Source organism: Erpetoichthys calabaricus, chromosome 16 (genome assembly GCF_900747795.2).
Source record: "Erpetoichthys calabaricus chromosome 16, fErpCal1.3, whole genome shotgun sequence".
NCBI classification, from domain to species: Eukaryota; Metazoa; Chordata; class Cladistia; order Polypteriformes; family Polypteridae; genus Erpetoichthys; species Erpetoichthys calabaricus.
In genome coordinates this window covers 51,525,207-51,597,295 of record NC_041409.2, presented here as the reverse complement: position 1 = coordinate 51,597,295, position 72,089 = coordinate 51,525,207, and the positions used below count along the sequence as shown (strand labels likewise).

Here is a 72,089-nt window from a genome sequence, read left to right as displayed (position 1 = left end):
TGTAAAATCAAATCCCGACTTATCCGTGGGAGAACTTAAACACGAGTATATATGGTACTTAATAATAATAAGTGTTAGTGCTGCATGTAAAATGGTGGTAATCAAAGATCACTTGTTCAGTGGGACTCTCAGAATATGACAAACGCCTTTGCCTAGAATAAGCATTTTTGCTCAAACCCCTCATCACTTAATTTCTTGTAGGAATACAGAGAAGGAAGAGAATGTTATACCCTTATCTGGAACATCTGTTGTGAATCAATGTCTTCTCCCAGTGGAGCCATGCACTGAAGCAGGTGCGTAACTTTTTTTTTCTCTTTTTTTTTTTGTAATGGAGGAGCTTTTTTGAGCTGGCATGAGAATTGATAACATGATAGCCAGACATTTCAGTATGGGATGTGTCCTTTAAGGAAGCTCTTGATATTTTTGAAAAGCTACAAACTAAATACATTACATTTAACTAATGCATTAGTACAGTTGTCTTTACCATTAAAGGTATGCATAATGTTAGTTTCTCTTACTAAGCTAATTTTATATTATTGACATTAATGTCTGTGATTCAGCAGGGGTGGACTTGGAAGTTGTATACTCTGAGATTGTGGGCTTTCCAAAGAGGACTAAAAAAGGTGAATCATTTCACTAAGTCACATTAGACCTGCTCGTTTTTGACAGCCTCACAGGTATGTGTACATCTCACATTAAAACCTCATTATCCAGACTCCAGGTAAGACAGTAATGCTTTTAATGTAGAGGATCGAGAAATATGCATGCAAAGGCAAGCTAAGATCAGAACTGAAAGTCAGTCCTATTTTTCAAACAAACTGGAAACAATCAATAATCAAAAATGAGGCAAGAGATTAGTGCAAAACACCAGGTACTCAAAAGGAATAAAAGGTTTAGAAAGACTTGAGTATAAGTACTATTTGTAAAACTTGGATATCTTGGAGATGTTTGGGATGACCCTTAAACTGCTGTTCTGACAGTGTCACAGGCGCCATGGAATTGTGGGAGACTGCTATGACAGTGTGAGATGCCAAAGACCCCAAAACAGCGGTGCCATAGGCGTTGCAACATAACAGGAAACATCTTTTCTCAATATTCACTAGAAATAAAAACTAAAGAAAAAATTGTGCTCATTGATTTCTAAGAACCCTAGATCAATGCATAGCTTGTATAAATCCATCCTGGAAAAATCCAAAAAACTTAATAAAGGTACAGATCATAACTCTTTTGTCATTTACTTTGTGCCTTTCACTTTACCATTTCGTGGATGTAATGTGTCATTAGAACAGTCTAGACGAGAAAAGGCCATTCTGCCCAACAAAGCAATACAGTCTGAGCCACGTAATTTATTCTAAAATAACATCAGGTTGAGCTTTGAAAGTCCCTAAAGTCTTACTGTCTACCACGCTCTTGGTAGCTTATTCCATGTGCCTGTGGTACTCTTTGTGAAGAAGAACTTCCTAATGTTTCTGTGAAATTTACCCTTACGTTTCCAGCTTAAAGTAAAAGTGTCAATCCACTGCACTAATTCCCTTCATAATTTTAATCACTTCAGTCATGTCACCTCTTAATCTTCTTTTGCTTAAACTGTAAAGGCTCAGCTCTTTAATCTTTCTTCATAATTCATCCCCTGTATCCCTGGAATTAGCCGAGTTATTCTTCTCTGGACGTCCTCTAGCACTGTTATGTCTTTATCGTAGCCTGGAGACCAAAACTGCACCCAGTACTCCAGATGAGGCCTCACCAGTGTATTATAAAGCTTCAGCAGAACCTCCTGTGACTTGTACTCCACACATCAAGGCGCTATATAACCTGACATTCTGTTAGTCTTCTTAATGGCTTCTGAACACTGTCTGGAAGTTGACAGGGTAGAGTCCACTATGACTGCTAAATCCTTCCCATGAGGTGTACTGTCAATTCATACCTCCTGTTGTGTATTCAAACCTAACATTTTTACTTCCTATGTGCAATAATTCTTTACATTTAGCGCTTTTCTCACTACTCAAAGCGCTCTCCACACAGGGAAGACCCGGGAAGCAAACCCACAATCTCCTTACTGCAAAGCAGCAGCACTACCACTGCGCCACATGTGTGGTAATGGATTCCAAAGTACCTGCCAATCCACCTGTCTTGGTATCATCTGCAAACTTACCCAGCTTGTTACTTATGTTCCTATCTAAATCATTTATATACGTTAAAAATAGAAACAGCCCTAGCACATCCCTCTGTGGAACAACACTCTTAACATCGGCCAGTTCTGATGAGGTTCCTCTCACCATCACCTTCTGCTTCCTGTTTCTGAGCCAATTCTGCACCCATCTAAAAACATTACCCTGAACTCCAACCTCTATTAGTTTGATGTCCAAACTTTCATGTGGCACCTTATCAAATGCTTTCTGAAAGTCAAGATTAATAATGTCATATGCTCCGCTTTAATCATATCCTTTTGTTGCTTCCTTGTAGAATTCCAGCATGTTAGTAAAACATGACCTCCCTCTTCTGAACCCATGCTGACTGTTCAGTAAAACTCCTGTACTTACCATGGGCTGCTTAATCTTATCCTTAATAATTCCTTCTATTAATTTTCCTGTGATGCACCTTAGGCTTACTGGACTATCGTTGCTTGGATCTACCCAGTCAGCCCTTTTATATAACAGGATAATAATAATAATAATTCATTACATTTATATGCTGATATTTGCCCTTTCCCAGTCCTTCAGAATTTCACCAGTGTGCAGTGACTTCCTAAAAATGGTCGTTAGAGGTTTATACTCTATCTGTACTCGCTAACCTCCTTAAGAATTAATATTATCTGATTTGTTTGTTTTTATCCTATTTGATCTGAGCAGTACTTCTCCCTCTACAATTTCCAAATCCCTCAGTACCTCCTTAGTAGTCCCATTTACCACTGGGAGGTTATCTACTTGCTTACTTGTGAAGAGAGCGTCTGCTATTTCACTGTCTGTATTTTTAATTCCCCTTTACTATTCCTGATACTCTTCACCTCCTCCTTGACTGTTCTTTTACTACTAAAATACTGAAAGAATCTATTTGGGTCGTCTTTCACCTTATCTGCTATATTCCTCTCCAACTGTCTTTTAGCCTCCCTAATATCCTTCTTAATGGTTGCCCTCATGTTCTCAATAGCCTTGCCATTCACATTGGAGTTATTAGTGTTATATTCCAGATTCACGCTGGTTCCTTTGCAGCCTCTTTTTTTAACTCTTTATTAACCCACTGTTGTTTTTTTTAAACTTCCTATTAATTCCAAATTTAGGTATGTATCTGTCCTGCATTACATGTAAAACATTTTTAAACCTGTTCCACTGCTCCTCGACTGTCTCCACACTCAGAAGCTTATCCCAATCTATCCTCCTTAGACTTTGTTGCATCTGCTCAAAATTTCCCTACCAAAGTTAAACTTGACAATTTTAGTCTTTGCATCCTCACTCTTCGAAAACACTGAGAACTGTATTATTTTATGGTCACTTGACCCTAGTGGTTCAATCACCTCCACACCCTCAATTCTATTCTGATTATTACAAAATACTAAATTTAGACAGGCTTCTCCCCGTGTTGGTGCTTTAGCATAACATGTTAAAAAACTGTCACTCATTACTTCTAAAAACTCCTTCCCTTATGCTTTGCTATTTGCAAGGTTATTCTAGTTAATATGTAATTTATTCCTTCAGGCAGGTTTCTGTTAGTCATATTATCCATAACTTGAGTATTTTTTGCAGGAATAAATGAGACCTAATAGACAAAGAATTTAATGAGTAAAACTGAGCACCACCAGGGGTCACCACAACTCAGAATAATAAACCACAAGAGCTCCAATTCCCATAGATAGCAGGCTATTAATTAGAACTGCAAGGAGGAGATGAACACAGCAGCCTGGTTGGGGTTTATTTGGGTCTAGCAGGATAACATGCATATTTGTCATTTTCTACACTTCACACTTTTCTTTCCATATTAAATTTATTTTTGCAGGAGATTTCTGTGTAGCTGATGCAAGTATGCTGTATGCTTCAGTTTTCCCAGTAAAAAACGAGGTAAATGGGCTTTGACATTTGAACATCCATTTAAGGGTGCAGGTCATCTCTTTATGTGACACAGGGCTGCTGTTTTCTAAAAGCTGTTCAGTACAGCAAGATAGACCACTTTGAAGCTTAGCAGCACCATCTGTCTTATTTTGTGTTTCAACCTGCAAGAAGATTTCCATTGCTTTCAGACAGAAAGGAACCCATGTTGTTTCTCTCAGCCTCTTCCTACTTTCTCTAAGAAAGACATAATGGCAGTATTTGAGCATTGGCTGATTGTTGTCCTCACGATTAGTGCTGTCTCTTAGTCCCAACAACTGATGGAATTACTGTGTTTTTTGTTTTTTTTTTTCTTTTCCGCAGAATTGAAATGTTTGATCATGGAGCTCCGAATGGCCTCTGCTGCACATTTCTACTTAAACAGCAGTCATAGAGATCCTGTGGAGAGCCTGTTCTGAAATCTATGGGACTGGATGATTGGTCTTTACTATTGGTGAATGGAGAAGTTCAGTAGATAATTTGAATTTTACAGTCATGTTTGCTTATAAGACTGCAGATTCCATGATTACTTCCTGTGGAAATAATCTCAATCTCTCTCTCTGTGCTGGTGGCTTTGCTTCATTGTGTTTATGTGTTCTCTTGTTTGTTGATCATTAATTCTTCACTTTCTCTTGTTTGCCCAACACTGACCTGATTTATACAATCTCTGTCTGTATTACAGTAATCAAATCGATTTTCTTCCTGTACTTTCCTATGTAACCCCTCCTTGCTTCCAATGTAGCTCTGAGAGTTCTGCTTCAGCACATTAGTAGCAGCACTGAAGGCTCTTTGAAAGCAGAAGACAAGAACAAAACAATGTTCAACTATTAATTTTATTAAGTTGGGTCTGAGCACTAGGCATGATGTATGTCCATCATATAGTAGATATTCTCATGTGTATACTGGACAGATTTGGAACCATCAGTTACCTTCATGCCTTTGGATTGCTAGAAGAATTGAATTGACTCAGACACAAGAAGCACAGGGTGATGGTGAAGGAACCTTATCAGAATTGGCTGATGTTAAGAGTGTTGTCTAGTAGGGGGCAGTGCTATGGCCGCTGCTATTTTTAATATATATAAATGATTCAGATAAAAATAGAAGTAACAAGCTGGTTCAGTTTGTAGATGATACCAAGACAGATTGATTGGCGGATAATCTCAAATCCGTTGAATCATTACAGAGGAACCTGGACAGCATACAGACTTAGATACGTATCTGTCAGATGAAATTTAATGTCAGTAAATATAAAGTATTACATGTCCAAAGTAAAAATGTGAGGTTTGAACACACTATGTATCAATCCCCATGGGTCTTGTTACCTTGGTGAAAGTGGCTCGATGTTCTTTAACTTTGCAAAAGGTCAGGGACTGTGGATCGTTGGATACTGGTTCCAGTTCCCTGAGCTGCATCATTGGACTTGGTACTTCAATACTGGTGGTGCGGTGATGGAGATTTATCACATCCTCATGGGCAGACGCTGGAGGCTCCTACAGTACTGTAGGGTCTACAGAAGTACCCAGTTTGTGAATTCTGACCACAGACTTGTTGTAGCTACTCTGAAGATCCTGCTTTGGTCCAGTAGGCTACCACCTACTAAGAGAATGAGGCCGGATCTGGCCAAACTCCCAAGATCAGGCTGTTTTTAATGAGTTTGCATGCAGTTTGTGTGAAGAACTTACAGACCTGGGTGCGACTGATGATTCTAATGTGATGTGGGCGACCTTCTGTGACAAGACCTAAAGGTTGCTAAGGGTTGTGTTGGTGTTACCGGTGTTCTCAGAAGGAGGTGTTTCATCTCACAGGGCATCCTGGATATTATCAAGAGAAGTCGCTGCAGATGGCTTGATGGCAACTCTGGTGTGTACTGGGAACTGAGGAGGACGGCTGTAAGGGTTCTGACAGCAGATAAAGGGGTGTTTGTTAGAGGAATCTGTGAGCAAGTGACACACCATCTATGGTCTAATGACCTATGTCCTGGAATACTCCAGTGTACGCCATCAAGTGCTTTGATAAAGGTTCTGCAGGATGGAGTCAGCAGCGGGGGAACGAGACACAGCAAAACAATGGACTGAAAGGTATAGTAAGAGCAGAGATGTGCGGTTTGATAAAACTGTTTGGTTTCAGTGCTGGACCTTTGAAAGATTTTCTGTAAGAATTTATTTCATTTTAAAATTCCCTTTTTTAATTTTACAATTATCTGAATTTGTAAGACAAAAATTTCAGAAAAACCTGTGGATGATCTTTCTGTAACACTGGCCTGCTTTCATGTACTACTAGACTAAAAGGACAAAATACAAGTATGGCTCCCTAATGGCTTTAAGTGAAAACTTGAAGAGGATGAATTAATGCCTGGCTCATCTCAGAACAAAGAATGCACAGAAGGCAAACAAAAGAAAAACTAAAGTGTACATTTTGCAGTTTGTAACTTTAAATAGATGTCATGATTGTATCCACATTGCCTTTGATCAATTCTTAATGAAATTTTTAAACTGTAGGTTTGGCAAGTACATTTCAAATACTTTGTTTTAGAGACTTGATTGTTTTTTATGAATTAATTCCCCTACTGTTTTCTCATGAAAATGTAACTGTACTTATACAGTACCCCATGTGTATAGCCTTCTTTGCTTCGGACTTCTGTGTCAAGTATAGAGACTTGCTAGCTCTGAACCAGCCGGCCAGACATTAGTCTTCAGACCTGAGCTACAGCTGTGCCAGTCGCCAAAGCAGGTGCCCACTCACTGCGCCGCTGTGTATTGAAGGCCTACCTCCTCAGCCGCTAATCCCTGTGTGAACATGGCGATCACTCACACCAAGTGCTCTTTAAACACTGTACTTTGACTCAGTCAAACAATATAAAATGCATAATATTAAAAAGCAAAATTAATAATACACAGTAAGCAAAAGTAGCAAATGTATTGGAAAACAATCTTCACAATAGATACTGTAAAGGCACAGATGATGGTGAAGATGAGTCTTTTTCAAGGCTGGGTGATTTTTGTTCAGTCCACAGTGGTCTTGTCTAGGTGAGGATCTTCTCTCTCCTGTTCATCTTTGTCTTAGTTTTGCAGTAGGCATACACCCCACTTAAGAGGAACTTCATGTTGATTTAACAATAATTACGTGAGTAATCAATTATCATGTACAACACAGCTGTGTTTTCTTTCCCAGGTGAATGTCCCATCTGACCCTTCTCACCCCAGTCTGATAAGTTAACGTTGTTTTCACAGATTCCAATGAAAAAAAATGAAGCAAAAAATAAAGTTTCACATTGATAACGATCCAACGTTTAAGTCAGATACCTAAAGGTTGGCACTAGTAACATTTAAAAGATGCAAAATATGTAAAGATCAGTTAAAATTGTGGCTTGTTCGAGCATTTAGGTATGTTTGAGATAAAGATTTCAAGTTTAAAGGGATGCCTAGCAGTTGTGGGATTCTGGTTTGTTTGAGAGAGGAGGTCCACTAGGCTTTGTTTGAAGTTCAGGTCCTGAGTGTTCACTGTTTAAGGCCGGCCATACACACCGTGCAATTTTGAGAAATCATATTCTAGCGACTACTCCCACAGCAGTCATATATGTGCTCAAACCGTACGAACATATTTGGTCCAGCTGACATGCCGCGACCTGGGGATGTGGGTGCTCACTCAGCCCCAACAGACAGATATTCTTTGTGTGGAGTTGGTGAGCTCTGTGCATTCGTTAGTTTCTTAGTACGTGTTTAGGATTTGTATGTTTTTTAAGTGGTGCTGAGTGTGTGAATGTAACCTTTGATGCTCACAGAGGTGCCCCCTAACTTGTGATGGTGTAGACCCTAGCTGCCTACAGTAAGGGCAGAAAATCAACCATTTAAATTGAATTCTTGTTTTGGCTTTATTTAGAGTTAGCTCCATAAATATTTGGACAGAGACAACTTTTTTCTAATTTTGGTTCTGTACATTACCACAATGAATTTTAAATGAAACAACTCCGATGCAGTTGAAGTGCAGACTTTCAGCTTTAATTCAGTGGGGTGAACAAAACGATTGCATAAAAATGTGAGGCAACTAAAGCATTTTTTTAACACAATCCCTTCATTTCAGGGGCTCAAAAGTAATTGGATAAATTAAATAAATGGAAATAAAATGTTCATTTCTAATACTTGGTTGAAAACCCTTTGCTGGCAATGACAGCCTGAAGTCTTGAACTCATGGACATCACCAGATGCTGGGTTTCCTCCTTTTTAATGCTCTGCCAGGCCTTTACTGCAGCGGCTTTCAGCTGCTGTTTGTTTGTGGGCCTTTCTGTTCGAAGTTTAGTCTTCAACAAGTGAAATGCATGCTCAATTGGGTTAAGATCAGGTGACTGACTTGGCCAATCAAGAATTTTCCACTTCTTTGCGTTAATAAACTCCTGGGTTGCTTTGGCTGTATGTTTTGGGTTATTGTCCATCTGTATCATGAAACGCCGCCCAAACAATTTGACTGCATTTAGCTGGATTGAAGCAGACAGTATGTATCTGAACACCTCAGAATTCATTCGGCTGCTTCTGTCCTGTGTCACATCATCAATAAACACTAGTGTCCCAGTGCCACTGGCAGCCATGCACGCCCAAGCCATCACACTGCCTACACCGTGTTTTACAGATGATGTGGTATGCTTTGGATAATGAGCTGTTGCACGCCTTCTCCATACTTTTTTCTTGCCATCATTCTGGTAGAGGTTGATCTTGGTTTCATCTGTCCAAAGAATGTTTTTCCAGAACTGTGCTGGCTTTTTTAGATGTTCTTTAGCAAAGTCCAATCTAGCCTTTCTATTCTTGAGGCTTATGAGTGGCTTGCACCTTGCAGTGCAACCTCTGTATTTACTTTCATGCAGTCTTCTCTTTATGGTAGACTTGGATATCGATACGCCTACCCCCCGGAGAGTGTTGTTCACTTGGTTGGCTGTTGTGAAGGGGTTTCTCTTCACCATGGAAATGATTCTGCGATCATCCACCACTGTTGTCTTCCATGGACGTCCAGGTCTTTTTCCGTTGCTGAGTTCACCAGTGCTTGCTTTCTTTCTCAGGATGTACCAAACTGTAGATTTTGCCACTCGTAATATTGTAATAATTTCTTGGATGGGTTTTTTCTGTTTTCGCAGCTTAAGGATGGCTTCTTTCACCTGCATGGAGAGCTCCTTTGACTGCATGTTGTCTGTTCACAGCAAAATCTTCCACATGCAAGCACCACACCTCAAATCAACTCCAGGCCTTTTATCTGCTTAATTGATAAGGACATAACGACGGACTGCCCACACCTGCCCATGAAATAGCCTTTGAGTCAATTGTCCAATTACTTTTGAGCCCCTGAAATGAAGGGATTGTGTTTAAAAATGCTTTAGTTGCCTTACATTTTTATGCAATCGTTTTGTTCACCCCACTGAATTAAAGCTGAAAGTCTGCACTTCAACTGCATCGGAGTTGTTTCATTTAAAATTCATTGTGGTGATGTACAGAATCAAAATTAGAAAACAGTTGTCTTTGTCCAAATATTTATGGACCCAACTGTAATTGTGGGAAATCTCTGCAGGTGACAAGACTCTTGTAATCTTTTGTGTGTTTTGGATTTTCCACAAACTACTATATTTTTGCTCTTTTATTAGCAGAGTTTTTATTTTATGACTTAAGTGACATGTCATTTTTTTTTAAGTTTGCAACACACTTATTTTTTTAATTTCGTTAAAAAAACATTGTTTTCTGAAGCAAAAAGTCTTTTATACATTTTACACAAAGTAAAGTAAAATTGCAGAGCAGATACAAAAGGTGTCCTTATTAGAGAACTCGTCACAAGGCAGCCAAAAGGTTTAGCGATGAAGGTCCAGGAAATCACTGGCAGATATCGTCATCCTTTTCAAAATCCAAGTCTTGGAAGGTGAGAATGTTCTTCAAGCACAGATCTGCTGCATTATAAAATTAGTGAAGTCCCATTATTCATTTGATTCTCACAAAGACATTTCTGTCCTGTTTCTGGACAGCGAAACAATGAAGCATTTTACCTGTGGTCCATCCTGTTCTACTTTCCAGGTCCATAGTTCGACAGATAGATAGAACTTTATTTGTCACCAGTCAATGATGTTTGGAAGTGACACTGCTGTCTTCCAACATTTGATGATTGCGAGAACCCAGACAGAACAGATGGATTTGGTGGATTAGTATTCAAATGAGGCACAGGTAAAGTTGATGATTGGTCACTCAGAATTGCTTCACCATACTTGAGAAGAGAAGCTTCTGGGGAAAAATAAGTGATGGAAATTCTGTAACCACCTGATGGGCCAGTGGTGAGTATAATGCTATTTTTATGACTTCCTTTTGAACAGACCCCAACCTGTCAAATTGTTCAGACTTGTTAGTCAGTAATTAAAGTAGGAGCCTTACCAAGTTAATCACTTTTGAGGCGATTAAAGTGCACATTGCAGATTTTCATTTAAGGGTATTTTCATACATTTTGGTTACACAACACTTTTTCTACATGGTCCCCCATTTCAGGACTCAATAATGTTTTGACCATTGGCATCTTGTTTTTTTTTTTGATCCTCTGGTGGGTTTCATGCCTTCATAAAATACCTTGGCTTGCTTCTACCTTTTGGGGTCTGTAGTTGACATTGTTCAACATGAGGACAACAGCTTTGTCAATGAAAGTCAAAGAAGCCATTAGGAAGCTGAAAAACAAGAATGAAACCATCAGAGACATCAGTAAAACCTTAGGATGACCCACATCAACTTCCTGGAATATCATGAAGAAGAAATAACATACTGGTGTGGTCAGTAATCACAAAGGAACTGGTAGGCCATAGAAGACCTCCACTGCTGATGACAGAAGAATCCTCACTGTGGTAAAGAAAAAACCCCAAACACCTGTGCTACAGATCAGAAACAGGAGACAGATGTGAATGTGTGTGTCAGAGATGACTATCTGCAGAAGGCTTCATGAGTGGAAGTACAGAGGCCAGACTACAAGATGTAGACCACTAGTTAGTCACAAAAACAGGATGGTCAGATTACAGTTTGTGAAAAATGACTAAAAGAGCCTATAGAATTCTGGAGAAAGGTCTTGTGGACAGACGAGAGAAAGCTGAACCTCATCAGAGTGAAGGGCAAGAGCAATATAAGCACATAGGAAATGCTCAAGATCCAAAACAGACCACCTCATTTGTTAAACATGGCAGTGGGGATGTTATGGCTTATACATGTGTAGCTGCCACAGGTCCTGGCACACTTCTCTTCATTGATGACGTGACTGCTGATGGCAGTGGTACAAGGAATTCTGAGGTGTAGAGAAACATCTGATCTGCTCAAGTTCCAGTACAGGCCTCTGAGCCTATTGGACAGCGCTTCACCCTACAACCAGATAATGAGTCAAACATACTGCTGAGGCAACACAGCAGTTTATTGCAGCTAAAAAAATGGAAAATTATTGAATGGCCAAACCAGTCACCTGATTGAAATCCAATTGCGCAGACCATCCATGTGCTGAAGAGCAAACTTAAGGAGACAAGCCCCCGAAACAAACAGGAGCTGAAGATGGCTGCATTAAAGACTTAGCAGAGCATCAGCAGAGAAGATCCTCAGCACCTGCTGATGTCTATGAATGGCAGATTTCAAGCAGTCATTGCATGTGGAGATATGCGACAAGAACTAAATATGACAATGGCCTTAATAGACCTGCCATTACTGTGTCTGAACATTATGGTGCCCTAAAATGGTGGGGAGGTGTTGGGCGGGGGGTTCATGTAGAAAAAGTGTTGTCAATTCTACACATTGTAAAAACAAGAAGTCTTTTTCTTTTCTTTTTTTTTCCACCACTGTATTGATAACTGTGTAAACTTGAGACACTTCCAGGAAGCCTGAAAAAACACACAATACACTGACACTGATAACATCTTGGTGGTCTGCATTAAGACCGAGCAGTCAAGCATGACGCACATTAGACAATGCCTGTTTACCAAAAGAGATGAAGATCCTGATAATAAAGAGTAAGATGTGCTCTAAGACCGAGAAGATCACTATCTAAAAAAAAGGTGTTCAAACCTGAAAAGAAATTTGAAAATGTATGGTAGGATCAGGTGCCAGAGATGACTGTAACTGTGTATGAGCTGCAAGAGTTAGTCATTTAGCAAAGATGACCTTAGTAAAGATGACATTTGGCCTGTTATTATAGTATGGTTTGCTCGAACAAACAACTGTGGTGATAGTATTTCTTCAAGCATCTTTAGCATTGGTGCTTCTCACACCCTGTTCCCAGGTAATAAGAATAATAATAATAATTCTTTACTTTTATATAGCGACTCAAAGCGCTCTCCACACAGGGAGGACCCATCCTGGCATATTAGGAGAGCCCCTGTTTGTAGTCCTTACCCATAGGTCCTTGGTTTTACTATGTTTATCCTCAGGCCCGGTCTTAGGTATTATGGGGCCCTAGGCAAAAGGGGGGTCCAGGGGCCCCCTGGGGGGGCGGAGCCCCCCTGGAAGCTCTGTGAAATGCGTGAAAATTAGACCAAGGAGTCGATCCGGGGCCCCCCAGACGCCGGGGCCCTAGGCGGTCGCCTACTTCGCCTATGCCTAAGGCCGGGCCTGATTGGGACAAATAATGCTGTAGTATATTTAAGTATATACGACAATTGCTCACTCGGACAATTTGTTTTGGGGGCCCCCAAGAAGGTGGGGGCCCTAAGCTATAGCTTGTGTAGCTTATACGTAAATCCTGCACTGTTTATCCTAGTGACTCTTTACACCTCAATTCTAAGCTAAAGGTGGGAGCCTTTCATGGATTCCTCAGTGAAGATGCTTTGTGGTCTTCTTTTTGTTTTGGAAGTAGTGATAGGTAGATGCCATATCATCTTCCCACACAGTTCCATCTTTGCCATTGTCAAGTTTTTGGTAGCTCTGGAATTGTCTGGTGAAACTAATCCATATTACTAACCGAGAATGCTAAACCGGATGGATGCAGGGACATCCGGCCATGGGCCGTAGCCGCAAAAAGACGTACTGCGCAGGCGCAAGAAAGGGCCGCGAGAGGCGGATGAGGGGCCGCGAGAGGCGGACAAGACCACAGAAAAAAGGAGTGAGCAAAGAAAAAAGAGGACAAAGAAATGAGACGCCGCAAGCACAGAAAAAAGGAAAAGGCAAAGAAAAAAGTAGTCAAAGGCAGGCACCGCACGAAACCCATTGCACACGAAACTAGCACACAAAAAAAAAGAAGACGCTCGCGCACAACAGCAAGGCTCCCCCCCCCTACAGGCACCGGACGGGATACACACAAAGAGGGGGATTCAACAAGCCCCTGGAACACAAAAAAAAAGAACACAAAACCACCCCACACACCCTACAAGCAACGGACGGGACACACACAAAGAGGGGGATTCAACAAGCCCCTGGAACACAAAACGAAAGAAGACGCTCGCGCAACAACAACCCCCACCCACACCCCCCCCCCCCCATCAATAAGAAGTGACACCCAAAGCCACATATCTAAAGGAAACGTCCATATGAAACATACGTCATCTCAAAACCTTCACACTAGGCAGCATAGGTGGATCTCCTTAAAATAAAGCACTATTAACCATTCAACTGGAGAAAAGGCTCCATATTAACAGTGAGTGCGATCCTCCTTATTACTTATCCATATTTCGCACGCTGAGGAACAAACAAGTCATGCATACACGGTCACGGGTACAAAACGATTCGGATTGGATAACAGGACCAAACACACGAACACGAATGAAACCAAAAAGAATACACGGCGGCGCATACAACGAGCTTTGGAAAATACGTGAGAAAAAATGTCTCGGATCAAAAAACGCAAAGCTCAAGTAACCCCGTTACAGAGACGTGCCCAAATGGACAGACACATTGAACGTAGACGCATACAGCGCGCGTCTCAAAGTGCTGCATCGAAACGAGCACGATTTCAAAAGAAAGAGCTTGCGTCTCAGACATACAAAAAAGGGAGCAAAGCAACGCGCATATGACCAGCCAGAAAACAAGCAAGCAGGACTCAAAAAGCAGAAAGCTCAACTGACCGACATACAAAAACGGACAAGGCACGATACAAACAATGCACGACGTAGAGTGAAACGGACTTTGCGCAAAGCGGAGGCGGATCAATTAAAAATCAAAAATAGCGCGTCACAAATAATGGACATGCAACAACGCGGCACTCAAACACCACAAGCTAAACATGCCCGTCGCAGACATCAACGCCAGACGTCTGCTAAACGCTTACGCCAGTTGGCTGACAACGCTTTCAATAATGAGTCCACTATTGAGGAAAATTCATTGGGATTAATGAATGTCATTTGCAATCATTGTCATTCACTTAACTTCACAGAAGAAACAACTGGCAATACAAGTAATGAATTTACACGTTGTTGTCAAAAGGGGCAGATTAGACTGCCTCCTTTACATTCATATCCGGAATATCTACAGAAGCTTCTAACTAACGATGTGCCTGAAAGTAAAAACTTTATGAACTGCATTAGATCCTACAATAGTTCATTTGCTTTTCCATCTACCGGAGTACATATCAGGCCACCAAAAGGCAATGGCCCATACTGCTTTCGCATATGTGGTTGACACAACGCACTATATTATGTCCAAAAAATATTATTGTTAATCACATTAATAACCAGGTCATTTCATTACTTCCTGGAGAGACACGGCTCTTTCTAAGCTCTGACAAAGTTGACTCTGATGACGACAATGAACATCTGAATTTCCCCTTAGAATATTTGAACACTATTAACCCAGACGGATGACCACAACACAACCTTACCCTTAAAAACGGAACAATAATCATGCTATTAAGAAACCTTAACACTAAACAGGGTTTATGCAATGGCACACGGTTAGTCGTCAACACCATAACACACGATGTTATTCAAGCAACAGTTCTTTCAGATTCACATGCTAACAATACTGTTCTCATTCTTGGAATTGACCTTACGAGTTCTGACCTAGAATTACCTTTTACATTGAAACGCTGACAGTTCCCCATTAAACCTGCATTTGCCATGACCATCAACAAATCACAAGGACAAACCATGGACAAGGTTGGCATCTACCTCTCTGAACCCGTTTTTGGACATGGACAACTTTATGTTGCCTTCTCATGTGTTCGACGTTCATCTCACGTTAAAGTTAAAGTTAAAAATGATCCATGCCAAGGAAGACTCATTCAAAGACAAGACACCATCTTTACTACTAATGTTGTATACAGAGAAATATTCCAATAAAACATTACTCTATGCCAAACACTCTATTTTGTATTTATATAGGCATCATCCAAAGCTGCACACTATTCTATATCTAATTCATACATCTCACTCTTTGTCATGCCCCAACGCCAGGGGTTGGCGAGCGAAGCGAGCAGGGGGTGGAGCCCCCTAGTTTTTTCTAAAATGAAAATACTCTGCATGGATCTTAACTCCCCTGCGAAGTGCAATGCAATTTGAGTTGTGGTTTTCTTATAGATGGCCATCCTGTAACTTGCTGTTTCCTCATTGCCTTGAACTAAGAGAGACAGCTAAGCGGATGCTCTTTGTTTGTAATGCAGTGGTCTGCTTCAGGACAGGCATGCAGTGCTGACCAGCAAACATCCTCTGGTTGCTTGTAAGTATATTTCTTGAAAATTAAAATTATATTTGCGAAAATAGTTGAGGACAGTTTATTCTTATTAGATGCACCTCCAGTTTGGAGCTCATTATGCTGTACATATAATTCAAATCTTGAATGACCGATTTATGATGAACAGTTCAGCGATAGCATTTAGTGCTGTCATAAAGTTGAAAATCACTGGCAATGCAGCTGAGGTTTCAATGTGTGTCATTTAGTCTTGTCAGCTGCAGCAGATAGTCAACCAACTGATTTTTCCCAAAAAGAATTACTTGAGTGTAATGTAAGTCATCGGAAGCTAAGAAGTCTGGGTATAAAATGTGGGTGACAGTGAATAAACTTGGGCTACTACACGTCCAGTGTCAAGTGTGACATGAAGAAACTGCTTTATGTGGGGTTCTAGTAATGCATGAAGAATGTAAAGATTAACAAATTCCTTGAAATGCTCCTTTGGGGAACATGGGTACATGAGAAGTCTAGAAATGGAGGCCACTGGAGACCACCCTTCAAGGTCATGTCTCCCTCTTGGTATTTGACAGAACTTGATTTGTCCCGGGGGACATTTGGAGGGGAGGAAATGTACCTTCCTACTAAAGGCAGTTTATTTTACAGTTTTGATATGACTTCTATTAAAATGTATATTGAATATTTAGTTTTTGATAGTCAAAAAAGATTGCATGTTTAGTGAATTCTTTCTTTTTTGGGTGATCCGATTTTTATTGAAATACAAGCCCTTGGCGCCCACCCCATAACACCACCCAACCCAATCCCTGCCACATTAAAATTAATGGTGACAATAAACAGATAAAATGAGGAACAGCACAGCATCAACCCCATTAAACAGAAGATGCTTGGATCAGCGCTACCATATCCATCCATTTATCAATATAACAGTCCGATGATCTTCACTGCCAAGAGGATCAGCTTAAGAAAGGAAGACTTCCAGACGGCAAGAGAAATAGAATCGTGAGATTTCCAGCGAGGTGCAAGGACAATTTTTCCAGCAATTTTTTTCTTAACTCACATAGCCTCTCTGCTGGATACCCAATAAGTGATACTGGGAAAATGTGGGCAAACCAGGGCATGCTTAAACAGTACAGAGAATCAAAATAAGAAAATCGGACACGCCAGCCCAAAAATGAAATACAGAAGGACTGTCCAAAAATTTTTGTTCCCTGAACACCCCAGGGACATTTATGCATAAGTGGCAATTTTGTTTGGATGACAATCGCCAAGCATATCATTTACAGGGGGTAACATAATGTGAATTCTCTTTGTGTGGAGTTTTTACATTCTCTCTGCGTCTGCATGAGCTTTTCTCCTTGTACTCTGTTTTCTGTGTCACTGCCCTAAGTTTATATTGTGACTCTAAATTGACTCTGCGTCAATGTGAATGGACATCTTATCCTGTGTTGTTCCCAGGCTTGTGATTTTTCTCTTTCTTTTTGCTGTTCCTTTAACCAAAATCTTATTGTAGTTTTTCAGCGAACCCTTGAAATAAATTTAATAAAATCCTGTTCTGTTAGAATCACTTGGTCTCCAAGAAGTGAGTAGTTTTCAGGGTCACATAATGATTTGAGTTAAGAGTTGTGGCAGCACACAGGAAAAAAACCAAACATTTATGTTTCTTATATTAGTCATAATAATTGGTAAACATTTTTGAGCAAAGCCTTTTTCATTCATTTTCCTAATGACTGATTATTATCCAATGCTTATTTTATGCTATTCCTTAATCATAGCTTATTTGGGTCTTTAAAATGCTAGGAATTATTTTTTAAAATTTTACTGCCTTTTTCAAGCAAGTTAAGTGTGAATCTATTTTTCAATGATGACTCCCAACTTGGCTGAAAACGGTAGGGCATAATGTATACCAGCAGCACGCAGGAGTTGTTTAATTATGTTAAACATGGCTAACATTTCAGTAGTTGTGACAAAGAAGTCCACCAAAATGTGGCTCTGATTTGTTCTCAAAAATAATCTCTTGCCTGTTTTTTAAAGGTCAAAATTGAACAAATAAAAACTGGTTTGTGTAAAATTTTAGCAGCTGAAGCTGTTGCGTTCAAGGTGTTGTTTTCACAATTCATATTTCCTAATTCACTGCACAGTTAATGGGTTGCTTTTCCATCACTGACAGACAGTGAAAAGCAGACAGTGTTGGATCGCCCAGGGGTCCATGATGGATAGGAACCTTTTCAACAATGAAACAATGGAATGTCCCCAAGTTGAGATGACCTCGCTCCCACCTGTTTAAACATTCAAATATCCTCAATGCTCAAGGGGGACAATCTTGATGAAACAATCAAATGTTTAAATGATCAAGGGGGACCCTTGAAATGATCAAGACTCATGCCAAAATCAAAAGTGATAAATTATATCATTGCATTAAAAGACCCAGTGTCTGCTCATGACATTGTCAAAAGTATGCTCAGCTCTCCCTGTCAAGGAGCTAAGTCACCCAGGGGCTGGTGTGGGTTTCAATCCAGCATTGAAAGCAGGAACATCATTTAATAGACACCTAATGAAGTTAAAATGTATTAGTTTTAAGGTGTGTGTCTTCTAGTGATGTGCCCTCTGCTTTTGAAACTACTCCAGAGCTAGAGATGTTCAAGTCAAGATATATCCAGATTAATCGCCATCTCAAATAGTTATTACTGACATACGGACTGACATACGGAGGGATTACACTTAATTTGCCATTACTCATTGCACTGTGCAATTAACTTGTTTATTTAGTGGTTTTGTGTTTTCTTGTCAGTTTTGTATAGTGTTTATCCTTAAGTATATGCTTTGTTTTGCCACAAATGTTTTTTTCATTTTTATTTTCATAAAAATTAATATGTTCACTACATTAGTGTTAAAATTCCCATTCATGAGACATTAATAGATAATTTTGGTAATACGAAAGAGAAATTGTTACAGGGGATTACCTTCCTTTAAATGTTTATTGTGCACATTTCTCCTGCGTGCAGTTGTCACTATGTGCTTATATGAGCACGATGGGATTTTGATCACATAAGTTTTCACAGATTCAGTTTTTAGGCTTGTTGAATTCTGCTCTCATAATGAGGAGTCCAGTGCTTTAACAACTGGCGTTGTCTATGTGTGTTTTATGTGGATTGGTGCAGTTTAACATTCTCTACAGTGAATATCAAAATTGACAATGCATCAGTAGCATTCATTTTCTTAGTCTTGTTAGCTACAGCACTGGTGGGCTAAGTTAAAAGAAGAGTCTTTGTTGGTTTTTGGTGTATATGTTTTTAATTTATTTTTATTTTTTTTGTGATTTCCACTGCACTAAACAGTATATTCAGCACTATTTACTGATTTTCTCTAGGTACTTATGAACTCGAGTACTTATGGAAGCCACCTTAAACATGTTTGAAAGACCACAATGTCTGTTTGGCTTCAGGCTTGTTGCACAACAGTGTTTACCTGCGGTGATGCACTATGAAATTCTGTTTGCACTTGTCAGTTATGTATGTACTCCATCCATCCATCCATTTTCCAACCCGCTGAAACCGAACACAGGGTCACGGGGGTCTGCTGGAGCCAATCCCAGCCAACACAGGGCACAAGGCAGGAAACAATCCTGGGCAGGGTGCCAACCCACCGCAGGACACACACAAACACACCCACACACCAAGCACACATTAGGGCCAATTTTAGAATCGCCAATCCACCTAACCTGCATGTCTTTGGACTGTGGGAGGAAACCGGAGCGCCCGGAGGAAACCCACGCAGACACGGGGAGAACATGCAAACTCCACGCAGGGAGGACCCGGGAATCGAACCCAGGTCCCCAGATCTCCCAACTGCGAGGCAGCAGCGCTACCCACTGCGCCACCGTGCCGCCCTATGTATGTACTCTCATGCAAAAATATTTAACATTTTACAATGATAATACCATCTTTATTTTTTTTCGTTTTGTTTTCTGTTTTTTTTTGTATCTACGAGCCCATTGTATCTTCACTGAAACAGTCAGCTTGTCAACCTTTGTGTCTTTTTTTTTCTTCTCTCTCTGGCCTCTAGTTTTCCACACTTTCTCTCTGAAAATGTACTTTTGTGTGACCAGCTCATACTTTTTGTCTCCTTGAATCTTTTTATTTTCCTTTTTTTTCATTTCAGCATTTTGCTGGCTCCATCTTTCTCCTGGATGACCTGACTGCCTTCCCCTTTTTTCCTACCTCTAATCCTGTTCCTGTAACTAACTTGCCTGGACTAGGACAGGCCAATTTAGGGTGTACTGGCAGCTACCAGTCTCGGCTTAAACATACTGTGTTGTCTAGTTGCACTTCTCTTCAACAATTATTAATTTTTTTTTCTTGAATTAACATCTAACATTTAGTGCTCTTTTCTTTTTTTCCCAAAAATGAACCCCAGGTTACACTCTCTTGCATTTTTCAATCATTTCTTTCAAGTCCATTCTCTGCTTAGTTCTCAATGTCCTCATATTAGGAGTATTGTGCTTATAATGTCACATGACTCCCGTCTCCAGTAGTGTATCTTAGTCAGTGTTGACGTAGAAGGTGTTGGGTAAAGATGAGGGAAGACCCTTAATTTAGTATTAATACGTAAATGCAAGAAGTCCTCTGTATCAGCCTCATCTTCTAACCTGGTGTAAGGTATACTTACTGTAGCTGTAGTGCCAGGCTGATCAGGCCCCACTTTGTGTGCTATGCCTCTCTGCTGCTCACCTGCAGCCGTGTCTTCCAGGCCGTATCACCTCACCAGTTTTTACTTTGGAGGATCTTTAGAGACTCTGTGAATACATTGGGAGTTATAGATGTTTACATCTGCATTTTTAATATTTTACTTACCTATTTCAGCTATTTTAGTTTTATTTTATAATGTATTTGTTTTAGGCCTGAATCAGAATATCTCTGAAGCGACACCATCTATTATGGTGTCAACAACCAAAGCAAATCTTTAAAATCAGTCCAGGAATGAAAAGTATCCTTTTCGCCAATAATAGAAGCTTTTTCTAAAATGTTATTCATTAGTCTGCGGTGGGTTGGCACCCTGCCTGGTATTGGTTCCTGCCCTGTGTTGGCTGAGATTGGCTCCAGCAGACCCCCCGTGACCCTGTGTTTGGATTCAGCGGGTTGGAAAATGGATGGATGGATGGGTTATTCATTAGTTCTTGCCATATTTTAGAAAAGTTTTTAACAGGTCCTCTAAGTAAGAATTTGATTTTTTCCAATTTCAAATAGCATAGGAAATCATTTACTCACTGACTTAAAAGAGGCGGGGTGTGATTCCTCCAGTTGAGCAAGGTAAGTCTGCGTGCTAATAATGAAGTAAAGGAAATTACTGTTTGTCCTTCTCCTCTTTAAGCCCATCAGGGAGCCCACCAAACACAGCTGTTAATGGATTAGGAGAGATTGTGACACCAAGTGTGTCACCAAGTAAGGCTCAAACTTGATTGCAATGTTCATAGTTTGAATCTTGCTCTGGATTCATTTTGGACAATTTTAAATTAGATAAATGCACTCAATAAAAGATTTAAAATTGAATGACTGAGTGCTGTGCACTAGAAAAAACACATTTCTATTCAAATTGATTTTGAATCCAGATATCTTTTGAAATTCTGCTCGTGCATAAAAGACTACTGGTATGGAAGGTTGTGGGTCAGATATATACAGTACAATATAATCTGCATATAGTGATATTCTCTGTTCACATCCTACTATGGCAATCCCCTTTATCCCTGATACATTTCAAAAGTTAATGACCAATAACTCAGTGATGATTGCAAAGAGCAATGGGTATTGCGTTTTAGTTTGAATTAGTTTAAAACAACGTTGTTAAAACAAACTGAGGCGTCTGGGCTAGTATAAAAAAGTTTGATCCATGCACTTATGTTTGTGCAATTTGGTGAATAGGTAGTCCCATTCAACCATGTCAAATGCATTTTCTGCATCCAAAGATAGTAACATCTCTGGGGTGTTAGATTTAATGGGTTAATATATTAAACAAATGTCGAAGGTTAGAAGTTAAGTGTCGGCCGCTAATAAATCTGGTTTGGTCTTGTGATATTATAGTAGGAAGCACTTTCTCAATCCTTCTAGCTAGAACTTTGGAGAGTATTTTAACATCATTATTCAAGAGTGAGATTGGTCTGTAGGATGCACATTGTAATAAGTCCTTATTTTTCTAAGGAAAGACAGTAATTAATGTTTGGCACAAAGCTTAAAGTGCTAATAATAGTGGAGATAACTTATTTGAAATTTTATTTTATAAAATTCCTCTGGGTAATCATCAGGGCCGGCTGCTTTCCCACTTTGAAGTGAGTTTATAGTGTCTAGTAATTCTGAGTGTGTCAGGGGTTTATCCATTTCCACAGCACTATGAATATCTAGCTGTGGTATATGTAAACAATCAATAAACTCATTAGATTGTGTCTTATCTTCTTTAAACCAGGAAGAATATAAGTACTTACAGTACTCTCTAAATGTGTGGGTTACATTTTTATGGTCTATGATTTTATCTCCTTTTGTGTTGGTAATTGCTGTTACTGCATTGCGAACACTCCTGCTTGTGGATTTGTTGAGCTAAGATCGTATTAGCCTTCCGTCTGTGTTCATAGTAATGATGTTGTGATTTGAAAATGAAATGTTCCATTTCTTTAGTAGTCAAGAATTTTAAGTGCAAAACCTGTCTTTTCCTATAAATTGCCTCATTTGGAGACCTGATGTATTCTAGATCTATTCTGGTAATCTCACTTATTAACTCTGACACCTTCTTAGTTTCCAATTTATTTTTGTGAGAAAGATATGAAATAATCTGTCCTCTTAAAAATGCCTTCAGTGTTTCCCAGAGTATTCCTGCAGAGATCTCTGGAGATGCATTTGTCTCTTAAAAATAATCAGTTTGCTTAGATATGAATTCTGTACAGTACTCATCAGCTAATAAAGGGGGGGTTAAGACGCCAGCTGTGAGATGAGTGCGTAGGGCTGAGTGATTTGAGCTCCATGTTCAGAAGGGCATAGTCGGAGATAACATTAGAACATTAGAACATTAGAACACTCTAGACGAGAACAGGCCATTCAGCCCAACAAAGCTCGCCAGTACTATCCACTTACTTCTTCCAAGAAAACATCAAGTCGAGTTTTGAAAGACCCTAACGTCTTACTGTCTACCACACTACTTGGTAGCTTATTCCAAGTTTCTATCGTTCTTTGTGTAAAGAAAAACTTCCTAATGTTTGTGCAAAATTTATCCTTAACAAGTTTCCAACTGTGTCCCCATGTTCTTGATGAACTCATTTTAAAATAACAGTCTCGATCCACTGGACTAATTCCCTTCATAATTTTAAACACTTCAATCATGTCACCTCTTAATCTTCTTTTGCTTAAACTGTAAAGGCTCAGCTCTTTTAATCTTTCCTCATAATTCAACCCCTGTAACCCTGGAATCAGCCTAGTCGCTCTTCTCTGGACCTTTTCTAGCGCTGTTTTGTCCTTTTTGTACCCTGGAGACCAAAACGGCACACAGTACTCAAGATGAGACCTCACCAGTGCATTATAAAGGTTGAGCAGAACCTGTGGACTTGTACTCCACACATCGTGCTATATATCCTAACATTCTGTTAGCCTTCTTAATGGCTTCTGAACACTGTCTGGAAGTCGATAGCTTAGAGTCCACTATGACTCCTAAATCCTTCTCATAAGGTGTACTCTCGATTTTCCGACCGCCCATTGTGTATTCAAACCTAACATTTTTACTTCCAATGTGCAATACTTTACATTTACTGACATTAAATTTCATCTGCCACAAATCTGCCCAAGCCTGTAGATAGATAGATAGATAGATACTTTATTAATCCCAATGGGAAATTCACATTCTTCAACAGCAGCATACTGATACAATAAATAATATTAAATTAAAGAATGATAATAATACAGGTGAAAAAAACAGACAATAACTATGTATAATGTTAAATATTAACGTTTACCCCCCCTGGTGGAATTAAAGAGTCGCATAGTTTGGGGGAGGAACGATCTCCTCAATCTGTCTGTGGAGCAGGACAGTGACAGCAGTCTGTCGCTGAAGCTGCTCTTCTGTCTGGAGATGATACTATTAAGTGGATGCAGTGGATTCTCCATAATTGATAGGAGCCTTCTGAGCGCCCTTCGCTCTGCAACAGATGTTAAACTGTCCAGCTCCATGCCAACAATAGAGCCTGCCTTCCTCACCAGTTTGTCCAGGCGTGAGGCGTCTTTCCTCTTAATGCTGCCTCCCCAGCACACCACTGCGTAGAAGAGGGCGTTCGCCACAACTGTTTGATAGAACATCTGCAGCATCTTATTGCAGATGTTGAAGGAAGCCAGCCTTCTAAGGAAGTATAACCGGCTTTGTCCTTTCTTGCACAGCGCATCAGTATTGGCAGTCCAGTCTAATTTATCATCCAGCTGCACTCCCAGATATTTATAGGTCTGCACCATCTGCACACAGTCACCTTTGATGATCACTGGGTCTATGAGGGGTCTGGGCCTCCTAAAATCCACCACCAGCTCCTTGGTTTTGCTGGTGTTCAGGTGTAGGTGGTTTGAGTCGGACCATTTAACAAAGTCATTGATTAGGTCCCTATACTCCTCCTCCAGCCCATTCCTGATACAGCCCACGATAGCAGTGTCATCAGCGAATTTTTGCACATGGCAGGACTCCGAGTTGTATTGGAAGTCCGATGTATATAGGCTGAACAGGACCGGAGAAAGTACAGTCCCTTGTGGCGCTCCTGTGTTGCTGACCACAATGTCAGACGTGCAGTTCCCAAGACGCACATACTGAGGTCTGTCTTTAAGATAGTCCACGATCCATGCCACTAGGTATGAATCTAATCCCATCTCTGTCAGCTTGTCCCTAAGGAGCAGAGGTTGGATTGTGTTGAAGGCGCTAGAGAAGTCTAGAAACATAATTCTTACAGCACCACTGCCTCTGTCCAAGTGAGAGAGGGATCGGTGTAGCATATAGATGATGGCATCTTCCGCTCCCACCTTCTCCTGATATGCAAACTGCAGAGGGTCAAGGGCGTGTTGAACCTATGGCCTAAGGTGGTGAAGCAGCAGCCTCTCCATGGTCTTCATCACATGTGATGTCAGAGCAACAGGCCGAAAGTCATTCAGCTCACCAGGATGTGATACCTTTGGGACTGGGGTGATGCAAGATGTTTTCCAAAGCCTCGGGACTTTCCCCTGTTCCAGGCTCAGGTTGAAGATGCGCTGTAGAGGACCCCCCAGCTCTGATGCACAGACCTTCAGCAGTCGTGGCGATACTCCATCTGGACCTGCTGCTTTGTTGGCACGAAGTTTCCTCAGCTCTCTGCTCACTTGCGCTGCTGTAATTGTGGGTGGGGATGTCTCTCCTATGTTGGTATCAGCAGAAGGATGTGTAGAGAGTGCAGTAATCCGAGGTGAGAGTGGGTTAGGGTGGTCAAACCTGTTAAAGAAGATGTTCATTTCGTTTGCTCTCTTCACGTCTCTCTCAATGGTGGCACCCTGCTTCGAGCTGCAGCCAGTGATGATCTTCATCCCATCCCACACTTCCTTCATGCTGTTGTTCTGCAACTTCTGCTCCAGCTTTCTCCTGTACTGCTCCTTCGCCGCCCTGAGCTGGACTCGGAGTTCCTTCTGCACGCGCTTGAGCTCATGCTGATCACCGTCTTTAAAGGCCCTTTTCTTCTGGTTCAAAAGGCCCTTGATGTCACTTGTAATCCATGGCTTGTTGTTAGCATAGCAGCATACTGTTCTTACTGGAACTAAAGTGTCCATACAGAAGTTGATGTAGTCAGTAGTGCAGTCAACAACCTCCTCAATATCTACAAACATCGCCCTGAACTCCCACCTCTTTTAATTTGATGCCCAACCTCTCATGTGGCACCTTATCAAATGCTTTCTGAAAGTCCAGATAAATAATAGCATAAGCTCCACTTTGATCGTATCCTTTTGTTGCCTCCTCATAGAATTCCAGCATGTTAGTAAAACACGACCTCCCTTTTCTAAACCCATGCTGACTGTTCAGAATAACTCCTGTCCTTGCCAGGTGTTGCTCGATCTTATACTTAATAATTCCTTCCATTAATTTTCCTGTGATGCATGTTAAGCTTACTGGCCTATAGTTGCTTGGATCTGCCCTGTCACCCTTTTTATATAATGGGATGATATTTGCCATTTTCCAGTCCTTCGGAATCTCTCCAGTGCACAGTGACTTCCTAAAAATATGCGTCAAGGGTTTATATATGTACTCACTAGCCTCCTTAAGAACATGAGGATAAATATTATCTGGTCCTGGTGATTTGTTCGATTTCAGCTTAATTAATCTGAGCAGCACTTCTCCCTCTACAATTTCCAAATCCCTCAGTACCTCCTTAGTAGTCCTGTTTTCCTCTGGGAGGTTAGCCACTTGCTCACTTGTGAACACCTCAGAAAAATGTAAGTTTAAGGCATCCGCTATTTCATTGTCTGTATCTTTTAATTCCCCTTTACTATTCCTGATGCACTTGACCTCCTCCTTGACTGTTCTTTTACTACTAAAATACTGAAAGAATCTCTTAGGGTCTTCTTTCGCCTTATCTGCTATATTCCTCTCCAACTGTCTTTTAGCCTTCCTGATATCCTTCTTAATGGTTGCCCTCATGTTCTCATACGCTCTACAATTCACTTTGCAGTCATTAGTCTTATATGCCTTATAGCAAAATACCCGCGCTTCGCAGCGGAGAAGTAGTGTGTTAAAGAGGTTATGTAAACATATATATACATATACATATATACACATATCTAAATATACATATATATACATATATATATACTGTACACATATCAACATATATATACATATATATATATATACACATATCAACATATATATATACACATACATATACACATATACATAAACACACACATATACATCCATCCATCCATCCTCTTCATATATACATATATACATACATACATACATAGTGCGTAATAACACGGGCTGTGATTGTTACATGGGAAGGAGACGACAAATCACAGCTTCCCGCTTTCTAATCGGGCCTGTGATTGGTGCTTTGACGGATGCCCAGATCCCACAGTATGTCCCCTTAGGAGAGGCGTTAGGCAAGTGTAATTGAATAGCGGTGCTGCAAGTTTAGCTTTACACCTGTTTTTAAGGCTTATTGACTGAAAGGGGCTTTCATGAAAAAACTTAGGGCTTTGCTACAGGATATACCCTCCACAAGTTAAGGAAGTAAAAATAAAGGTATATATTTCTGTTTTATTTAAACCTTTTAAGTTTGTATGCGGGCGGCATGGTGGCGCAGTGAAAGGTGCCAGTTAGGAGACCCGGGTTCGCTTCCCTGCGTGGAGTTTGAATGTTCTCCCCGTGTCTGTCTGGTTTTCCTCCGGGTACTCCGGTTTCCTCCTACAGTCCAAAGACATGCAGGTTAGGTGGATTGGCGATTCTAAATTGTCCCTGGTGTGTGGGTGTGTGCGCCCTGCGGTGGGCTGGCACCTTGCCCGGGGTTTGTTTCCTGCCTTGTGCCCTGTGTTGGCAGGGATTGGCTCATGTATTTAGGATATAGCGGGTTGGATAATGGATGGATGGACATTTGTATGCATAGCCCTATTTGCCCGTTTTCGTTTTTTTTCTTTCTTCAGTAATATTTCAGTAAACCCGGAACTTGTCAGTTCAAATCCTGGTACTGACACCACTGTGTGACCCTGAGGAAGTCACTTCACCTGCCTGTGCTGCAAAAAACAAAAGTAATGTAACAAATTGTACCTCAGATGTTGCAAGTTGCTGGAATAAAGGCATAAGTAAAATAGATAAACATGTACTGTATTATACACATAGGAACTATTCATTTATTTTCAGTTAAGTCATCTGCAGCAAACCTTTATAAATGAGGGTTTCTCCTTTTTAGATAGTGCAAACTGTTTCTTCTTCATTGATGTTTTCTTTTGGAGAGCTTTTTTCATTTCATTGAAAATTAAAGCAGCAGCTGCCAAAATATGTAGCTTTCTTATTAATTTTTCAACATTGTGTAAAATAAATTTATAAAGTAACATAAAAGGTTTAAATACTGGTTATCCTTTTACACTAAAATATTACTAAAGAGATACAAAAAAAGTAAAATGCATATGTTGTTTTTCTTTAAGGAGATTAAATATTACTGAAGAAAGAAAAAAAAAACTAAAACAGCCAAATGGGGCTATGCATACGAACTTAAAAGGTTTAAATAAAACAGAAATATATATTTTATTTTTACTTGCTTAACTTGTGGAGGGTGTATCCTGTAGCAAAGCCCTAACTTTTTTTGTGAAAGCCTGTTTCAGTCAGTAAGTCTTAAAAAAAGGTGTAAAGATATTGACAATAAGCTACGCAAACCCACCAAGACATGAAATTGTTTAAATCAAGTATCATTACATCTTCCTTTCTTAAAGAGAAGTAAGGCAGTACTTATAAGCTTACATATTTATATATAGACATACATACATATATATATATATATATTTATATCTCTATATGTATATCTATATATAGCAAAATACCCGCGCTTTGCAGCGGAGAAGTAGTGTGTTAAAGAGGTTATGAAAAAAAAAAAGGAAACATTTTAAAAATAACGTAACATGATTGTCAATGTGGCGGCACGGTGGCGCAGTGGGTAGCGCTGCTGCCTCGCAGTTGGGAGACCTGGGAACCCGGGTTCGCTTCCCGGGTCCTCCCTGCGTGGAGTTTGAATGTTCTCCCCGTGTCTGTGTGGGTTTCCTCTGGGCGCTCCGGTTTCCTCCCACAGTCCAAAGACATGCAGGTTAGGTGGATTGGTGATTCTAAATTGTCCCTAGTGTGTGTTTGTGTGTGTCCTGTGGTGGGTTGGCACCCTGCCCGGGATTGGTTCCTGCCTTGTGCCCTGTGTTGGCAGGGATTGGCTCATGTATTTAGGATATAGCGGGTTGGATAATGGATGGATGGACATTTGTATGCATAGCCCTATTTGCCCGTTTTCGTTTTTTTTTCTTTCTTCAGTAATATTTCAGCAAACCCGGAGTTTGTCAGTTCAAATCCTGGTACTGACACCACTGTGTAGTACATTGTTATATGATAGCTTTGTCCTAGATTTCATATTATTACCAGGTGTTATGGCTGTGGAGCCTATTATGTTGGCATTAATGGTTATTAGGGTAGAAAGGATGAATAAGAAATAGCAAAGCTCTCTCTCTACCCAAGAAATCCCAGTCCTCTGACATGCCAAAAGAGAGAGAGCACATCCAGAACAAAATGAACCCCGCAGCAGCGGTGTGGAAAAAATTAAAATTGAGATATATAGTGATAGTACAGTCCAAATACAAAAAACCTAGGCAATAATGTTAAACAGTTCCCATGGACACTGAGATAACGCATGGTAGTACATTCCTGATACAGTAAGCCAAGGGTATAAAGTGAAGAAAAAAAAAACACACACATTGTAAATCGCTAGTTACTTTGTGGTTTTCACAATGTACATATATTCAATGGAAGAAATTTCAGTATAGTAACTGAAGTTTTAAAAAAAAAGTGTCCAAAAAGGAAAAAGAGTGTATAGTTATGGCAAATGTCACATTACAAATGAATCGAGTTGCAAGCAGAATCTTCTTTGCCTTGTCAGGACACGGTATGACTCATGATTGTGTTCCAAAAGGATGACTGGATCAGTCTGCTAAGCTCTCTTTCTGCTTCATCTCAAGAACTAAAAATGTAAAACTGACCTTCAATAACCATTTTCCGTTTGGCAGGATACAAGAGGCTGTACAGTATCTGATTTCAGCTTTGTGTAGGCACTGTTTATTGCTGTAGAATGCAGCGTGTTTAGCAGCTGCTGAAGGGCAGAAATCTGGGAAAATATAAATACAGTTATTTTCAAATATAATCTCCTTTTTCAGTCTGTGAATTGACCTCAAGTTTTTTTTAGCCTGTAGTTTTTTTGAAACATACAATCAATCAGGCTTCTCTGTTTTAAGACATTTCATCCATGTGTACAGTAGGCTGCTGAGACCTCGTGTCCAATTTGAAGTCTCCTTCAGTTAATTTAGAGACTAGTTCAGCTATAAATTTCAATGGGTTTGGACTTTCACGGTTTTTAGGGTGATCTTCAATTCTGATGTTGTTCCTTCTATATCTTCCAGTGCAGCCAGTTTGGCAGCAAGCACTTTGCATTCTGATTTTGCAGCAATTGCCTTTTCAGCAGCGGCGGATGTCGATTGTTCAACTGTTTCAATATGAGCTGTAAATGTTTGCTTAATATCTTCAAGCTGAGCACTAAATACCCTAATTTTACTCTCTAACTCACTTGTATTTTCCTATATTATTAGCTGTAGTTGACAACAGTGTAAAAAGGCCATGTTTGGTTCCAGTAATACTCCTAGAATCGCCGAATACTCCTTGCTTGCTTCGCTCACACTTTTGCACCCACTTCTCACTCTTAGCTGGTGCCAATGCTGTAGCATCCAGTCCTGGCAGATCTGTACCAGGTCAATCTCTGGCAGGCCATACCATGACCTTGAGGCTGGTTTGGACTTTGATTGAACTTTATTTGCCTTGTCCTTTTCCTTTTCTTTCTATGCCCTTTGTTTGCTTCCCATGCTCATTCATACTTGTGTATAATGTAATTAAATTCTCTCAGGGTGAGTAAATACAGGATACCTCAGGATGAAGGTAAAATAAAAAGGGTCAAATAACACCACTGCTAATGGAGCTCAGACTTAGAGGTCCATATCTCTCAATGGATGAGTCAGACTTTTTTTTTCTTTCCAAATTGACTGTGTGGGTGTGGTCAGCTATGCATTTGGGCAGACATAACCTTTAAGGCCATTTTCAGTCTTGGATCCTTTTCTAGCAATATTGGGTAGATTAAGTGGGTTGGAGAATGTTATTTATTTGTAATGTCTTTAGTTGGATGAAGCAAGATTCATAATCACTTTGTTAGAGATGTAAACAATTCTGCTCGTAAGCCATCCCTGAACACAGAGTGATTCCAAACATGCACAACTGTACTCCAGACCGATGTGTTTCATTAACAAAGTCATAATAACAAAGAAGGGAAAAACACGAGGAAATACGAAGAATCAAGTTAACGGACAGAAAAAAAATGGCAGCTACCTCCTTGAGCCTGCCTATCAGAATATTAGCTCCTGTTTACTCAGCAGGGTGATGTATGCACCAGGGACGTGTGGTCAGGGGAGACAGGTGAGTCAGGAAAAAAACTAATAATGATAACATAAAATAAATTTGTCCACTGGTCTGGGCTATAAATTTGTATTCTGTATGATTCCAATAATTCTGATATTTTTTTTTGTTACAGTTGTTGAATTTGCGCATTTCCTGTTCAAATACAGGGGAGAAACGCGAGGTGTGGCACCTCACAACACAGGGTTGATGCATGTAATTGGCGTGTACCTGTTGCTGTCACTCTGTATGTTGCCAATATAATGTTTGCAGACGTGTTTATTATACACCCTGACTTTCCTCAGTCTGGCTAATATCTTTAATGAGTGTGTGTGACATATTTAGTCTTGCTGATTGTACATAAAACCACAGTGAAAAAGCACAAGGTGAGGCAGACAGTACCGTGTCGCACTGAAGGGGGCACATGTGAGCCCAACAGGTTCTTGTTGCTGCTGTTCTTCTATGCAGAGGCTCGAGGCGCCAATAAGTTGGAGATATCAGAAAGTTAAGTGCACTGCAGCGGTCCATGTATTTTAATTTTTTGTTCCGACTGACTGCCAAAATGAATGATTAAGACTTTTAAAACTAAAGGAAAAAAAGGAGGACTTTTACAAGAAAGTGATGGAGATTTTCGTGGAGAAGGATAGGCGCATGGACTTCATTTACAAATAAAGGTAAGACCATAAACTGTTTCCAATTTTGTAAAAAATAGGATTATATTAAGAGAAAAACCAATCCAATATTTAAAAACTAAAATTTGACCTTAACACTAGAATTACCAGAGCCAACGAAAAAACTAGATCCGGCCCACCTTAAATCCATTTGCACCTCTCCGCCAGCGTCTTTTGTCCTGTAAATGTGCCGATAAAGACAAGCAGCAAGCAGCCTGCTATTCCATCCCCCCACTGACTTAGAATGTGCACAAAGTTCTCCCAGCTCAGGCCTTCATTGATTATCTGGGAGTGAAGTGAAGGAGTTTTAGAGTGAAATAATAGATCGTTATTTGGAACACATGCATTTGATGTGTGTTCTGTTTCTACAATAATCTGTGTAAACACATTGTTAAAACAGAAACGTTTTTCATATTTTAGTAATAAACGACAAAATGTTGGCATAAACTATACAATGTGTAAAGCCTGAAGTCCAAAGATCAAATAAATACTTTCACAAAAGGTTCAAGGATAAGACAGCAGTTTCAATGGTGTAGTGGTAAGATTTGCTGACTTGTAATCAAGAGTCCCCGGTTTGATATTGACTGACTCCTATATTTGCCATTTTCAGTAGTGAGCTGCTCTTATTGTTAATATTATACAGTAAACACATACATTTGGTTTGTGTCTGTAACAGACGGTGTACATTTATAGGACTTGTAAAAGTTACCATTTTTGTTTCACTTTTATTCTCTCAGTCACGATCACGATACATACTACCTCTCCCCCCACCCAGGGATCTGACGCTGTTAGTTTTTATTTGAAACTGGGAATAACTGGAGATGTGAGTGGTGTTTTGAGGCAATGGAACTGGACATTCTCTGATCTGGAGGGATAAAAGCTGACACACAAACGCTGGCGAATCTGCCTTCTTCGTATCTCACCGTCACTTGATTTTTTTTTATTCAGTTTTATTGAGTGCTCCTGCTCATGCTGAATTAGTATGCACCTTATGGTCCATGATGTCAAAAAAAAACATAGGTATATATGATATTTGGAATTATTCGTTTTATGACCAGTATAGTACATTTCGGAAAACATTGTGGCACGGATGCAACATTATTCATATTATTCATATTCATTCGCATAACATCTTGCGGTTTGTAATCAGTGACCGCGTGTTTTTTTTTCCCGATCTTGCCAGTCCCCACATGTTGCTGTATGCTGTTTCTTTTGTACTCCAGGACATGCAGAGGATAGAATAGTACAGAGCAGTAAGTTCAGCGCTATATGCAATCATCAAATTCAAATGTTAACAGTTCACACACATGCAAGGATCGTCCTTCCTACATTTACGAAGTATGTACCTGGGTGCAGAGCAAATGCGCTCTATCTGCTCACTCACCGCTATAAATGTAACATTCTTTCTTAGCCAAATATGCACCTTACCGATGTGTGTGTAAAGAATGCTGATGAGATATGAAACATAACCAGTAGTTAATGTGCATGCTGACTGACAACTGAATAGTGAATAACTTACTCTTTTGGGTTCATATATTTGTAAATCTGACTCTGAAGGAGTCTGTGCCTCACCAGCCATGAACCTCACTGCACGTCACTGGTATGCATCTTACCAGAACAATACCACCAAATTGTCATCCTCTCCTACTGATCAACTCTGCTTCCTTTCTTCTGCCAGCCAGTCTTTCATCCTTCTCATTACCAGCAAGCCCAAGTTAGTGTGCTTCTGGTCCTTCCCAGGTCTGGGGCTAATCTGTCCTCTGACTCAGGACATCCATTCAGCGCTGCATCTGGTGGAACATACTCTCTTTGCATGACCTGTCTGTTTGTCTGTCTTTCTAGCTAGCTAGCTTTGTCATACAATTGAGCTCTTTGAGTAGTGCGAAAAGCGCTATATAAATGCAAAGAATTATTATTATTATTATTATAATTACATAACAAACTAGTGGGGCTAGAATGTTAATCATGGTCTTAATTAAAAGCTTTTGACCAGATATGTTCCAGAAATTCAAAACAAATTAGGTAGTGAAAACCTGGAAGGCACATTATATGTGGGCAGAAAAGTTTATTGGAAAGACCATCTATTTTATACAGTATACCATGTGTTGGGGTTTAGCATATTCAGGATTCATAATCAAATGTAAGTTCTTACGTATGGAGACGATAGACAGAGAGGTTACTGTAGTTTATATCTAGGTTTTTGGAGTGAGACGGACCTGTCAGAGCAGGTGGTCTGCATGTTTTACTAGTATATAAATAACAGCAGGATTCCGTGCATAACACATAACCCTCTGCTACACCAACTAGGCTTATCCTCACAGCTTGTAAAATGACAAGTGCTGGATAAGAACTAATGGCATTGAACTCAAGTGCATCATTGTGCTGTTGGTTATTTGCTTTTGATAAGATGACCTGTATGCTTTGTTTTCTCTCCTCAGAGTCACTCCATCACTAGGACTGCAGCTTTATATACACCATAACTTCACAAGAGCACATCTGTCATACATGGAGCATCAAGTGGATTCCTATGGCTTCTCCTTTGCCTTCTGTTTATCACGGGTTCTGCTCTTCTTTCTTGCAGGCCTAACTGCCATGACCATCTCAGCACAGAAAACAGGTACAGCATGTTTCTGGTCAGCAACTAGTTCTCCTAACCCATTTCATTATACCAAGAGGGTGCCACCTAACAAAAGAATGTGGCAGACTTAGTTTATTTTATTTTGTTATTTTATTTGCACCCTACAATTCCTTGTATTAGGAATTTGTAATGTTTCGCATACCCCTTGGGGTCAGAGCACAGGGCCAGCCAATGTACATTGCCCCTGGATCAATCGCAGGTTGCTCAAGGGCTCAGCAGGGTAGGATCCTTTTCAGCAGTAATGGGATTCAAACTGGCAACCTTCCAGATACCAGCACAGATCTTTAGCCTCATAGTAACCGCTCTGCCTATAAGAGCCACCACTCTGCCTAAGTTTAGGGAAAGGTCCAGGAAAAATTTTAGTCCAAAGTCTTTGCAGAAAGTTGAAAACCCTTTTGCAAAAATAACAAACACATCTTTTGATTCAGTATTCACAATCTTGGGTGTTGACCAACAGCATGTCACCATCTACCATATATACCATCATCTCACTGACACCACAGGAGTCCACTTTCTGAAGCTACATGATGCCAGCAGGTGACATTATTATCAACAAACAGCACACAACTCAGAACCTGCTACCAACATGGAGATTACAAAATGGTGTAGCTGTAAATACTAAAATAATGTGAGTAATCACCACCTTCGAAAGTACATTCAGTTTTCAAAATAATAACTGATAAAAATTCTCTGACTTTCAGGATCCTGAAATCCTGAGTTAGTTAACCATTAGGGCAGATCTGAATATTACTTGAGAACTTCATTACACGTTATAAAGAAAACAGTCAACTGCTTGGCATGGAGTGTCTGACCTCAAAAATAGCTTCAGTCACAGCTTTGTAAAATTCATGCAAAATGGCTGTCTCCATAATTAAAACAAACAGCAAGACAGCATTAATATGACACCACTGAAAAAGTGATAAAATACTCTGACTAGTTCAGATACAATTGCTGATTATATAACAGGTTAAAAGATGTGTTAAAGAGACTCTCGTCTCCACTACACACAGTTGACGCTCCCAGGAATCGAGCAGATGATGTTGTGTGTGCCTGAGGCCTTTTGATTTCTGACACAGGGGAGAAATTATTTTTAACTAGTCATTTAGCCTGTTACAATAACGGGCGCTAGAACAGTAGTGCATAAACATTAGTAGGAACAGTCTATATTAAATGGCAAGGGACTTTGACCTCATTGTTTTTGTTGGTCGTATTTTTCTTTCTTTCAGCCTTTCTTTTGTTTATGTTTACTTGCTGAGCTGACCGTTCTTCGTGGGCTGCCGCCGTGTATTGTGTGTCTTTAATTTCCTGTGACAGTAATACTGTCTTGTGCGGCTCTATTCAATAAGGGCACGCACAAAAAGGTGAGCTTCAAAAGGGCGACCTCAATTGAGCGCGGCGAATAAAGGCATTCGTAGATAATTTAGTTCAGATGGCTCTGGAATATGTGAAGAGCAACAAAGGTGCAGATCTTTATTTACGCGCGCCTTTATTCGCTGCGCCCAATTGAGGCTCGCCTTTTTGTGCGCGCCCTTATTGAAGGATACCGTCTTGTACGTCCACTGGCTTCTACGTCCGTAATATACCTTTAATTTTCTCTGGTGGTAATACAGGCGTGCGCGTCGGTAATATGCCTTTAATCTCCTCTGACAGTAATACTGGTTTGTATGTGGCTGTAATATGCGTCACTGTATTGTGTACCTTTAATTTCCTCTCGCAGTAATACTGGTTTGTATTTCCGTAAAACGCCTCTAACTTTCTCTAACAGTAATATCGTGCATCGCACCGAGCCCCGCGCATGCGCACTTCACCAGAAGACACCCACACACGGACACCTGGACGCACATAGGGATTTTATATATATAGATGATCAATTTTTTTATTGATTCATGAAATTTAAAATACTAAAAAGGAATTAGTTAAAATACCTGAAAACTTGACTTAATCTGTAACAGTGCTTAAGCTTTTACATCCAGAGTGCTTTCAGACAGTTGCTTGACATGCTCCATTAATTAATTTTTTTTAATTAAAGCTCTGATGTTAAGTTAAATATCACAGCAACAATGTTTTAGGACAACTTAAGATTGGTTATTTTTCTTTATAACCGTTTGTCCTTCAGTTGACACATACTTATTATTCATTATAATAGATTCACTCTTTGTCAAACCCGCAGCAAATTTCTCATTTTTTAATAAGATTTTATGGCTAACGATAGACATAAAGCTATGTAGTAATGTACAGTGCATCCAGAAAGTATTCACAGTGCATCACTTTTTCCACATTTTGTTATGTTACAGCCTTATTCCAAAATGGATTAAATTCATTTTTTTCCTCAGAATTCTACACACAACACCCCATAATGACAACGTGAAAAAAGTTTACTTGAAGTTTTTGCAAATTTATTAAAAATAAAAAAACTGAGAAATCCCATGTACATAAGTATTCACAGCCTTTGCTCAATACTTTGTCGATGCACCTTTGGCAGCAATTACAGCCTCAGGTCTTTTTGAATATGATGCCACAAGCTTGGCACACCTATCCTTGGCCAGTTTTGCCCATTCCTCTTTGCAGCACCTCTCAAGCTCCATCAGGTTGGATGGGAAGCGTCGGTGCACAGCCATTTTAAGATCTCTCCAGAGATGTTCAATCGGATTCAAATCTGGGCTCTGGCTGGGCCACTCAAGAACATTCACAGAGTTGTCCTGAAGCCACTCCTTTGATATCTTGGCTGTGTGCTTAGGGTCGTTGTCCTGCTGAAAGATGAACCGTCACCCCAGTCTGAGGTCAAGAGCGCTCTGGAGCAGGTTTTCATCCAGGATGTCTCTGTACATTGCTGCAGTCATCTTTCCCTTTATCCTGACTAGTTTCCCAGTTCATGCCACCGAAAATCATCCCCACAGCATGATGCTGCCACCACCATGCTTCACTGTAGGGATGGTGCCAGGTTTCCTCCAAACGTGACGCCTGGCATTCACACCAAAGAGTTCAATCTTTGTCTCATCAGACCAGAGAATTTTCTTTCTCATGGTCTGAGAGTCCTTCAGGTGCCTTTTGGCAAACTCCAGGTGTGCTGCCATGTGCCTTTTACTAAGGAGTGGCTTCCGCCTGGCCACTCTACCATACAGGCCTGATTGGTGGATTGCTGCAGAGATGGTTGTCCTTCTGGAAGGTTCTCCTCTCTCCACAGAGGACCTCTGGAGCTCTGACAGAGTGATCATTGGGTTCTTGGTCACCTCCCTGACTAAGGCCCTTCTCCCCCGATTGCTCAGTTTAGATGGCCGGCCAGCTCTAGGAAGAGTCCTGGTGGTTTCAAACTTCTTCCACTTATGGACAATGGAGGCCACTGTGCTCATTGGGACCTTCAAAGCAGCAGAAATTTTTCTGTAACCTTCCCCAGATTTGTGCCTCGAGACAATCCTGTCTCGGAGGTCTACAAACAATTCCTTTGACTTCATGCTTGGTTTGTGCTCTGACATGAACTGTAAACTATGGGACCTTATATAGACAGGTGTGTGCCTTTCCAAATCATGTCCAGTCAACTGAATTTACCACAAGGTGTACTCCAATTAAGCTGCAGAAACATCTCAAGGATGATCAGGGGAAACAGGATGCACCTGAGCTCAATTTTGAGCTTCATGGCAAAGGCTGTGAATACTTATGTACATGTGATTTCTCAGTTTTTTTATTTTTAATAAATTTGCAAAAATCTCAAGTAAACTTTTTTCACGTTGTCATTATGGGGTGTTGTGTGTAGAATTCTGAGGAAAAAAATGCATTTAATCCATTTTGGAATAAGGCTGTAATATAACAAAATGTGGTTAAAGTGATGCGTGTGAATACTTTCCGGATGCACTGTAGGCTTCATTATCTTTTGAGATGTTTTCAGAGAGGACCCCTGCCACCAAACTTCATCAGAAGCAAGCTATCGCATCTGACGAACTCTGGTCTATCTCAGAGAAAGCTCCAGTTGTCCTTCCTCTGGCAGAAGGCTCTCATCCAGGTGTTCAATGCCAGGAGTTGACATAGGTTTTCTTTAATCTTCTCAACATAGGCAGTTGCCATCCAACAATGATTCTTGTGGCAACAGAGATCTTCTCCTTCATGGTAGGAACAGGCAATGAAAAGTCCATCCTCAACATAGGCAGTGGTCAACCAATAATGATCCCCTTCATGGCTGAAATAAGCAATGAAAAGTCCGTTTATTGAACTTCTGGCTGAAAGCAGTGAACATCATTTACCCCAATGAAGAGCAGCCATCATCCCAAAAATCCTGTTGCTATGCTTCTTGAACACCAATGAGGCTCTTTCTTTAATATCAAGAAGTTTGTGAACCAGGGATCACAGGACAAAAAGACTTTGTGTTCCAAAAGCAAAAAGTTTCGGTGCGCACAATCAAGTCTCCAGTAACAAGGATGATGTCTTGATGTACTTGCACGATGGGGAGAGCGAGGATGTTTGTAGTGAAATGTGCCTGGGAATGTTGAGGTGACCTGGACTTGGGGTTGTGCTGGAATGGTTGAAACGAGCAGATTCTGTTATCGTGGATAGAAGCAGTGTTGAGGCTGACTGTAGCCAAAGGTTTGAAGTGTGCCATTGTGAGGTTTATTCCATACACATTATTTGATTTAAAACAGGTAACTGAGGCCATAAATAAATAAATACTGCTGAATCCACACAAATCATCTGACAGGGAGATGGGAAGAGACAAGTGGAAGATGACTCAGGATGGCTATTTAAAAGGGCAGATGTGCTCCCTGTTTGATGATGATCAATACTGTACATGGCCAGGGGACATGGTGTCTTATTTAGTGTCCCTGAGAACAAATCCCATGTTTGGCAAATGTGTGTTCTTAATTTGAAATCTGAAAAAGTACAAAGCTTGGGCGACTGCATTGAACAGAAGAGCTCAACTACAGGATGGATGGAAGACATCACTCCTGCCTGTACCTAGGAACCCTGCCTCCCACACTCTCTTTTTCAAAGCAGGCCTTAGCCAAATGCAGGAAGCCCTACCTGTATTATGCTTTCCCCCAGTAGCTGTCCCTTGAATATTGTAGCATTGTGAGATTTCATATATAGACGCTATATGTATATAGCGATAAAAAAAACTCGCTCGATAAAAAAAATTTAAACTTTTGGTTTATTAACTCTTTCAGGGCTGATGTTGACTTTTGTCAAAATTCAGGGGTAGAGGACGGTAATCAGCTGTAAACTGCGACAAAACTCTCCCTTATGTTTAAGTTTGACTCTCTTTGCTAGAAAGAAAGTTAAGTAGCTTTGTTGATTTAACCTTGATTCCCTGCGTGTGTTATGAAGAGCAAACAACCTCTAAAATGGCATCGACATCTGGCGAAAAAATAAATACTCCATAGACATTTTACACATTATTGCTGATTTGGACTCTGACTTGTCGGACTTGGAAATTGATGCAAGTGATCAGGAGATCATTGAAAACGAAAATGAGGTACCAGCATCAGCTGATTAGTCCCCAGTTGATCGTGGTATTGAACATGTTTGTGTAGCTGATACACCTACAGTAGCGTTCGCCTGGGAGGACCACCACTTATGATGACAAGAGGTGCAAAAATTGCATCACACTGCGACTGCCACCGCCGCCCACCGGCTGTGCGAAGACAGCCAGGCATGCCGAGCCCACCATGCATTCCTGATTTCAGATTGTATTGCAAGGAACTGCCGAATCTTTCTATTCAAAGTCCTTAGTTTGTCGGCAATGCTCACAAATGGCCATCTTCCCATAGTTTTCCATTCATGTGATCTCCAAAACTTGTCAATGAAGAAGAAATTTTTATTGCATCCAGTTTATTTCTGCATCCCATTCTTGTACAAAAGTAAAGCATATTGAGATATACTGTACAAGTAGTGAAAAAAAGTTATAAAATTATAATAATGATTATTTACTTTTATATATAGCGTTTTTCTCACTGCTCAAAGTGCTTTTTCATAGTGAGTGGGGAACCATTTAAACCACTGCCAATGTGTAGCACCCAGTAGGATGATGTGACGGCAGCCATTTTTGTGTCAGTACACTCACCACACATGAGCTGTTAGGTGGTAAAAGGATGAGAGAGAGAGAGAGCGCCAAATAGAGACGGGGGTGATTAGGATAACAGAATGACTATGCTGTGGTAGACAATTTAACCAGGACATCGGCATACAAACTATTCTTTTCAAAGGATGCCCAGGTATCTTTAATGACCTCAAAGATTCAGGATCTCTGTTTATAATGTCTCATCAAAAGGATGGTATCATTTTTACAGCACATTGGTATTAGGATCCACACACAGAATACAGGATAAGCTCCCCATGCTGGTATCACCAACACCTCATTCAGCAGCAAGCCAAGTTTTTCCTGGATATTCTCCCATCCAAGTACTGGTCGGGCCTGAACATTCTTAGCTTCAGGTGGATGACTTCTTCTGAGGTGCAGGTGGTATGGATGCTGGCAATAAGTTGATGAAAAGTTAAAATGGAAGAATCTCTAGTTTAAGTCTCCTAAAGATTAATTTAATTAATCTATATCACAAATAATAGGCTGATGGCATCTCTAGATTGGCCCAATGTTGGTGAGTTTATGATTTTGCCCTGGGGTAGATTAGCACCCTGTCCAAGAGTCAGTTTTTGTCTTGCACCCAGTTCTCATGAGACAGACCCTGCCTTGGATACTTTGGATTAAAAGGGTGTGAGAGTGATTATCTGATTAATTAATAGTTCTGTTCTTCTATCTTTCTGTTCTCTCTCTCTCTGTCCTTCTAGAGCTGTTTGACAAGCCTGTCCTGACAGTCCACCCCAGAGCATCTTTGTTAGAAGGCGACACTGTGATCCTAATATGTCAGTCTAACACCAACATAACAGACAAACAACTCCAATATAGATTCTACAAAAATGAGAAATTTCTGAGTCATGGAGATTCACAGAGTCAGTTAAAAACACTGAAACTTCAGAAGGCTGACACCGGGAGTTACTGGTGTGAGGTGGAAGCCAAAGGAAATGGGACAGAGAAGAAAGCAAGTGACCATGTACTTGTGGTTGTGCAAGGTGAGTGCACACAACCAGCTCAATGTGTTTCCTGGTCTAGCCTGAATTCTGTCATTCTCTTCTCATTGATGATGCCAGTTGACCGTGCTTCGATGTTTGCTGAATATGCATTGACCTAGCAAACACATTGTGATGAGTGTTGCATGAGGCCTACTAAGTGCTAAGTGTCAATATGTAAATCCCAGTTTCTGTTTTGTCTAAAATGGTGGTTCCCTTACAAAGGGTTTAAAATCATGTGGACACCTTAAAAATTTGAATATCTTGGGTAGATTAGCCTACAGCACTGGACAACCCTTTCTAGTAAAAATTCCCTGAGGTAAAAGTTTTATATTTTGGAATTTGGGAAAATAATGACATGAAATGAAGACTCCCTTGGGTTGATGCTATCTGTCAGTCAATGCATTTGGACTCTGTTTTATACACTGTGTCCTTGGCCTTGAGATGAAACTGATTAAAGTGGACTTGGCTGTGGTGAATCTCATTTTGGTGCAAGTAAGAATAAGAGCTAAGTAGGTTATTAGAGATCAATAATAGAAGTGTGGAGGAGAAATTATCAACTTTGATACATACGGTAAAAGTAATCTCTCTATTATATAAAAAAATCTTTCGCCGTGATGAGACTTTTTAGGAGACAAGACTTTTTGGAAAAGATTTTTTCAAGTCCCGCGGGATGAGAATATTGCCATGAGATTCTTTCAAATCGCGCCCTCCTATCAATCATTTTCAAACAAGATCACAGTACTCTCAACTCTCACTCTTGTGAATGCTTCTGTCAGACACACTTCCTGTGCTCTAAGCTCTTAAAAATGTTTACATTTTCCTCACTTTAAGTTCCCAATTAAAGAAGACGTATTATGTCCAAATCATATTGAAGAATTTCATCACGAAGGGTTATCAACAGAAAAAAATGAGTACACAGGCAATCCTAGCACCTAGAAAAAGGAAGTCAAAAGAATTTATGTCAAAAATGTTGATCGGTAACACAGCAAATTGGTTAAATGCGCATCAATAGACTATGCTGAAACAGTTGGTGGTGATTGTGCGGAAGATGAAAACAACAGCTTACAATATCACAAAGAATATCTACAACAGTTAACACCGACCGGTCTTCCACCACATGAATTACTGTAGAAAGAAGGATGTATCCAAGAAAGGTAATGTAGTACATCTCCCGCGGATAACAGACAACAAAGATGATCTTGATATGCCAGTCGTATTAAAACATTAACAGTTTCCCGTTAGAATAGCTTTTGCTATAACAATTAACAAATCACAGAGACAAACATTCAAAAAAGTAATTTTATTTAATAGAAAGAAATGAAATTCAATCATGGGCAGTTATACGTCATATTAATGCAAATGTAACACTTCAAATGAAAATTTTCCATCCATCCATCCATTGTCTCCCGCTTATCCGAGGTCGGGTCGCGGGGGCAGCAGCTTGAGCAGAGATGCCCAGACTTCCCTCTCCCCAGCCACTTCTTCTAGCTCTTCCGGGAGAATCCCAAGGCGTTCCCAGGCCAGTCGAGAGACATAGTCCCTCCAGCGTGTCCTGGGTCTTCCCCGGGGCCTCCTCCCGGTTGGACGTGCCCGGAACACCTCACCAGGGAGGCGTCCAGGAGGCATCCTGATCAGATGCCCGAGCCACCTCATCTGACTCCTCTCGATGCGGAGGAGCAGCGGCTCTACTCTGAGCCCCTCCCGGATGACTGAGCTTCTCACCCTATCTTTAAGGGAAAGCCCAGACACCCTGCGGAGGAAACTCATTTCAGCCGCTTGTATTCGCGATCTCGTTCTTTCGGTCACTACCCATAGCTCATGACCATAGGTGAGGGTAGGAACATAGATCGACTGGTAAATTGAGAGCTTCGCCTTGCGGCTCAGCTCCTTTTTCACCACGACAGACCGATGCAATGCCCGCATTACTGCGGATTCCGCACCAATCCGCCTGTCGATCTCACGCTCCATTCTTCCCTCACTCGTGAACAAGACCCCGAGATACTTGAACTCCTCCACTTGGGGCAGGATCTTGCTACCAACCCTGAGAGGGCACTCCACCCTTTTCCGGCTGAGGACCATGGTCTCGGATTTGGAGGTGCTGATTCTCATCCCAGCCGCTTCACACTCAGCTGCGAACCGATCCAGAGAGAGCTGAAGATCACGGCCTGATGAAGCAAACAGGACAACATCATCTGCAAAAAGCAGTGACCCAATCCTGAGCCCACCAAACTGGACCCCCTCAACACCCTGGCTGCGTCTAGAAATTCTGTCCATAAAAGATATGAACAGAATCGGTGACAAAGGGCAGCCCTGGCGGAGTCCAACTCTCACTGGAAACGGGTTCGACTTACTGCCGGCAATGCGGACCAAGCTCTGGCACCGATCGTACAGGGACTGAACAGCCCTTATCAGGGGGGCCGGTACCCCATACTCTCGGAGTACCCCCCATAGGATTCCCCGAGGGACACGGTCGAATGCCTTTTCTAAGTCCACAAAACACATGTAGACTGGTTGGGCAAACTCCCATGCACCCTCCAGGACCCTGCTAAGGGTATAGAGCTTGTCCACTGTTCCGTGACCAGGACGAAAACCACACTGTTCCTCCTGAATCCGAGGCTCGACTATCCGACGGACCCTCCTCTCCAGGACCCCTGAATAGACTTTTCCAGGGAGGCTGAGGAGTGTGATCCCTCTGTAGTTGGAACACACCCTCCGATCCCCCTTCTTAAAGAGGGGGACCACCACCCCGGTCTGCCAATCCAGAGGCACTGTCCCTGATGTCCATGCGATGTTGCAGAGGCGTGTCAGCCAAGACAGTCCTACAACATCCAGAGCCTTGAGGAACTCCGGGCGTATCTCATCCACCCCCGGGGCCCTACCACCAAGGAGTTTTTTGACCACCTCGGTGACCTCAGTCCTAGAGATGGGGGAGCCCACCTCTGAGTCCCCAGGCTCTGCTTCCTCATTGGAAGGCATGTTAATGGGATTGAGGAGGTCTTCGAAGTATTCCCCCCACCGACCCACAACATCCCGAGTCGAGGTCAGCAGCGCACCATCCCCACCATATACAGTGTTGACACTGCACTGCTTCCCCTTCCTGAGACGCCGGATGGTGGACCAGAATCTCCTCGAAGCCGTCCGAAAGTCATTCTCCATGGCCTCCCCAAACTCCTCCCACGCCCGAGTTTTTGCCTCAGCAACCACCAAAGCCGCATTCCGCTTGGCCTGCCGGTACCTATCAGCTGCCTCCGGGGTCCCACAGGACAAAAGGGTCCTGTAGGACTCCTTCTTCAGCTTGACAGCATCCTTCACCGCCGGTGTCCACCAGCGGGTTCGGGGATTGCCGCCACGACAGGCACCGACCACCTTACGGCCACAGCTCCGGTCAGCTGCCTCAACAATAGAGGCACGGAACATGGCCCATTCGGACTCAATGTCCCCCCACCTCCTTTGGGATGTGGTCGAAGTTCTGCCGGAGGTGGGAGTTGAAGCTACTTCTGACAGGGGGCTCTGCCAGACGTTCCCAGCAGACCCTCACAACACGTTTGGGCCTACCACGCCTGACCGGCATCCTCCCCCACCATCGAAGCCAACTCACCACCAGGTGGTGATCAGTTGACAGCTCCGCCCCTCTCTTCACCCGAGTGTCCAAGACATGTGGCCGCAAGTCCGATGACACGACCACAAAGTCGATCATCGAACTGAGGCCTAGGGTGTCCTGGTGCCAAGTGCACATATGAACACCCCTATGCTTGAACATGGTGTTCGTTATGGACAATCCGTGACGAGCACAGAAGTCCAATAACAAAACACCGCTCGGGTTCAGATCAGGGGGGCCATTCCTCCCAATCACGCCCTTCCAGGTCTCACTGTCATTGCCCACGTGAGCATTGAAGTCTCCCAGCAGAACGCGGGAGTCCCCAGAAGGTATGCCCTCTAGCACCCCCTCCAGGGACTCCAAAAAGGGTGGGTACTCCGAACTGCTGTTCGGTGCATACGCACAAACAACAGTTAGGATCCGTCCCCCCACCCGAAGGCGAAGGGAGGCTACCCTCTCGTCCACCGGGGTAAACCCCAATGTACAGGCTCCAAGTTGGGGGGCAATAAGTATACCCACACCTGCTCGGCGCCTCTCACCGGGGGCAACTCCAGAGTGGTAGAGAGTCCAGCCCCTCTCAAGGAGATTGGTTCCAGAGTCCAAGCTGTGCGTCGAGGTGAGTCCGACTATATCTAGCCGGAACCTCTCAACTTCGCGCACTAGCTAAGGCTCCTTCCCCTTCAGAGAGGTGACATTCCACGTCCCAAGAAAATTAAATCTGTTTAAATTGTACTTCCTCATCCCCATACACAAGTGGCAGAACCACAAAGAGGCTAGTGCGTAGCGCTGGCCCAGAGGGTTGGCGAGCAGGGGGTAAAACCTCCTAGTATAACTATATATAAATATTGTAGTTAGTAATAATAAGAATATCCATCGTCTAAGCCCACTTTATCCTGAGCAGGATTGTGGTGAAGCTGTAGCCCAGTAACCATAGAGTGCAAGTCAGGGAATATCACCTGGATAGGGTGCCGCTCCATCACAGGGTGAATACATGCACTCACACCGGGGCCAATTTAGGATCACCAATCCACCTAACCTGTATAGTTTTTGGAGTATGGGAGGAAATTCACGTGGACACGTGGAGAGCATGCCAAATCCATGAAGAGAGACCTGGCATGTGAACCCTTGTCTGCTTGTTGCTACCACTGTACCAGCATGCACCACCATGACACCCAAGAAGAATACAGTAAAGTAAAAATTTCCAACATCAGCTTCAGTTATTAAACCACATGCTTCAATAACCAGGTTGCCTCTTCATCTTAGTAACCTGAATTGGTCTCTGATTCGGCATAGTCTCTGGTTGGATGGAATCAAAAAGATGCCTGCTGAGTGCATAACTTCTGTTCCTCAAATGGCAATTGTGAATAAGCGGGTCAGAAGTGTGGGTTTAGTTATATGAGCTCCTTTATGAGATGCAAATTTATGGGCTCCAGGAAGGTTTTTCTCGGAGACTTGAAACATGTAAGCCTTTGTTTCAGAATTTATGAGCCCTCTTATAATAGGTGAGTTCACCACTTCAGAGGGTAAAGTAAGTCTGACAATGAATTGACTAGCAGAAGAGAGCTGACTAGATGATGACCAGAGAGAAAATGCTTGAAGATAGAGACAGGTTAACGTTAGAACGCTCCAAGTGACTGTTGACTTGTAACAACAGGATTACTCACCACCTAAAAAAAATTGAACTTCTAAATCTATCAGGTTGTATGTTTTGAGTAGCTGCATCCTATTTGCTTTGGTGTATTTCAAGAGCTATAATGTTTAAATATTACACCTTAGTCAGCCTGCTTGTACATTTTGTCGATTTTACCGACAAGGTCTGGGAAACAGAGCTCTTTTCTTAGTTAAGTCAATCACAAGTGAGGAACTCATAACAATCCTAACCAAGAAGCTACAGTGATAGTCATACCTGGGTGACATCTGAAGGTAGTAGACTATAGCCCTTGGTGCAAGTGCATTGCAACTGTCAATTGAATATTCCCAAAGGTTGGTAAGTGTAAGTGTAGGCCAACATGAATTGTGACAGAGGTGTGACATGTAACTCTAGTCTACAAAAAAAGAATCTGTGTGTTTGACAATGTGGATTTATGTTTAAAGGAGAGGTGTCTCCAGAACCCGTCCACATGATAACGCACTTCAAGAGAGCCAACATGACAATTTTGATTTTATAGTTTGATAAAACATTGTTTTATTATGGAAGGGTCACAGGATTACCTTGTTCTAACTTTTCGAGTCTTTATTATGAAGGCTGTACCAGAGTGTCCCATATCCTCTCGATAGCCCTTATATGTTTACACTCGCCTGCCTGTCACAAATTAAAACAAATGGAAGTGAAGGTTTAAACTTTTACTCATGCATTAAAGATTCCTTAACATTCCTAATGTACCTCAAACATAAGCAAAGTGAGGAGTGTGACGAATCATATCCAAATACAACCTGGATGGATAGCCGCTCTTGCTAGGAGTCTTGGCATTAAATATGTCCAGGTAACCATCTTAGTAAGCTGACTGCTCTCTAATCTGGCATGGTCTTTGAAAGGATGGAGTCATGGAGTAAGACCAACTTGGAGTTCCTCTGTTTTCCTGAATTTAGGCTTGCATTGTGTTTCCAGTGGGCCAATGGGATGTTGTAGTGTAGGGGCCAACTCGAGTTCAGGCCTCTCTTTGACCAGTCCTGTTTAGGAAAGACTTTGAAAACTTCAACTAACTCTGCTTTTCATCATAGCCCCTTGGCGGGTACATGCTTTAGAATATTTGACTCCTAGCACGAACATCTGCTATCCATTCAGGTTGTACTTGGTATGGTTTGTCACACTCACTAGTTTACTTCTGTCTTAGGCACATTAGGAATCTTAACTTAGAGAAGAAATTATTATTCACCTTAATAAAAGGACAAGTGTTCATCCAGTTGTTTTCTCTGTTACATGCCATTTGGCGTGGAATTCATAAAAACAAAATAAAATGTATTTTATTATTACTTGCATTGCAAAAGACATTTCAGTAAATGGTGTGCCTTAAATGTTAACACTGTATGTGCCCTACAGAGAGTAACTGCCTGATGGACAGTTATCAACTTATTGATTTCAGCCCTTTCTAAATGGGTAGCACAGCTAGTTTAATGCATGAATAAAAGTGAAAACCTCTTCTGCTTGTTTTGCTGGCACATGACAGCTTTAGTTTAGACTCTGGGCAGTCTGTTCAGGTCCATGTAATAAAGACTCTGTAAAGGAGAATGGTGTTCCCCTAGGACCTTTCAGTGATAAAACCTTTCCCTTCACACAATGCTATAAGGGTACAAGACTAAGACGAATGGAAAAATAAATGTATGAATGTGGCAAGGTGCAACCCACAGAGCTCAGTTTCCTGCCTTGCTCAAACAGGTTGTGCCCCCTTTCAATGCCGTAAACATAAACCACTTCAAGAGATGGATTGATTATTAATCTTGCATTGTTTGTTTCGCAGCAGAAGTGGAGCAGACTTAAAGAGAAATACAAGGCACGGTTACAGACTCAGATATTGTGTTTGCTAATCTTTTTAAATTATGCTTACTGTTAAACTGAAAGATTTGTCCCAGTCAACAAAAAACAGTAAGCTAAGTTCTTGCTTCACGGTACAGTGAAAAATGAGATTGAGCCCCGCCCAGGAAGCTAATCCATATCAAGCTGTCACTCACAATTATGGGATGTGGGAAGGAAACTTGAAGCAAAGCTGCCACATACGAAAAGAGAACTGGCACCATCACAGACATGTGAGGCAGCAGATCTCTGTTGAACACAAGTCTCGTTTGACAGATAAATGTGTTAAGTATGAGTGAAAAATAAACCCCATGATGATATTAAAAAATGCCTTGCATGGATAGTTGTGCTCCATCTCTGGCACCTCCTAAAGTCTTTCTTCTTGCAGGGAAGCTAGCACTGAAACGGAGGAACGAGTGGGAATCTGTGTATGTTGGAAACACTGTGGTTCTTGACTGCGGTGTAGACGGAGATTGCACTGACTCTCAGTATCTCTGGTTCAAGTGGTGTGCGGCAGAGTCGAGTAAACAGCTTGAAGGAGTCACTGGATGCAGCTACACGATCCACTCTGCAGCACTCTCTGACAGCGGAGAATACTGGTGTTATTCCCCTAGAGAGGATCCGCCATACAGCAATGGTGTCTCATTGACTGTTCAAGGTGAGTGTCACAGTGGGGGCCTCGAGCAGTGAGCAGTAGCCTCTTGTTGTCCGACACAAACAGGAAAGAAGAGGGCCTGTGATACCACAGAGCTGTGCTGTGGCTTTAGTGGAGGGAAGTTTACCTCACTGAACATCATCTGGCTTCTTAGTACTTCATAGCAATCTGAAAGGTGCCGGCAGATTTCAGCAGAGCACCACTGTAAAATGATGCACATCATTCATGTTATCTTAAGTTTTCCGTTTGCTGTAATAAAACTAAGTGGCTGACCACATAACTAATCAGCCGGAGCTTTGAGTTTAGAAATTTCATGCAGATTTGCTCTGAATACTTCCAACACAGCCTGACATGTAGCCACACGCCTAGCACATATAACACTAACATATTTATTTGTAATAAATAAAGAAAAGCTACAAGAATTCAAAATCTCTAAAAAGTAAAATAAATATAAAATTTGTGAAATCACAAAAGGAAACTTGGACAAAATGAAAGAATGCCATAACTTCCCAAAAGAAATATAAAACTAAAGAAAGGCCAAGTCCAAAATCCATGATTTAAACAAAAAACTTACTAATCATTACTAAAATGAGAGCTGAAAACAGAAAATCCAAAGCTAATAAACAAAACCTGCACTGCTAGTGCAGAAAGACTGGGCTGTCCGACTTAAGTGATAACCCAGGAGATGAAACGTGAACCTTCAACATAGCAAAATCTGGGAGATCTGAAGATCTTTAGCCCAAACCAAAATGCTTAACCTAACTTCTAGTCAAAATTACTATCATTGTTACTCATGAGTGAGCTCTGCTGAACTGACTTTGCATCAAGTTTGTTGAAAATGTAGAAATATTTTGCAATTTTGGTGAACTTGTTGAAATTCTTTGATATCCATGAGGAAGAAGAAACTCAACTCTCCTTGAGTAGATTATATGGGTGCAGTTGTCTTAAGTGAATCCCCAAGGGACTAGAGAAGCATGCCAAATGTTCTGGACCGGTTATAGTGTCCAAAAATGTGACAAGAGCTGATACTCATCAGTGCTAACCACTGCGTCACCATGGCTCCCTCAGATATTGATATACTGTATGTATATGTGTATATATGTGTGTATATGTATATATAGTGTAGCAGATACGCGTGTTGTCCACCTCTCGAACCCTCAGGTACCACTCTTCAGACCAGGTGATAATATAACAACTATTTATTTTGTTGTCATACAGTGCACAAAGCACTCCTTCCACCACACTCATATACACAATAAACAATTCTCTCTCTAACTCTCCTCCTCGCCCAGACACTTGCCACCCTTCCTCCCAGCTCAGCTCAAATGTCTGGGCTCACCCAGAGTCCTTTTAAAGCCCCTGACCCGGAAGTGGCTCCAAGCCAAACCCACAAGTCCGTTTTCCTTCCGGGTCAGGGCAAAGTCCTTTTCTTCATCCCGGGAGCACATCGCTTCTTCCAGTCACGTGACTGGGATGCACTCCCGGGTTAAAGGGCATGCCAGAGCCCACTAGCCCCCCTACAGCGACTCCTGGCGGCCCCCAAGGTATCCAGCAGGGCTGTGTCAAAACACAAGTCCATAAGGCCCTGCTGGAACTCGGAGCACAAATATGCTGTCCGGAGGGCTCCTCCTAGCGGCCTGGGGGTGATGACCGGAGTCCATAGCCGGTCGTCTGTCACAATAGTATATGGGACAACGTAAAAGTAAAATTTAAGGCCAGTACAAAAAGCGCCAGAGAGTTGGCCGAGTCTTGGCTATCAGATGAAAACGCCATCAACAGACACTTGGACATAAACCCAGCATATGCCAACTTAAGAAGGACATATAAACAATGATTAAACTATACAACCCCCCCCCCCCCCTTTGATCATACTGACTTAGTCACCGCCACCCACCCCCCCATCCCCCCACCCCCCCCCCCCCAATACTGGATGTGTTGCTATATATTGCCTTTGATTCTTGTAAGTCTAAGCATTATCCTCTGATGAAGACCCCTGATAGGGGTTGAAAGCTCAGGAATAAAACTATTTTATGATACGTGATTCGTTTTTTCTCCCTTTGTGGATCTCCAACTGCATATAGTATATGTGTATATATACACTCAGAGACATTTATCTCTCTCTCTCTACATGTGACGAACGGACACCCACAGAGTCTGTGATGAACTGGGGTAGGATTTGTGTGGGACAAAAGTGTAACATGCGTAATCTGGCAGTGAAGAATGAATGAAGCTATGCTGAAGAATGAATTTTCATAATATTCTCATTGAAGTTCTCTCTTGAAAAGAAAATACTGCTGGTTTTATTTATTTTAAAAAATGCATGCGTGAAGCACATCTGGTAGAGCCATAAAGTACAGATATATACAGCAGCATCCATCAGTGTATATCTATGGATCAGACTAAGTAGTGACTTCCCCATCCAACATGGCTGCTACAGCTCTATGATGGCATGCTGTTCTCACAAAGTATCATGGGGTGCTGGGAAAAAAGTATTTCTAAGCCAGGTGCACCGTGAACGTTCTTGGAAAATTTCTGCTGACAAGGTTACTGGTGAACTCAGCAAATTTGTTACAAAATATTTCCTGTAGTGAATTTGGCTGATAGCACTAATCACTATAAATCATAAACCAGAACAGCACATCAAAATTACACACTAACTCCGCAATCTTGGATGCCATCAAGTATACGGTGCCAGCCTAAACATGCCCCCAGCAACCATACAACATGTCACTGCAATAGGACCACAAAATGGCAGTGCCTATGGTAAACCTAAATGGTGTGTTTGTCGAGAATTTCCAAATAGTTCAAAGTGGTTCAAATGCATTCATCAGAAAGGTATTCCAACAGTCAGCATGACTTGTTGCACACAAAAAGAAAAAAAAAACCACTCCACTTCCCTGACTCTACACTATTGACTTCCTCTTAGTGTTCAGAAGCTATTAAGGAGGCAAACAGAATGTTAGGTTATATAGCGCCTTGATGTGTGGAGTAAAAGTCCAAGGAGGTTCTGCTCAAGCTTTATAACACAGTGGTGAGGCATCATCTGGAGTCCTGGGTGCAGTTTTGGTCTCCAGGCTATATAAAGGACATAGCAGCACTAGAAAAGGTCCTGAGAAGAGAGACTAGGCTGATTCCAGGGCTACAGGGGATGGATTGTGAGGAAAGATTAGAAGAGCTAAGCCTATACAGTTTAAGCAAAAGAAGATTGAGTTGACATGATCGAAGTGTTTAAAATTATGAAGGGAATTAGTCCAGTGGATCGAAACTGTTATTTTAAAAGGAGTTCATCAAGAGTAGGGGGACACAGTTGGAAGCTTGTGAAGGGTAAATTTCACACAAACATTAGGAAGTTTTTCTTTACACAGAGAACGATAGACACTTGGAATAACCTACCAAATAGTGTGGTAGACATTGGGGACTTTCAAAACTCGACTTGAGGTTTTTTTAGAAGAATTAAGTGGATAGGACTGGTGAGCTTTGTTGGGCTGAATGGCCTGTTCTCGTTGAGATTGTTCTAATGTTTAAATTTATATTCGGGTTTATTTAAATTGACAGCTATCTGAAAGTCTTAAAATTATTTTGTATTGTCTTTTACATCCTGTTTAGTCTCCATAGACTTCACAATTTGTAGTTTTGGTTCCTTGGTTACTGTTCTGATTAAAAAGGGAGCTGAACCAGAAAAAATGTTGAGTGAGGATCAGAAGAAACAACACAGTCAAAAAGCAAGCAAAGGCCAAAACCAGAAATCAATGAGAGTCCTCAAACCCAAAACGTAAACCAAAAATCAGAGTCAAAAGACAGAACTTTGTCTCAATAACCAGTAATCACAAAATTAAGGAAAGTAAGTCATTAGGTTTGGTCCAATCTCTAACACAAATGACTTTTTTGTGAATCTTTAAATCTGCACACCAATGACATCAAAACTGGTGCATTTTAGGTAAATCCCCATGGAAACGGGTCACACAAAAGCCATGAAATAACATCTCTTATCATCAAACTAAAGTGGTGTTTAGAAATACAGTGAAAAATAACTGCCTTGGGTGTTAAAACCCCCAAAATGACACCAGGATGACTATTCTAGCCTTAGAGAAACTCAAGAAAAATCCGAAAGAAGTTTGAATCATAACAGCTGTGACCCAGTGGTGCATGAGCGTCATAAAAATGTTGCAAAAAGATAACGTTGACCCTGTTAGCAATTTTAATTCAGAGCTACCAGACCTTCCATGCATCATAAGACACGACATGCGGTATGATATTATATAAATGTAATTACAGTTGTGTGAAATTTCAATGAGATTGACGTTAAGCTTGAGTGTAGCATAGGCACATCACCCAATCAGCTTGGGGAGGCAAAATTATTGTAGTACAGATCCAGGGGGCCCAGGTGCTCAGACATAATGGTCAGGGTTTCAAGATTTTTCTGGTGGCGGGACTGTGCTAGTCCACTGTGATTTTGGTTCTGACCACCTGCCTCCACTCTATACATCATGGGCTCCATTCCAGCTTTTGCCTTTTGCTCTGATCTTTTAAACTTCACCCAGTTCACTTCTTGAGATTCTCCTTCATTTAAAGCTCCCCTTGGCTCACGTGCTTTAGCTTCCTTGGACTCAGTTGCAGCAATCTTGACTCCGACACTAACAAGGGAACACTTCAGTCCCACACATGCGCACATGAATGCAGGATCACCCAGTGCCACTTCTGCCTATTCAGCCGCCACACCTGTTGCTCCCCACCCGAAAACTGGAGCTCGCTGTTTATTGATTTGTTTAAAATGCTTCTGCCACAGACCCACTATAACACATGGAGCCCAAGCCATTAATGACGATGCAAGTATTCAGCTGCCATAAAAGGATGGGTCATCCCCCTACCTTAACAAGTGAGTCCTTTTATTTTTGTTTCTTGTAGATTATGATGTGGGCAACACCCTTCGACTTGGATTATCGGGTCTGGTGCTAATTTTGATTCTGGTCATTGCAAGGATGCTTTTCTAGAAATCCAGACAAGGTGAGTCAAGTTTGAAGATTTTTTAAGAGTTGTAAAGTTTTAAATAAAAAAAAATATTTTTTTTAATTGACTTTAATTACATTGCACATTATCAATCAGGTGCACTCCTTTCAGATGACGTGCCCCGTACTTCTAATGAGCATGCGTCTGTTTGAGTGCTCTGTCTTGGATTCTTGTCATGTGAGTTTGGCTTTTCTTTAATGACTGTAATGTTTTTACAGATTCATTAGAACCGAGGCCACCCTGTAAAGCACAGCCATCGTCTTTGTCGTCACCATATCTGAGAGCAGGCAGACCAACGCTTGCATCACAAGCTTTGACACGCCACCTAAAAGTCCAGGCGTCTTACACCTGAAATCTGTCAGCCTTGTGCCTTCTCTGGCTGATTGTTCTCATCATTGTTTTGCATAACACGGGTGATGGCTACAACAAAACCACAGTGCAAACAAACAAAAGACTAAACTGGACTTGAACTTGAATGTAAACTACATTTTCTAAAATGTTATTTGGCTTCAGGGACATTTGCTGCAATATCTGTCTACATGGCTTCCTCTGTTCTTGACATGTTTTATATGCAAATCCATTCATTTTTGCTTTTAAATAAACTAATAAAGAACATGGTGTGATGCAGAGAGCAGTGCCGTGGGATAGACCATGCCGGGGAAAAGATGAGCAGTTATCTGATAGCTGTAATTGAGGAACACCTCAGAGGGAACTTACTCTATGGGTCCATTCTCTATACCATTATTGTTAAGGCTAACCGGGCAGTACCCATTTTGCTAGGCTTTTGAGTGGTTCACAAGGCCTGTTCAGGCAGCAGATCCAGTTGCATGTCCACCACCTGCTCACCTGAGTAAACAGCTGATTTGCGGCTCGTAGCCATATCCACCTGCCCTTCATCTGATAACAAAGGTTCAGGTCAGAGGGACATACATTTTAGGTTTGTGACTGCAAAATGAACCAGCCTGGATGTGATGAACAAAATTTAGGCAACTGTGTAATATAACTGTTCAATACTGGAAGTGAACTTGATGCAACCACCAGAGGTTACCACGTCCTTCAAAACTAGCTGCAGACATCTCTCCATTCAAAGAGAAAAAGCACTGTCTTTTAACCAGCTGAGAGCTGACAACTTTTAATTTTTGTGAGTCGAAAGCTGGCGGGCCGCTCTCTTGGGGGTGAGAAGTTCTCCACTGTGTGAGGAACAAAGAGCTCACCAACTTTCTTAGGCATGGAAGCTACCTTCCATAGAGCTTTGGAGCTGGATGCCCTCAACTAGCCCCACTCTGCCAAGTCAAGCTCTGTGCCAGTGACTGAGCCCAGTCTGAGTAGCAGCCAGGGAACTTGAGCACCTGCACTCTTGTGCCAGAATGAGTAATGATTTACTTTATGATGATGCCGATTACGCCACAAAGAGTCTGACAGCAAGCAGCAGCACATCACACCACGGACTAAGCTGCATGTAATACAACCCAAGAGTGCAGGAAAAGTCATCCACTTGACCTCTGAGCAACAACTCTGCACAGAATTGGACGTCATCCTTAAAGGCTTGGCATCGTAAAACAACTTACCTGTGCCAAGATAAATTAGAACTCTAAATAGCCAGTAAAGAGCGAATCTCTTCGGTGTTCTCTATTTGTCTTGTGTCCTGTCATCTGTGTCAACATATACGAAGTTATCATGTTTATAAAATCGTTGCGTTTACTAATAAATTGTATTATACGGTTTCTTAGAATTAATGTGGGTCAGTTACATTGGTATAAGTCTAACAGCCAGAGACCCTCTCTTACAGAGAAAGGTAAGCAAAATAAAGTTGTAGTCATACCAAATTAATTAATTACAGGTATTGCCAAATGGAAAGAAATAATTCAATTCACCTTTCCCTACGTTATCCCAGTTGCACTTCAGAATTTCTAAGTTGGATGGTGCACCAGGAAAGCTCAGTGCTTTAACAATGTGCGATGGACATTAGTGTTTAACTGGATGACCTTTCATGGACAAGTTTTATCCAAGATAAAAGTTTCTGTTGTGTTTCATTAACTGCTGTGAAAACAGGCCATGATGGGATGATTAAATGGTAAATATTTAGAAGGTGCGCCCCTGATTTAATAAATCCTTCCTAACTTAGCTCTAAGATATGGGATGGAGGCCGTATGTGGGAATCGCTTAGCAAATTCCTTCTTCTTTCAGCTGCTCCCATTAGGGGTCACCACATCAGATCATCTTTTTCCATATATTCCTGTCCTCGTCATCTTGTTCTGTTACACCCATCACCTGCATGTCCTCTCTCACCACATCCATAAACCTCCTCTTAGGCTTTCCTCTTCTCCTCTTGCCTGGCGGCTCTATCCTTAGCATCTTTCTCCCAATATACTCAGCATCTCTCCTCTGCACAAACCAACGCAATCTCGCCTCTCTGACTTTGTCTTCAACTGACCCTCTAATGTACTCAGTTCTAATCCTATCCATCCTCATCACACTCGATGCAAATCTTAACATCTTTAACTCTGCCACTTCCAGATCTGTCTCCTGTTTTTTGGTCAGTGCCACCGCTTAGTGAATGATTTTGTTCATTTTCATGAATGTTGGACTTAGCTGTTGAGGTTCTCTCTATTTAAGAAATATTCTCTTTAAATTTTGTTACCTGCCTGCTTCACTTGCTGGTAAGACAAAAATTCCAAACCAACAGCGAAAGAACAATTTATGTCAGGTAAAGCAGTTGTTGTCTGCATGTCTAAATCTAATGGCCATTTGCCCCAAAGGAAGAAGAAGACGGCCCAGCGTCCAATCATAGCAGTCCATGCTGCTCAAGCCCAGCAGTGGTGAACATTCCTTCAGTCAGTAGCCTGAACTCTCAATGAATTCCCACTTCTTAGGGCTGCTGGTCATGCAAGCAGTTTCTGGATCTTCTCTGAAGGTTTTCCTACGGGATTACTGCATCGTGAACATATTTTTTGTCCTTCCACTTGACCATAATCATTTTATTTTTTTTGCCATGGTGAACAATCATGAGACCAAATTCACCAGGTATTAGTTTCACTATCTGAGTCAGTGAGTAGTGCCATCCTTTACATCTTCTACCACTTTGTGATGATCACTATGGTGTGCTGGACTGGTAACGTCATTTCAGGAATGGCCCGCCAAATCAAAGTGCTGATTTTAAAGGGCAGGCTCAGTTATGGGATGCGCTCTGAACCCCTTGGAGGTCGTAGCAAAGGAGATGATTATAACTAAACTGAGTGCCATTGTGAACAATTCTGAGGATACTGACAACTTTCAGCCAAGGAATTATTCAGTAGAAATGTGTCAAGAAATGCTACAGGGGCTCATTTATAATAACAGCAATACTCCTGTATAGGGCCTCACTGGGACTGTGAAAGCCAAGTCAGAAGTTTTTCTTTCTTTTTATTTTATTTTTTCCTCTTTTTAATCATTCTGTTGTGTGATCAGACCATAGTGTGTATATTTTATTTATTTATCTACCTACCTATTTTTGTATCTGTTTACTTAAGAGCTTCTGTAAAAGGCCAAATTTTCCCTTGGGAACAAATAAAGTTCTGTCTATTGTCACACACGTGCGCATGGGAGGCAGCTAAAGGGCTTGAGTAAGGGCAGTTCCGAGGCATACCGGGATGTGGCAGAGTGCACTGACTGTTTTTCTCCCTTTCCTGTAGACCATTCACAGGAGATTCCACCTGGCTCTCTTGACATCACTTCCGGGACCAAGCCTATGGAAGGAGACCTTGCTGGCTCTGGCCCCTGTGATGTCATGTCCAGGCTTGAACCAATTGCTGAAGACCATGTGCCCGATCCCTATGATCTCACTTCCTGTCTTCCCCTTTAAAAGCCTGCACCTTTTCCCTATTCCCTCAGATCTGTTTTGGACTCGGTTGTGTGCACATCAGTGCAGTATTCATTTAAAAACAACTTTTGCAGCCAGGAAACCAATTACACGGGTGGCTGCCCCAAACCTTTCTGACTCTGTGTCCAGTTTGTGACACTATCTATTGTAAAACAGGACAGAAACAATGATTAAGAGTTGGGGAACCACACTGGTAACCCCGTATAATTAAGAGCCTTCAATCAAAAAAAAACATGCAACAACTTTGGGAACTTCCTCCCAGATGTGAGTTCATAACAGAAATGACTCAAGATGGCCAATTTCCAGATTACAGGGACACAAGGCAAGAAGGGGAGGATCCAGGCATAGAGACATGGAAGTAACATCAGAGATGAAGTGGCTGTCAATCTTCCATTCTGCAGAGGGAGAAGAAGAGAAGGCATTAGTATACCGTGACAACCCCTGGTCCAGCAGATAATAACCACCATCAAATCTCTTAAGCTGTCTCCCATGTGCACGCTCATGTTTATCTATCTATTCTATTGTGCCTTTCATATCTATCTATTATATAGTCCCCTATCTATTTATCTATCTATTATATAGTGCCTTTCATTTCTATCTATCTATCTATCTATCTATCTATCTATCTATCTATCTATCTATCTATCTATCTATCTATCTATCTATCTATCTATCTATCGAGTTTTTGTAAAAGGCCAACATTTCCCCTTGACCACCACAGAGCAAATAGCAGAAGTTCTTATTCTAGAGCAGCTGATTCATGTTTTGTCACCTGAACTGGAGTTAAGGAACATCAGACTACTGCTGGATTGATGGCAGCAAAGTTTGCACTGTAGTCCACAAATAGCAACTGCAGAGAATTGCAGTAATCTGAATAAACAACTTCAGAGTTAACGGAGTCAGTAACAGGATCAATATGATTAACAAAGGCATCTCTGTGAATTTGGGAAATGGAGCCATGTCAAGTACTTCAGGTAAGGGCCTCATCTGGTTTATTTATTAACAGCCAAGCCATGAGGATGGCGAAGTTTACAGGTTATTGTTATGTACCATGACACAAAGATATCCCAGGGTGGTAACTATGGGGATCAATCTGTGAATTATGCTGTTGGAGTGAATGGTCAAACTTCAAATGCTCTAATTGATATAGGAAGTTCGTTACCATTAATTAAGAAATAGTAGTTACTCGATGGGGAAAATAGACATTTCCTATAATACAGTGATAAAATATGTGCCCAGTGATTAAAAATTATACTCTGTAGTAGAACAGCTTGTGAAAGTACCTGAACAACAATATCTAATAAGTGTTAGGTTTGGGGGTATTAGGATACGAATATCATGCCTGAGGGTTTTTGTGAACAAAGTGACCAAAAGATGAAAAGGAAGTCAAGAGATGGGCAAGGCAATTGGAATGGGATGATGTGTGCACATAAATGTTCTGAGTGTCAAGCATAACCCGTCTGTAACTACAAGGATGCAACTTTACTGAACCCCGTAGGTCCATCAGTCTCATTTCTAGTGCCAGTGCCGCTTGCTTTACTGAGGACATCTTTATAGGAACACATGAGAAAAATCAGACATGATGGAAAAATGTGGTGAAGGGCCTGAGGCAGAGCTGGAGTTATAACAGGTGTGTCAAGTGCAACTTCCACACATGAGGACAAAAAAATGCAGATGTGAGCTCTGCATGGCTCAGGGGTCTCCAGAGACACAAGTAGAATGTTCTCTGATCCTCTGTGGCCTTGTAAGGCTCATATGAATGAGAACCGGTGGTGACAATGGACTCCTCCTTACTGCATACCTTCCTATCACAGCTCTGGTCATTCTTCTAATGAACAACAAAAATAACAGTCAAGCAACATGGGGAATACGAGTGATGCTGAGGTGTAGACATCATAATTGACCAGTAGCAGAATCGCCGAAGGCATCATCAGCCTGAACTGCAGCTATACATTGAGTAGAAGATCAGTGGATGTGAAGAGAAATTAGCTCAGAGTTTGAGGAAACCAAATCCGCCTCTGTCAAGGTGGGATATGTTTGTTAAATACAACTTAAAACACAGCAGCAATGACTAAGAATGATGGCATAAAGTTCTTAAACTTGTTTGGATGACAGATCCCCAAAGTTTAGCCCATCAGCACTAGTGCAAGACAGAAATGAACCCTGGGCCCTCCATCACAGCACCCCCAACATAATACTGACTTGAAATGTTGCAATGAGAATTTTTATTGAAGATAATCAAAAATTAAGCCAATAGTCTTAACTATAACTCTAACTGATCTGTCAAGAGTTGAACTGATAACCAAAAATCAAAGACCTAAATACCATAAGCATGTTAAGTTAGCTGGGAACAAACATTATCTCAAGAATTGTACACCAACACCACTTTTATCCAATCTCCAATGCAAGAAAGAGCATGGAGCTGACCTTTATACCCCTAATGCTACCAAGAAGTGTGACTATGGACATCACCCATCACGCTAGAACAAAAGGGCGGCAGCGGAGATCAGACAAAATGGCGTCAAAACAGGATCATAAAATGTTTTCTGCTTATTCTAATCAGCATAAAATGAATCGCTTTTATTATTGCTATATTCCTTGATTTGATCCCCTGCTCAATTTGTAAGTTTGCTCACTTACAAAGAAATGAACAATCTCTAATTTTTATGGTAGTTTCATTTTAATGGAGAAAGACAGAATATCATTGAGTGAAGTAAGTATTTGATCCCCTACAACCCAGCCAGAATTATGGCTCCCAAAGATTGGCTGTGTGCCCGTTTACAATCAATCAATCAATTAATCAGTCCCAGATACCCCTGATCTCAACTTGTTGTGTGTATAAAGCACTCCTGTCCACAGAATCAATTTCTTCTTCTGTTCTTCTATTCCAACCTCTCCACCACCATGGACAAGATCAAAAAGCTGTCAAAGGACGTCAGGGACAAGACTGGAGTGGGCTCCAAGACCATCAGCAAGAAGCTTGGTGAGAAGGTAACAACTGTTGGTGAGATTATTCGGAAATGGAAGAAATATAAAATGACCAGCAATCACCCTCGGGCTGGTGCTCCATGCAAGATCTTGCCTCATGGGGTGAGGAGGATGATGGGAAAGGTAAGGGATCAGCCCAAAACTACACGGAAGGAGTTTGTTAATGATCTGAAGGCAGTTGGGACCACCACAGTCACCAAGAACACCATTGGTAAAACACTACTCCATAATGGATTGAAATCCTGCAGCACCCGCAAGGTCCCCCAGGTCAAGAAGGCACATGTACAGGCCCAGATGTTCAAAATTAAACTACCATAAAAATTAGAAACTGTTAATTTCTTTGTAAGTGAACATACAAGTTCAGCAGGGGATCAAATACTTATTCCCCTCACTATTAATGTATAGCTTGTGAAAAGGGGATCACAAAACACTATAAAATAAATCAATAAAATATCGTACTATAACATTCACATTTTATGAAGCACTTATCTAAACAATTTGGTAGTGCTGCCCAGAATAAAAGCAATTACCTGATCGACAGGTTTAATCAAACTCTGAAGAAAATACCCAGAAGTCTGTGAGTGAGGTGGGAAAATATAAGGATTGGTGGTTACACTCTCTCCTCTTTGCATACAGGGAGGCTCCTCAGGCATCAGCTCGATGTTCAACCATTTGAACTGCTGTTTTGGAAGATCAATACAAGGACCATTGGGCTGCTGAGAAAGAGCTGTGGGGCCCATGTGCCCAGAACGTAAGGGTCAGAGATGTGAGATCAGCTAGAGAAGAACCACGAAGAGACCAGAGAGAAAAAAACCCTAAAAGATGGTATGACATTCTGGATAAGAAAACACACTGCTGGACAAAAAATCTGTTGTTACTGCCAGCTTCTACTAACAAAATGGCATGGTCCTTATATTACTACCAAGAAGGTGACTTCAGTGGACCCCGTCCAGAGAAGAACACATGGAAACAGATAGGCCCGAGTTGAGCTGTTCTAAACAACTTAAAGTGAAAGTTTTCATTCTTAGGCTGGGAGGACTAATTTCATACAACACATAATTACTCTGAAGGAGAAAATACCCAATCCAGTAGAGGCCATGTCATGTTCCAGAACGGTTGGCAGAGGCGTTGAAGGAGGAAATCTGCACAATGTTTGGACTTCAGACACTGAGGCTGTGTAACCATGAGCAAGTCACTTGACCTGCCTGTGCTCCAATTGGAAAACCAAAAGTAATGGAACCAATTGTATCATAAATATTGTAAGTCGCCTTGGATGAAATGGTCAGCCAAATAAGTAAGTGTAAATGAGAATCTGCTTTCTGAATGATGGGGCCAGGATAGGCATTGGGCCTTCTGTAGCTTTATACTCTAAAAGAGAGTTCAAAAATTAAGGAGCGAGTAGAATGTTTGTAAAGAGCGCCATCTGCTGTGTATATGAAAATCCTGCAGTTCAACTAGCTGTAATCAGTCCCATTTATCTGTTATGTTTGTAATAAAAAAAAAAACCACAAATGCATATTTTAAAGTTCTGACCAGAATGCAAATGAAAACCACATAGGAGTCAGAGATGGCCATCACAATCCTGTCTATGGCACAAGGTATGGAGCAGGTGCAGAGCGTCAATGAGAGAGAGTTTATCAAAATCTGTCCGATGGACAGATGACCCACTGAGTGACCGCCAAGAACACCACTTTGTCGTGTTCAGCAGCCATCAATGAACAAAGACGTGTCTGCTATCCCTGCAGGAAGAACACCACAGAGGAGCACATGAGTGGCTTCCATACTGTATGTGTGTTTTATTTGAAACGGAACTCGACAGAGAAAAAGGTGTGTTTAAAAAATAATAATATCAATAATGCACTGTAATTCAATACAAAATAATAACCTTTTAATTTATTTACTATTCAAGTATCATCTGTCGTGGAAAAATCTGTGGTCACCCAAACCCCAATACTGGTTGTAAAGAGGCCCAAATTCAGTTGTGAATTTGCAAGAGTTGATGGTGTATCCAGCAGGGGGCGTTAGCTCCCTTGTTGGAATGAGTTCTTTTGTAATTGCAGCATGTTACATAACCTGAAACTATATAGATATAATATAAAAAGGCGAGACCCCTCCCTTAGTGATACAGCAGTAAGAAAACACATAGGAGAAATAACTTAGCTTTGTTTAACGACAGCTTACGCTGCATAACAGATGAAGGAAGCCAATGGCAAGAACCCAGTTCAAGAGTGGGGGCCTGATGTGTAGAGTCTGCCAATTTCGCTGTTGCAGTGGTAGGATTTTCAGGATTGAATGACGTTAACTCCCATCTGTCAGTCGGCTTCAAAGGTGTACCAGGCAATGTTCCAAGGTTTTATACTCTTTCTTCATGTGCAGGCCCCCACCTAGATGAATCGTGCCATTCCAAACAAGGCAAGGAAGGATACAATTTCATGCTGACTTTGACACACAGAAATAGTATACAACAGTCATCAGTCTGACTGCCCATTTCGCAGTTGTCCCTAACTATCTTGTCTTACAATGTTTGCCTAGCAGTTCTATATGGTGAACCCCTGTGCTAAATCTGGCTCTGTGTCAACTGTGAATGTGAGTAGAAAAAGGCAGATTTATAAGATTACAGTGACATATTAAACTTATATTCTTATTACAGATAGGTGTCTTTCTAGTGACAGTGATCATTGCGTATTCAGCACTGGCACTACCTCAATGTCACATGGAGGGGGAGCTCCTCAAATGACAGCACTCCTTGTACAGATTAGACCTACATGCTTGTCAATTACCAGTGAATACACTTAGAAATAAACACTCTTGGTTCGTAATGTGCCACCACAGCTCACTCACAGGGTGTAGAGTCCAGGAAGATTGTATTAGATCTGCTAATTGGGTTACTGTCACAAGCGAATATAAATGTATTTCTCAGTTTAAGAATTTTTCCCATGGCTGGTTTTGTGTTTGGACTGCTTGGAGCCACACTGGAGGATGCACCACCATGACATAGTCATTTACGATGATATTTAAACCCCAGCTTCGGGAAGAGTGATCATCTGACTTTAAAAAAAAAAAAAAATTAAAAACCAAAAATCGAAGATTCTGACACACTTCTCAAGCTTAATAGTTCTTGTGTATCCTTGGATTTTGTTCTTTCAGTTTGCGCTTTTGGACTAAAACACTTCTCCCTTATTGCTCTCACAGTTACAACTCATTGCTTTGTCTTTCCACATTGTGCCCTGTCATTCTGTTCCCGCATCTTTCCTCCTTTCTCTTTCTGTCTGTGCTACAAGCAGTACAGTTACTGTCTTTCTTGGCTTCAACATCATCTATGTATGCACTAATCAAGAACAAAATTCAACCATTTGTACTGCCCAGTGAAACATTAGCAGACCAAAAATGCAAAGAGAGTACAAGAACCAGGACATGAAGAAAGCAACATTTCTTCTGGGATGACTTTGGGTGAAAAAACAGAAAATCAGTAGAAACCAAAATGCCAAAGCCCAATACAGATAACAAAAGCCAAAGTGGAAGAAAATCAGTAAATCCTAACTCTCTGAATCTATTTTAACTTTAGCTAACCTAAAGTGTTTTTATTCACAACCCAAAAACTTGAGCGCTAGAGCCAGTGTGCCACCATCTTAAATAGCTTCAATCTGGTGTTGTTAAGAACTTCTAGTGGTCAACATGACCTTTCTTTCATTTTTTTGTATAATTTTTTTGGAAATCTTAATTATTTTTGTTAACTGTGAAAATTGTATACATTTTTTTAATCTTTTATTGAATTTATTAAAAGCATGTAACGTTCCATACAATCAAGTAAAACTTAGCAAAACTAAATTCAATTCAACCACCACCCATGAGAAAGAGAGGAAGGCCAACAGCCAGAGTAAAACTTTAAGAGTAGTAAAGAGGGAAAGAAGTCCTTCTCCCCAGTATGAAAGATTATTCTAAAATGTTACTGATCAGATCCTGCCAGGTTTTAAAAAAGTTTTGAACAGATCCTAGAAGTGAGAATTTGATTTTTTCCAATTTCAAATAGTATATAACATCAGTTACCCACTGACTTAAAAGTGGTGGGGTGGGATTCTTTCAAGTAGGCAAGATAAATCTGCATGCCAACAGTGAAGTAAAGGCAATTACAATTTGTTTGTCCTTCTCCACTTTAAGCCCATCTGTAAGCCCACCAAACACAACTATTAATGGCTTAGGAGGGATTGTGACACCAAGGCTGTCTGAAAGGCATTGTCCAGAATTATGTTAATTTGGTGCACATCCAAAATGTGTGGTCTAGTGAGGCTGGAGCTCGATTGCAACATTCACAGGTTGGATATTGACCTGGTTACATTTTGGACAACTTTAATTGAGATAAATTCACTCAATAAAAGATTTTAAGTTGAATAATTGAATGCTTTGCACATATGGAGCTTGTGTGAATTCAGTGCATGGCCGCTTTCCACTAGATTTCTGAAATGTTGAGTAAGAGATCCTTTTTCTCACTGTACTCTGGGATCTTTAACAGGAAGGGACTTTAAAATGTTTTTATATATTACAGAAATGCTGTCTGAGTCCTCAAGACTGATCAATATCTCTTCTGGAATAGAAATAGGTGGGAGGTGAGGAAAATTGGGCAGATTTTGTTTTCTTGGTTTCTAATTTGGAGATAGTGGAAAAATTGTGTTGACGGGAGACAAAATTTGGAGTGTAATTGTTCATAGGATGCAAAGACATTATTTATATACAAATCTCTAAATTACTTATCCCATACATTTTCCAAACATTAAAAACTGCTTAAGGTGGTTATTGTGTATTTTTTTGTTTTTTATTTCTTTCAGTTTTGTACTATTTGCTTTTTTTCTCTCATTTTTTTTTAATTTTATTAATTTTATTGTAAACATTCATACAAATCAATCAATTTTTACAAAAAATAGGATTGAAAAACAAGTCGACCCCCACTCCATAGCTTTTTTTTCTCATTTTGACAATGATTGGATTATTTATTTATTTATTTATTTATTTATTTTTTGCCATTTGCGTACTTTGTGATGCTCACATTCTCATCGTGTGCCCATTGCCTGTTGTTACCACCTGATCGACATTGATGTGATATGTGAAGTCATCACGTGGTGATGGTGGCATTGTGGTACCTTGTGCACTCCAGTTTTTGTGTGCCTGGGTTCTCTGAGATTACTTTGGTTTTGACTTCTAATCTTCTTAATGGTTTATGATTTAGTTCTGGTCTCCTGGTTTACTTTATAAAAAAATTAAATCCTTCAGTTATCAGACCTCTGCCAGAAATTTTAGTTATGAGTCTGCGTGCTCCCTTAAAAATCCAATCGTTCTGTTACTTTTCTCCTTATGTTTTAAGACTGTCCTCCAGTTTCTGATGTTTCCCATTGCTTGCCTCCAATTCCGTGTCTGTTAATATTTCCCCTTCTTCTTTTTTTCCTTCTACCTTGCCTTCTATCCAGCAGAGGTTATCTTTTTGGGTGCCACCTCTGCTTAACTAATCTTAAGCCTCTCACTCTCTGTAGACTTCTGAAAGCCCCCCTTTGTTAATCTAACCTCAATTGAAGTGTCAGTTGCACAGGTCAATGGATCAGTTGCGGGTCCTGCAGGAGAAGAAGTGGGGAGGTCTGTTGTTACCTACTGTGGTTACAATTTCTTTCTTAGTGTTTGCTGATTGTTGTTTCTGCTTATTGAACTGAATATAAATGAAAAATGATCTCAACAGTATGGTCATAGGTACTGTATGGTTGATGTTGATGAAATAAAAATAAAATATAGTCTCATCATTAAAATGAAAATAAAATTACAAAGCAGATAATAAATGAAGTTCTATGCTTTTCCGGTTCTTAGAATTGTAACACTGTCCAGGTTACTCCATTCATTTGTGGGAGCTGCAGTAGTTGCGCAGTTGTGTTCAGTTTTTATAAGAGGTTCAACATGCTAACTTATTGTGATGAATGCTATATGGATGTTTCCAGATTGACTTCCTGCTTATATACAAATTGCATATACTGTACTGTACATTTATAGTGGCTGGACACAAGAATGACTGTCAGAATGAGAAGAAATAGCTGGGACAGCAACTGGATCGTCCTGTTTAATAAGAAAGTCCAAGAAAAAAAAACGCGCCTTTCCGGCTTTAATAAACAGCCCATTTGGGGAAAATAAACAGTAAAGAAATCCGGGTCTTTGCCGAGCTCTGTTCCACAGTCTACTCTTTTTGCAAATGACACCTGTTTTCGGGTGGACAGACTTCTTATCTTATGCAGCCTAGAAGGGGCGGTGCTAAGCGCCCTCACTGAGCGGTTTCTCTGAGCTGCAGGGAGAGGAGAAGAAAATGTCAGCAACAGTACCCCCTCTCACCCCGGCGGGTTGTTGCATACCTCAATCGAGCCTGTGAGGAGGTCCTCGGATGCGCATGCATGACGCTATGTATGTAATAGATACAGAATGTGCAAAAGAGCTCCAGCTATTCTCCTTTCATGTGGCAAACATTTATAATCGTGTAAAATGTCACAAAAAGTAAGCCATCAAATGAAGAAACCAGAATTGTTGAAATTTAACAAAAGAAAATTTCAGTCCGGCGGCACGGTGGCACGGTTCGCTTCCTGGGCCCTCCCTGCGTGGAGTTTGCATGTTCTCCTCGTGTCTGCGTGGGTTTCCTCCGGGCGCTCCGGTTTCCTCCCACAGTCCAAAGACATGCTGTTTAGGTGGATTGGCGATTCTAAATTGGCCCTAGTGTGTGCTTGGTGTGTTGGTGTGTTTGTGTGTGTCCTGCGGTGGGTTGGCATGCTGCCCAGGATTGTTTCCTGCCTTGTGCCTTGTGTTGGCTGGGATTGGCTCCAGCAGACCCCCGTGACCCTGTGTTCGGATTCAGCGGGTTGGAAAATGGATGGATGGATGAAATTTCAGTCCAATTCCAGGACAGGGGAAGTAAGACGTTCAGTGAGTGATATCTGATAGTCCTTAGCGTCCTAATGTCCCAGAGCTGTGTTCATCCTGATTTCTTCCTAAATCCTTCTTTTGTGATCTTATTGTTTTTTTTTCCAGTCATGAAACTTCAAGTCAAATGGATTTGCTTGGTTGTTCTCCTCCTGATCCACGCACACCTCTCCTGGACACGTAAGTGTTTGCTCCCAGTCAGCCACACTTAACTAGTTTCTGTCAAGGTGACTATTCCTTAACATGTTGTGTTTAGTTTTATCAGAATCAGAATGTAGTGGTATCACACAGGAGCTTTTGGGATTAGGGAATGGTGATTATGTATAAACAGACAAGAAGCATGAATTCTGTTGGTTTTGGCATTCAGTGGGGTTCTGATGGTATTGCCACTGAGCCACAAGACATTATTGCTAGGAATAGACTGAGCTTTGAGACAGAAGGCTTAAAAAGGAACATTACCAGCCATAATGAAAAGGAGCTCAGGCTGTAGAAGTGGAGTATGTTTTGTAGCAGGAGCAAGTAAAGCAGTGGTCCGAGGGCATAAGCTCAAAAAAGTGGAATTTTATGTGCTGAGTATTATATGAGAGAGCCACCTCTGATTAAAATCACTATTTTATATGTAGTACACACACATGGAGGTCCTAGCATGGCAAAGTATCGAGTAATGCAAGAAATTGTGGACCATTACAGTGACACTATGCACCTCAGACTTTTGGGAAAGAATATCAAATCATGAATGTTAAAGGAGCAATGTAAGTTCCATTCTGACTATCAGACTTTGATACCAATACCAGGATTCCACCAGGTGGCAGTGCAAGATGCTGTTGTTTAGGTGTGAAAAAAAGATGGCAACAGCGACACAGAAGATTTTATGTGAGACCTTTAAATGCATAACGTCATTACAATGGGAACTATGTGACGCTTGTTTTGCCTATGCGAGAAATGGATAAAGAAAAGTACAGTACCATAAATACATTTCTATGTCAGCATTCAAGTTTAATGATTTACTTTACCGCATCAAACCATTCATCTAACATGTTGAGGCTGCAGTGCTGCTTGCCGTCACACTGCGTTATCTTGCAATGGTCGAATCCCCACTTTTTTTCTCTGACATTTTCCGCTTTTCACAGACTTATCTGTCTCAGATTTACTTCTGCTTTGTCTTGCATGTTTCTGCATGCACTTTCAAAGAGCTGGAGATTTGATGCCAGCTGTTCTTGCAGGCTTGTCTGTCACTTTGGAGATGTTGATAGTAAACAATGATGCTGACGTCACGTACCAAAACTTGAACACACATGCCACCCAACTTTTTACTGGTACTGCAAATTGTGCACACGTTGCATTAGGGCTGATATGTATATACTTGATGCTCAGAACACTTACACGCACGCATCATGGCTGCCACATATTCCCACTGCTGTCTTGATGCGTCGTCTCAACCCGTTGTCAGGAATTAACGCGATGTGTTAATAAGACATCCGACAGATGGGCTCCTTTTTTTTATGCAGTTCAAAACACTCGTGTTCCTTCTTTCTTTTCAGATGTGCACTCATTGACTGTCACCTGTCTGACACACATGAGGCCAACACCACAACCTAAGACAAAATCAAACCAGTTTCACATTGTCGTGGTGATTCACAAACTAGTATGGCTGAGTGTCAGGGGAACAAGAAAGAAAGCAGCTCCATGTGCCTGCCTGTTAAACTCGGACAACCTGGCTTCATTTGTACCAGCACATTTAAATTACAGACATGATCATATAAAATTTTAACTTTAAATTTTGTTCTTTGTTAACAATTTTCATAAAATCATGAAGTCCTATAATTTGCTTGCAAAAGAAATTAGGGCTTAGACCTTTTGCTTCTGTTAAAAGGAATTGAGTTCCATCTTCTGGTCCTCTTTTGTTAAACAACATTCCTGCCTTCACAAGAGAACACCCACTGCGCCACACAATTTGGGTAAACTTCAGAGTTGGTTACTTACAGCAGGACTTAGCCGACTTGTTACACTCACTGGTACAGCTTTCTGCTACTCAAACAGCTCCCACCGATAAAGTACAGTTTTTTTTTGTCTCACTGAACCTGCCATCGCCAAGGCTGCCAGACAGACGCAGCTCAAGACGTAAATTCTTCCTGTGTCATTTTCTTGTTTGCGTTTACCAATCAGGTTATATCACATAGCACACTGGGAAAGCTGAAGAGGCAGGCTTGCGTATCATACATTGGTCACATTTAAGTCCATACATTATCTTTAAGACACAGAAACACTGACACAACATCACTTAGTTCCAGCACCGCCGAGAGTGGCTGCCTTTTCAGCAGCTCCTTGTATGACTGTATGTGTATGTGTACTTTTCTACTTTTATTTTTCTATTTTTATTTATTGATCACTCCTATCACTTTATTTTATGTGGATTTGTTCCCTGGACACACTTACTTTTACAACATGGGCATCACACTTCCCGTTTCGTTCTTTATGCATATTTTGTGATTTTTGTTAAAATGTTTTTGCAGGTTTTCCTGTAAATTTTAGCATACTCGTAAAACAGTTTTTATGAAATCCATACCGGAAAGCGTTCATCCAGTATACCAGATCAACCAGTATATGACTCCTAATTTACAGCATGTTCAAGTGTCTGGTGGCTTTGAGGTAGGAGTCTGCGCCAAACATCATAAGGTGGCCAGTTTGAATCCTGTAAATCCTAGAAGTGACTCTACTCTGTTGGGCCCTTGAGCAAGGTCCTTAACCTGCAATTGCTTCATCCTGGGTATGACGTTAATCTACAAGCAGGTCCTCCAATTTGCTGTGAAAACTTGGGGGTTGGTGGCAGGATTGGTGGGTGCGGCAATATGCTATCGGTGCATGCTCCCACCCGATCTCTCTCAAGTGTCTGAGATGAAGTACTCAGTTATTTTAAACTAACTAAAGTCCATCGGTTTTCTTTTCAGAGTGGTTTGCTGTTAACGGTCCCGCTGAACCTGTTGTTGCTTTTGTTGGTGAAGATGTCATCCTCCCCGCTTTTCTTACACCGACTATGAGTGCTGAGGGGCTTGAAGTCAGGTGGTTTACATCAGATTTCACATCCCCGGTGATCTTCTACAGGGATAATATACTGAGGAATGAGAAGCAGATGAACTCTTACAAGGGCAGAACTGACCTCTTCTTAACAGAGCTAAACTTGGGAAACGTTTCTCTGAAAATCCGAAGTGTTTGTCTGTCTGATTTTGGCACGTACAAATGCTTTGTGGCCTCCAAACAACAAGAAGGAGATGTTCACATTTCCTTCATCGTAGTAGGTCAGTGCCAGACAGTATGTTATCAATGAGGAGTGTGATGTTAGCGTATAGTTGCCTGATTCACAAAATATCTTACTTCATTTGAAATTTGTTTTCTTCTACCATGTTTTGTCTTGGTTGTCATGATATAGTCAGAGACAAGACGGAATCTATTTAATCAGCTTCATAATGGGTTCAATATGAATTGCATGGCTTGGTGTCTGGATTAGTGTTAACGCACGTTCTTTTTCATTCTTCCAATAAAATTACAGGTTTGCACACAACACTTTGGAAGACGTTCTGTTATGAAAGATGGTACCTAAAAGAAAGTTGATAAATGAATCTGTGACAATGCCAGATAAATAATGTATTGCCTGCTTGTAAGGTTTCTAAAAGCACATCAACAGGCCTTTAAAGGAGGAGAGCAAGAAGAACGGGGAAGAATCCATCCTGAACATTGTGCAAAACTGGGGCATACCCAAAATAATGAAGGCTGTTATTGCAGCAAAAGAGTTCAACAAAATTATGAATGTGTAGGCTTTGAATACTTATGCAAACAAGAACTTTGGAGTTATTCTTCTTCAGTCAGCTACAGGTAAAATTCCATTACAACGAACTGCCAGGGACCTAAAAAATATTTTGTTGTAATGAAAATTTCATTGTAATGAGATTCTGTATTTGTTGCTATAGTGCTTTCTTTAACTTGTATCCAGGCGTTTGCAATCATTTCAATAGCTTCTTTCATGTTAATTTTAATTTTCTCCTGTCTACAAGTTATGCTGACGAGAATTTTTCTCAGCATTTCCTTGCGATAATACACTTTCAGAGTGCGAATGATGCCCAAATACAATGGCTGAAGCACTGCTGTGCAATTGGGTGGGAGGAATTCAATGGGAACATTATCTAAATGCAGAAGCATGTTGTGGGCAGCACAGTTATCAATCAGAAGCAGAATCATCTTTTTCTTCTTCTTCATATTGTGAGGTTTCTGAACTCTTTTGGG

General features: G+C 41.1%; 1 protein-coding gene and 1 long non-coding RNA gene across 2 annotated transcripts; both read left to right on the top strand.

Annotated features, from left to right (window-relative positions):
* The first annotated feature begins 15,524 nt into the window (after positions 1-15,524).
* Positions 15,525-42,431, top strand: LOC127525836 (high affinity immunoglobulin gamma Fc receptor I-like). Its single transcript, XM_051920011.1, has 3 exons — positions 15,525-15,706; positions 34,002-34,180; positions 40,973-42,431. Exons 1-3 carry the CDS (start codon positions 15,645-15,647, stop codon positions 41,371-41,373), a joined length of 642 nt encoding a protein of 213 aa, XP_051775971.1. The 5' UTR covers positions 15,525-15,644; the 3' UTR covers positions 41,374-42,431.
* A 6,170-nt stretch (positions 42,432-48,601) lies between these two features.
* Positions 48,602-54,640, top strand: LOC114667000 (uncharacterized). The gene is made up of 3 exons (XR_007933673.1): positions 48,602-49,021; positions 53,924-54,022; positions 54,244-54,640. It is a non-coding gene; the product is annotated as an uncharacterized LOC114667000 (long non-coding RNA).
* The last annotated feature ends 17,449 nt before the right edge of the window (positions 54,641-72,089 follow it).

Excerpts from the sequence above, each read along its gene's own strand:
- LOC127525836 (XM_051920011.1), top strand. The coding sequence starts at position 15,645 with ATGCAGTGGTCTGCTTCAGGACAGGCATGCAGTGCTGACCAGCAAACA. Across the intron at positions 15,707-34,001 it reads CAAACATCCTCTGGTTGCTT|AGTCACTCCATCACTAGGAC; the intron begins GTAAGTATATTT and ends TTCTCTCCTCAG. Across the intron at positions 34,181-40,972 it reads CATCTCAGCACAGAAAACAG|AGCTGTTTGACAAGCCTGTC; the intron begins GTACAGCATGTT and ends CTGTCCTTCTAG.